The sequence below is a fragment of the Biomphalaria glabrata genome, chromosome 15, assembly GCF_947242115.1.
Source record: "Biomphalaria glabrata chromosome 15, xgBioGlab47.1, whole genome shotgun sequence".
NCBI lineage: Eukaryota > Metazoa > Mollusca > Gastropoda > Planorbidae > Biomphalaria > Biomphalaria glabrata.
Genome location: NC_074725.1, coordinates 25,079,490 through 25,151,578, shown reverse-complemented (window position 1 = coordinate 25,151,578; position 72,089 = coordinate 25,079,490). Strand labels below are relative to the sequence as shown.

The following is a 72,089-nucleotide window of genomic DNA, read 5'->3' as shown; positions in this document are numbered from 1 at the left end:
GTGCCAGTGCTTTGAGCGTGGATGCATCCATGTGGTCTTGAAACTGCTTTTTTGTTGAAAAAATGTTTTGGTTATCGCAAGCTTTGCTTCAGAGCAGAGTTCCAACAGGAGCCTGCCGTTATCGTTGCAGTTGCCAATGCCATGTCTACCTAGAACACCTGGCCAAGCGCTGTAGTCGTTCCCCACTCGAGCGTTGAAGTTGCCCATGATAATAAGTTTGTCAGTAGTGTTCACCTTGCACAGGACTCTCCTCAGATCATCGTAGAATCTTTCCTTGGTTTCCGGCTCTGCCTGCAGCGTAAGCACTGATAATAGTGACGTATCTCGAGCCACCTAACGGTAGTCTGAGCGACATCAGTCGGTCTGAGTGACCAACAGAGATATCTAATAGTTTCTTGGCAAGAGATTGCTTTACCACAAAGGCCACCCCCGATTGCATGTGCTCCTCAGGGCCTTTTCCGGACCAGTATAGGGTGTAGCCTGCCCCTCTTTCAGTCAGCAGCCCCTGGCTTGCCAGGCTTGCCAGGCGTATCCCACTGAGGGCAGCTATGTCTACATCTAGCCGAGCCAGCTCTAATGCCACCAGTGCAGAATTCCGTTGAGGGCATTCATTTTTGTTGCTGTCCTGCAGTGTGCGGATATTCCAGCAGGCGACTTTGAGAGGTATCCTTTTATCGCCTCGTTTGGGACTAGTCATTTGTGGGCTAATTACTGCATTGCCTCCAGCCTGCGCAGAGTATTTTGAAAGTAGCCGTAGGTGTTATTTCGGAGTTTCCGTCTCCTAGACTGGCTGCCGACCAAAGCTATAGAGCCCAGTCTGCCCAATGGCCGACTTGTTTCTACAACAAATATACTATATAGATCTAACTAAATCTAGATCTAGTCCTAAAAATGGTGAATGCTAATAATAGATAAAGGTCTAGCCTGAGCTAGAATCAACAACTAGGCTTTTTTTTAAAAGTATTTTATCAGACTTAGACATTACTAGATATAGTCTTCAGATCTAGATACAATCTACATTGTTTAAATAATCATCATCATCAGAGAGAAGGAAAACGCAATAGCTTCCGGAGGCCATTTATATATATATATATATATATATATATATATATATATTGTTACGAATCTCTCTATCCAGGCTCTCTGCAAACTGCACCATACACCACCAACTTAAAGAACTTGACAACTCAGGGCTCCAAAGTAACGTAACACTTTAATGGTTGAATAAATAACAGCCAATACTGTACAATTGGCAGCACGTAACACAAGACTGTACAAATATCTCTTCGATAACACCGTATCAACTCTTGCACTGGCCTCTCCGTCTCGTTCCGGGCTTGCACTGGGTTCAAAAGTTCAGGACTGACTTCACACACTAGGCTCGTTGTGTCGGACTCGATCAGAGACCAAGATCAAGACGTCAGTCGTCTCAACTGTACTTGACAGTACTCCGCACTGAACCGTCGTAATGCTCCGTACAGAACCACACTGCTGAACTGTGCTGTAGTCGACCGGACTGTAGTGAACCGGGCTCTGAACCGTCTTGACTGCGTCACCTCCGCTCTTATATAGGGTCCCTACTGGCCTTCTCGAACCGGAGAGAACGCCGCTCGACGTTTCTAGGTGGTCAGATGACTACAACTCTCGTGACGCTCCTGAGCTCTGTTCACGACGGCGATCCTTCCCGAACTGTCCTGTTGACACTCGACTCGGCTGACCGTCGTAGCTCGTCACGGTTGACCGCTCGTCTAGCGCTGGCCTGGGGCGATTTGCGTCGGCTGACTACACACACACCACTACCCCTATCTGTGCCACCACCAGGTTTATAACAATATATATATATGTGTGTATGTGTATAGAATTAATCTTCATTACATTGTGACCCTTTATTCTTCATAGAATAGGTTCTTCATGGAGTTAGTGGAAACATTGTAGACACCCCGCCCTTGCTAGCAAGGGAGTCTGGGGGAGCGATGAGAGCTCTTCTAGCGAGGTTTGGGGCGGAGATAGTTTTTGATTAACTTGAGCTTTGAGAATGATATTTCACATGATGGAAGTGGCCTGAGTTAGCAGTATTCGAATGGATGTTGCAAGGTTTGAGCACACATCATTACCATATGAAGCCAGCTTCTTCAATATGTCAATTGGTGATTATGGCACTGGTCTGTTGATGAAAAGCGCTCGTGTATCAATGACATCATTGAACAAGCGATTTGACTGTATTTCATCAAACAGAAAAAGGCAGTTTTTCATCATCCATAGACTCCAACAGGTGTCTTGGTTCAGAAGAAACCTAAAGGTGTCCACATGGTTTTCCAGCCTTTGGAATCTGTCCTTCTTCTCCATATGAAGTCTGTTCAGCACTTCTGTCGCAACATGTTTGAATTGCAGTTCTATTAACAGTACTACATAAGAACTCAACTCCCCATCATGTCTTTTCTTTCTTCTGGTTGTTTTGATTACAGGAAATCCATAGCATTCACTATTTTCTCTTGCTTTTTCGATGGACTGAGTGATCATTTTCATCAGTTTCTCATCATTTTGCAGAAAGCATGAAAGGGTTTTAATTTCTTCAGCAGCTTCCCGTATGTGCAGTCCAGTCTTTCATAGTTTTTTCTGAACTATATTGATTTGGAGCAGGAGATTTGACCAGAATTCTAGATAATCAAAAAATGCTAAATTTTCCACTGCACGAAGAAAATTCTGTGCATTGCTTCTAGTGTCCATTCTTTCAGTTGTTGATTCAGAAGTTTTTCCAACAGCTTGATGATTTTTTCGAGATGCAAGGAAACTGACGACGTAGCTTCTTCTCTTGCCGACCACCTTGTATTACTCTCCTTTTTTAAACTCCCGGCTCCAGCTTCTTTCAGTTTGGCCCATCTCAGGGGTGAATTGGAAAAAAAAGTTGAACAATTCATGTGCAGTTCCAATAAAAAGGTGCAATTGCTGGATCTATCTCAGCAGAATGAAGAGCTGCCAGGCTTGGAGAGTGATTATCAAAGCTCAGAAATATTACCTTTGGATTTAAGTGTAAGAGACAGACCGCTACTCATTGTGGCTGCGTTATCATAGGTTTGACCTCATCACAGATCAAAGTCCAGTCCAATGTCTTTAAGAGTTTTCAGAACAAAATCTCATAATGTTGTCCATCAGGTTTCAAAATTTCAAAGTAACCAATGGATGACTCTTTAATTTCGAAATTATCAACGAACTATTAGGAATACCTGTTCTTGATGAGAAACATCTGCGGTGGAATCAAGCATCAGAGAAAAGTAACAAACTTGCTTGACTTTCCCAACAATTGATTCCCTAACTTTATTGCCCATCAAGTTAATGAACTCATTTTGAATTTCTGGTGACAAGTAATGTGTCTTCCCATATTCGATTATATGTAAGTGGTGTTTCGTAACTTCATCAAATTCTGCAAGAAATTTCAAAGATGTTAGGAGGTTCCCAGGATTGGGTGAATTCATTTTTAGTTGTGACCACGTAAGCTTGAGTTTGTATTTGCTAAGTACTTAATAGCTGCTGCTACACGCTTCATAATATCTCTTCAATACTGCTAATTTGTTAAAATTTTCGCATGAAACATATGTGACAGTTCATCTGGTTCTGCCTTAAGCTTTTCTTCCTCTAACTTCCACTTCAAAAAAACGTATCAGTGGTGGACTCCTTCTTCATGTTCTTTCAGTCTCTCATGTTTCCTCCACTTGGTGAAACCAACTCCTGGTTTGCTCAATGCACTAGATGTCTTTTCTGATTTCTCAGAAAACAGTACGAATGCAAAACAAAATAGACATCCGAAGTGTGGAGAGAAGAGGGGCCAAGATCGTTTGCAAATTTCTCCTGTTGGAAGCTTTCTAGTGAACCATGATGTCAAACTTCGTGATTTATTTTGGGTCAACTTTACTGGAAACAAATACCGTTCATCTTTGTTTTGGAAAAATAAGCTACCCTACAGAAATTTGCTCGCAGTTCCTCAGATACAATTCCAGGTTGGATATATCCGAAGTCTTTGTACTTAATTACAGCTTCTTCCACTTCCGGAGAAAGTGATTTTGGAAGACCATCACTTGACTCATCGTTTGTATCACTTTCTTTAGATGTGATAAAAGGGTATTCCCCTGGAGTTTCTTCAGCACTACTTCTCTCATCAAGAGACATTTTCACTTCTTCGACTGCTGTATCTTTGTATTAATCATCTGAATAGTGTTACTATTCTTCGAAACGTTCATGGTCTCCTTTGTTTTTAGTGCTCTTATAAGGTTTCTTCTTAAATAATAAGGATAATGAAATAAACTACACTAAACTACTACTTCCTGAGAGTAACAAAGCACTAGTCAGCGCTATGGAAGTTACTCCTTGAAATTGAGTGTAACCCCGCACGGAAAGAGTTTTTACTCTGTGTGTAATACAACAGGGTCACTAACTTATAGACAACGTCAAAAAGCAAGATTACATGACCGTGACGTAATATTTAATGTATTTAAAAACAAATTTCGGACACTCATTTGGGGGGCTCCCTTCAAGTGGGGGCCCAGAGGGATCTTCAAATTCTCCCCATCCTCCCCCACCCTAGCTACGCCACTGACTCAAAACCATCAGGAGGGGTTTTAAACTTTAAACTTTAAAGAAAAGTCCTCTGGAGGAGGGGGGGTTAAACTCAAAACCCCCCTTGGCTTGGCTACGCTCATAGAATTTTGAGTGTGTAATTATTTTTTTTTTAATATTGAAGAGATATTTTTTTAGCATCAAACCCCACTGAAGTGGGGTTTAAACTCAAAACCCCTCTTGACTACGCTCGTAGATTTTTGAGTGTGTAATTTGGTTTTTTTTTTTATTTTGAAGAGGTATTTTTAGCTTCAAACCTCGTTATAGGGGGTTTAAACTCAAAAGCCCCTATAGCTACGATCATAGCATTTTGAATGTGTAATTAGATTTTTTACATTGAAGAGGTATGTATTTTTTAGCTTCAAACCCAGCTGAAGGGGAGGTTAAATTCAAAACCCCTTTGGTTTTTTTTTTCTATTGAAGAGTTGATTTTTACTTTTGCTATATGTAAATAAAGTATCTCTTTTTAGCGCCCCCCTTAAGGGGAAAAAGCCGCTATTAGGTTTGTGCAAAATGTTCGTCTGTCACACTCAGATCTCGCAAACTAGAAGAGATGAAAAATATTATTTTACCATTAAATGCGGCTTGAAAAGTACAGCTCATTATTCATCAATGGAGTTCGGGGCTATTTTTGATTTTCTAAAAGCAAACCATTTAATTTATAAAATTAATTATGCAAGCGATTTTTTCATAAAAATACACCAATTCTAAAACCATTACGTAAATGTAAGGGAGGCAATGTTGCAATATGCCAACAAAGACGGACAATCTCTGTGTATTTTCAGTATCACTACGTAAAATATATTTATAAAATGTACAGGAAATGTTTATAACAAATAAAAATAATAGTTAGAGGTGTTTTTTTATGGTCAACTAGCTGCTACAATTAAAAGAAAACATTTCTGTTTGTTTATAAAGGCTAATAATGCACTTTGTATGTAAATATCACGCACATTTTTTTTAAATGGACTTTTTATGCAGCGACTTTCGTGCAGTAGCGTAACGTCGCAACACGACGCGGTGCTAAACCCAATCCTTAAACTTTGAAAACAAAATTTTTTATTTACTTTTTCTTTAATGCCCCCATCCGAATAAAAGAAGCTTATTTTTGTGCGTTTTGTCTGTTGGTCGGTCTATCCGTCACGATTAGATTAACAAATAACACTTAAGGCTATTGTAAATCTGATTTAACCTTTAATTTTTCATTCAGAAATATTGCAATAGTTTTAAGTATCTATGCGCTTGCATGTGCTGCCCTCCCCACTCTAGCCCTCTGAGTGCTGGGGGGGGCGGTCCTATATTTGTGGAGAATCATAGTTTGTGAACAAAATTAGTTTAATATCTATATAATATAAACTACGTATTGATATGTGACCCATTGTATATTATGTCGTATCACACTCTAATCTCAAATTGTATCATTAGTAAATTTAAATGAAAAAGGGTTGTGCCAGGTGGGAGGGGTGATACATGCAATCGCATTTCCCCCATCGGACAAACCAATACTTTTTCTTTTGTATTATAGTTAAGAAATTACAAAATTTAAAAAATCTGTCACTACTATAATTTATATATACTATAAATTAAATTCTTATATCGAGTCGCCCCACCCCTATTCTTTAATGCCAAATGCAATCTTTAGCAGAAATTATTAAAGGAGCGAGGATTAATCATTTTCACTCTACCGCCCCTTCCCTTTCCAGACAAAGTTTATGTAATTTCCCACGAATTTATCATAATTATTTTAAGAAAGACTTTGCATTGGAAAAGTTAGAATTCAAACAAAATTTTTCAGTATAAGAGTCATGATTGAGATGAGTTCTAAACCCAGATATTCTTTTCTTAGTCGCCTTTTCCCAACCTTTACTCAATCTGATATTTTTCTAGTTAAATATATTTGGGACTATAACTCACAATTTATACTTTATTTTTCTTGAATACTATTTATCGAATAATTTTTTTTTCGGCGGCGATCCTCAAAGCAAAAATCTAAGTATGTGGGGTATCCTATCTTTTCAAGGAACAAATCGGTTTTATTTGCAATGTATTATGGGCTTATAAATTCATATTAGAATATTTTTAAAGTGCAACATTATTCGAAAGGTCGTTTTTTAATAGTATGAATAATGAGCTTTAGCTCAGGAGAATGCGTTTCTGCAGTAAAGAATGCAAGAAAACGCGTTTGGCGTCGGGGCTTCGCCCCGAACTCCATTGATGAATAATGAGCTGTACTTGTAAGGAGAATGCGTTTCTGCAGTGAAGAATGTAAGAAAACGCTTTTGGCGTCGTGGCTTCGCCCCGAACTCCATTGATGAATAATGAGCTGTAGATGTCAGAAGAATACGTTTCTTCAGTGAAAAAAACCCACACCCCACAAGAGAACCTTATGGCGCTGCCCCAGTTGTTTTGTTTTTCGACGAAGGTTGAGAAATGCTATATATATATATATATATATATATGTGTGTGTGTGTGTGTGTGCTGTACGCACGTTTATGCATAGGGTTAGGGTTTACTGGGCGTTAGGGTTAGGGTTTGGAAAAAAATCGCCCCCACCCACTCCAAAGTTCTGGATCCGCTAGTGCCTAGTGATCTATATGGCAGATGATGTAAAGTTCATCTGTTTCTGTGGCCCACGGTTAACGAGGCTGTCATGTGGCCAGCACAACGAACAACCGCCTTTACTTTTCCCCAACTAACGTCAGGTACCTATTAGAGCTGGGTGGACTCAGAGGCGTCCAAGGATCCCGAAATTAAAAATCCCAGTCTTCACCAGGATTCTAACCCCGGACCCCCAGTTTAGAAGCCAAGCGCTTTACCGCTAAGCAATCGCACCTCTCAGGAACTAGCCTAAGCGCCTGAGAAGAAGCCGTCAAAATGGTTTTGGTTTAATTTTCAAAAATTATAGAAACTCTAGATCTAGAGATATTGACTAGTACAAATGAAAAATCTACTAGATCTGAAGCAGGCGGTTTGTTAGTTACTATGTAGACTACATTTATTTTCTAAGTGTTTTGGTCGCTGTATTAACTAAAATAATGGACGCGTAAGTCTACCTTTAAAAACATGTATTTATTGACAATTCGTGACTGCGTACTTGAACGACAACCATTAAAAACATTCTTAACTAATAGTCGGGACGACTTCGCAGAAACCAGTGTTACCTTTGACGAAAGCATAAGCACAGATTCGGAGACCTCAAAGGCGTATTGGCCACAAGAAAAAGGTGAAGATTCTGTAGTAACACACAAGGAAAAACTACGGATGTAAATTTATTCTTCCTTGGACAAGATAATTCAAAAAATCACCTGATATGAGCAATATCATCATGTGGTAGTTAAGCATGAATTTTTGTTGCCATCCCAACTAATGATTCCTAAAATAAAATTAATTGCGACTCACTAATTTTGGGAATTGTAAAAAAAAAAATAGATTTCGATAAAATTATTGATAGTTTTGCGAGCGAGAAAACCGTAAGATTTATTTGTAGTATCCTTTTTTGTTAAATTGTTTCTTTTAGCGGCCCCCGAAAGGGGAAAAGACGTCCGTCCCGTTTAGATCTCGTAAACTAGAAAAGATATTGAAAATCCGACATCACAATATTTTAGACCATTCAAAGTTTTGATGCAACGGCTACTTTTTTTTCTGAAAGCGAAAAATCTAATTTTTTAAATCAGTAATGCAAGCAGTTTTTTAAAGAGAAAAAGCTAATTAGTATGCATTATAAGTTAAACCTAATTTAAAACGAATAGTAATCTTGTAAACTTCATTTTCCTAATAATTTTTAATTGCGGAAATTGTATAATTTTTTTATTGAATATTCGAATAAGAGATTGAGCCTTTTCAAAACAATTAGATCAATTTTAAGACATCAGTTAGGCCAGGGGAGGCGCGGTGGCTGAGCGGTAAAGCGCTTGGCGCGGCTTCCGAACCGGGGGTCGCGGGTTCAAATCCTGGTGAAGACTGGGATTTTCAACTTTGGAATCTTTAGGCGCCTCTGAGTCCACTCAGCTCTAATGGGTACCTGACATTAGTTGGGGGAAAAGTAAAGGCGATTGGTCGTTGTGCTGGCTACATGACACCCTCGTTAACCGTAGGCCACAAAAACAGATGAACTATAGACCACAAGGTCTGAAAGGGGAACTAGTTAGGCCAGGTTCACATCTAACTTTACATTCACTTTCACCTATCCTTTGATCTGCTGTACCGTTGGGGCACTACACAAGATCTGTTAACCTTCTTTCTCAATTCTTATCTCTCATTTGTCTTTGATATCATTTCATTCGGATGTTCTTTCTGAAAATATTGAAGCCTGCCTGGGGGGCCGATTTTGAGTTTGTGTTTCCACACAAACTGTCTTTTGTAACCTTGTTTTTTTTTTTTTTTTTTGGCGAAGTAGCAATACTTTAACAATAAATATACACATTAGTTCGGAGGAAAAAACTACTTTTCTCTGTTTTATTTTTTTATTTTTTTTTTGTGAGGGGGGGGGGAGGCATCATCACGAACTGTCGCACTGGGCATCATATACCCTAGCTACGCCGCTGCCTCGTAATGTGACTCGCATTTTAAAAAGACATAATAGCTAGATTTAGATCAAATCTAGATTTTTTACACTAGATCTAGATTTTTTTTACACTAGAGCTAGATTTTTTACACTAGATCTAAATTTTTATTTTTTTTTTACACTAGAGCTAGATTTTTAAAACTGGATTTAAATTTAAGTTCTAATTAAAATCATTGGAATCCTTATCTAGAATTTCTTGGTCTAGTTTAGAATGTTTGTTGTTTTACATGTTTCGGATGTTCCTTCACAGTTGTAGTCCAAACTTCCCGCAGGACGACGGGGGATGGGTGCGGGCAGGGTTTGAACCTGAGATCATCCATGAATCCAAACGACATTCCAGCGCGCAAACCGCACTACCAGACAGCCATGATTTAGACTAGATCAAGATCTATAGTTTTAATTTCTAGACTTAAAGTGTAGAGTTTTATTTCTAAAGTCTAGATTGTCAATATGTCAATATTGCAATGTTATCAAATACTAAAACTAATCTACTATTTTAAAATTTAATATTGCAATTATAGCTAGTCTAATTATCAATTGATTATCTAGTGGTTTTTTTATACAAATCTTATCTAAATTGCATCTACATTATACCAAATATATATTTTAGATCTAGATCTAGTAGATATAGATATTGAGAGTGCTAAATTAGAAGTTTAATTTATGTAGATCTACATCCTCATTCTAGTTCCATTTAAATGAAAATGCTCAATACCAAAAGATTATCTAAAATCGCTCTTCTGACATATTGTACATATCCGGTAGTTGTCATTCCGTAATGTGTAGGTATGTTATCAATAATAGGCTATTAGTTTGTAACCAGTTTGTCATTAGATTAAGAGCAATGCCTTAATTGTCGTGCGGTTAGCGCGCAGGACTGATTATCTACTATCTCGGTTTCATTCCCTGCTCGATGCCATCCTCCGTCGACCAGCGAATATGCGGATCCGCCTCTGAATTTGTGTGGCAACACAAACTCTCTTTGTAATCTTGTTGTATTTATTTTCAATTAAATTTCGTTCTTGCTTTCTTTTAGCTAGTTTTGTTAGTTTAGTTTAGTTGTGCTTAGGCGACTCTAGCCCCTTGGTCACAGACTGAGGTGCACAAATACGATCCACCCAGTAGCGTTACCGTCTGGCTACTGTGTAAACTTATGGTTAGCACGAGGCCTAGACCTGACCTAGATGATAGATCCCCCCCCCAATTTTTAACAAAAATATTCTAATATGAATTTAGAGGCCCTTACTATATTGCAAATACAACTGATTGGTTTCTTGAAAAGATAAGATACCCCAAATATTTACGTTAAAGGATTGAGAATCGCCGCCGAAAACAAATTATTCGAAAAATAATATATTCTTTTTAGTAAAGCTCATTTGTAAGTGATACATTTTTTTCAATAGGCCTGTTTGTAACTTTGTTTTGTTACAGAACTATAATTCAAAGCTCCGATGGGCGGAGGGCGATTGCATGTATCGCCCCTCCCTCCTTGTAAAACCCTTTTTCGTTTAAATTTACTAATGATAAAATTTGAGATTAGAGCGTGGTGCGACATAATATACAAATGTGTTCACATATCAATACGTAGTAGGTATGTAGGTATTCAACTAATTTTTTTCACAAACTATGATTTCTCAGAGGGCTAGAGTAGGGAGGGCAGTTGTAGCAATTGCATCGCCCCCACACGTGACCTCCGTGACCTATGTCGAAGGTGCCGCCCCACCCCACCGAATCAGTCGACATAATATAAAAATGAGATAGTAATTCAACTAATTTTGTTTACAAACTATGATTTCTCTATAAAAGTAGGACCGCCCCCCCCCCCCACTCAAAGGGTTTAGGTGGAAAGGGCAGTAGATGTATTCGCCCCTCCCCACCCTACCCAATCGGCTAACAGGGGAACGACATGATATAAAGATCAGTTAAAATATCAATGACAAGTTTTAATAATAATAATAATAATCTTTATTATCCGTAAGGAAATTTGTCTTACAATTTGTGCATTACACCAAACAAAAAACATTATAACTATAAGAAACCAAAATGTACATTCACACCAGACTCACTCATAATTTACATGTGACAAAGTTTATACCAGATTGTTCTTATTTAATGATTTGATTGCCAGGGGAACAAAAGAGTGTTTGTGTTTGTCTTTGCTATCGGTGTCTTGTATCTCTTTTGTGATGGTAAAATCACAAAATCCTGACACAAAGGGTGATTCTTTATTTCGAGGATCTTGTTAGCTTTTTTATAGATGTTTGTCTCAAACAACTGCCCAAATGGGGTTTGTTTTTTGCCAATGATTCTGCCAGCAGCATTTAGGATTCTATGAAGTTTATTTTTATTTTTAATGCTCAGATTGCCATACCAGGCAGTGATATTGAAACTTAAAATATTGCAGATGATATTGCAGATGTGAGCGTGATAAAACATAGCCAAGGCCTTTTCGCTAATATTAAACGAGAACAGTTTTCTTAGTAATCGTAATGTTTGCTGCCCTTTTTTGCTGATATAATCAGTATTTGCAGTAAAATTTAGTTTATTGTCTAGGATAGTACCAAGGTATTTAAAGGTAATGACATAGATATTTAATTGAATCTATTAACAAGCTGTGATTTCTAGAAATAAATTGGACCGCCACCCTCACTAGTGCCAAACAACTTACCAGGAAAAGAAATTACTGCCTTTAGTCTTTGGTATACATACACCTTACTTTAAATGTTATATATTAGATAATAATAATAAAGCCGCTACCATTAATTTAAGAAAAACTGAGTTGGAAAGACAACGAAAATATGAGAACCTAGGCTTGGAGATTAAACGTATATGGAAGTTATCTAAAATAACAATATACCCTATTGTTATATCAACCGAGGGGCTAATAATAACTGATCTCACACCTACCTTCAAGGCCCTTAACATTCCTACATTCCTAGGAAGATTCTCGTTGTCTGTCAGAAGGTGGTACTGCTGCAGACCTGCCACAACATCTGAAATTCTTCAGTGGAAACTGATGAGGGACTACGATGAACTTTGTTTCTCTTAACGAAACTCGACCCTGGCAGCGCCTGACAATTAATACTCATTCGTTTCTAACACAATAATAATATTTATTATTCATAAGGAAATTGTCTTACTATTTGGTGTATTACACCAAACAAAAAATTATAAATATAATAGGTCTATATTTGTATCCCTCCAAAGTTGTTAGCACATTGTCTAGCCATTTGTTTTGCCTCTTTATTAGCAGTTTTGAAGGCTTGCAAAGATTTTGGACTAGGCTTTGTTATGTGAGCGAGGTGTGCAGATCGCTTTTTCTCGATGCAAGGTCCCATCTGTGCTATATTCGCCTCAAACCAGTCTACATTTTTGTGCTTTTGAGGCCCAAAGGCGGTAATTGATGAACTGTAGATTACATCTCTTCATTTCTCCCATTTGAGATGTCTTCTTCGTCACTTATCGAGGGGATTGAACTGTTCAAGAGTTCGCCAAAGAGTGCAGACTTCTCTGGGTCACCTACATGGTTGACGTTAATTCGCCTAGTTCCAGGTTGACTGAAAGTATACGCCTTCTTGAGAACTAGTTTGATCTTGCTTAGCACTAGTGAATGGTCTGAGTAGCAGTCCGCACTATGGTACGAGCGGGTGTGGATGACGCTTTTCAGATCCATTCTTCAAGTGATGCAGAGGTCAAGCTGATGCCACCTTTTTGAGCGTGGGTGCTGCCAAGAGACTTTGTGGCGTTCCTTGCCTGAGAAGTATGTATTTGTTACACACAGTTCATGAGAGCAACAGAACTCGAGTAGCATTTGGTCATTGTCGTTTATTTTGCCAACCCCATGAGGTCCCGAGCATTTTGGCCACGCATCATTTTTATCACCAACACGGGCATTAAAGTCTCCGATTATATAGAGGTGCTAGGACTTTGTGATATTTTAAATTACGTCCTCCAGTGCTTGAAAGAATCTCTTTTTCCTCTTCCGGTGCAGCAAAGATTGGTGAGTAAGCACAGATTATATTAGCTTTGCCTTGCGATGATGCAAATTTCATATGTGCTATTCTTTCGTTGCCTATGGGAAACATCACAATGCAGGGGACGAGACTGTTTCTTACTGCGAAGCCGATGCCTGCATCAAAATTCAAGAAAGTCTCTGCTTAGGAAATAGTAAAGCTCTGTTTGCTGGCATTAAAGCGGCCCTGGGTCCAACAGTGTCTAAGCCTGCCCTCCCCCCCCCTTCTATCAAAATCTGGAGAAAAAATTACAGATCAAATAAAGCAGCTAGAACGATGGACAGAACACTACCTCGATGTCTATGCCACACAGAATACAGTAGACGCTGTAGCCCAGGCTTCTCTACCAGATCTTCCAGTATTGAAATGCCGAGATGACCTTCCGAGCCTTGGTGATCTAAAAAAAAAAGCAATTAACTGCATGAAAAATAGAAAATCTCCAGGGAGTGATGGCATCCCAGCGGAAGTAGTTAAGGTCAACGAATCACTCCTGCTCCCTGAACTCTATTATCTCCTCTGCCGCTGCTGGGAATCAGGTCATGTCCCACGGGACATGCGTGACGCAAATATAGTCACAATATATAAGAACAAAGGGGATCGGAGTGACTGCAACAATTATAGGGGTATCTCTCTCCTCAGCATAGTTGGCAAAATCTTTGCTAGAGTGGCACTATCCAGGCTGCAAGTGATAGCTTCTAGAGTCTATCCAGAGTCTCAGTGCGGATTCAGGAGTGGTAGATCCACCATAGACATGATATCCTCTCTACGACTACTGCAGGAGAAATTCAGAGAGAGAGACATACCCCTTTACGTCGTTTTTGTTGATCTGACTAAAGCCTTTGACATGGTCAGCAGAAGTGATCTTTTCAAACTCCTAAGGAAAATAGGTTGCCCTCTCAAACTACTGAAGTTCATTGAGTGCTTTCATTGGGGAAACGAAATGTACTGTCAAATTCAGTGGAGCCCAATCAGCACCTTTTGAGGTTAGCAGTGGTGTCAAGCAGGGATGTGTGCTCACACCTACTCTGTTTGGCATATTCTTCACCTGTCTACTGCATTATGCATACAACGACATCAACGAAGGTGTGTTTCTCCATGCAAGATCCTCTGGAAAACTATTTAATGTATCAAGGCTGCGGCCAAAACCAAGGTCAGGAAGATACTTATCAGGGAACTCCTGTATGCTGATGATGCAGCTATTGTGGCTGATTCTGATATCCTGCTTCAGTCCCTGGTTGACAAACTATCTGCTGCTTGCCAGAAGTTCGTCTTAAATATTAGTCAAAGCAAGACTAAGATACTAGTTCAGAACACAAATAGCCTACTGCACCTCAAGTAAACATTAATGGCAAACCACTAGAAATTGTTGATCACTTTTGCTATCTTGGCTCCATCATATCCAACAATGCTCTACTGGATAAAGACATCAACAATAGGATAGTCAAAGCAATGGGCACCATGTCACTTTTGCAGAAAAGAGTGTGGGACAACATATTGCTGACTAACAATACTAAAGCCTTAGTCTACCGGACCTGTGTGATGAGCACTTTGCTTTACGGAAGTGAAGCATGGTCAACCTACTCATGGCAGGAAGAAAAGCTGAATGTCTTCCACCTCCGATGCCTAAGGCGGATCTTTAAAATAAGGTGGCAAGATAAGATAACCAAATGAGGAAGTGCTACGAAGAGCAGGGTGCCAGCACATCCGCTGTTATCAGCAGCAGACGCCTTGGCTGGCTTGGCCACGTTCGTAGAATGCCAGTAGGTCGACTTCCACAAGACATTCTGTATGGCGATCTAATAGAAGGCAGGTCGCCCACTTTTACGGTATACAGATGTATGCAAACGCGACATGAAGCTCTTCAAAATCGACACTAGCAGCTGGGAAAAAGTAGCGAGGGATAGATCAACATGGAGAGAGAGCATAATGCCATAAAGGAAGGGTCTGGGATTGCAGATGCCATACAAAACAGAAGCAGAAAGAAGGGTGAAAATGCAACGGCGCCTGGTGATTACATATGCCCAACCTGCGACCGCAGCTGTGTATCAAGGATTGGCCTCTTTAGTCACACAATTTAAGAAGTTGCATAGGGAAAATATCGTCTCTCGAGACGTAAAATGCCACAGAAGATATTTGTATACTTTAAAAATTATAAAAATCAAATTAGAGCTTTCGCTTTATGGCCGACGTTTTGAACGAGCTAGTATTTTTTTTGTTTTCCCAAAAATGTACATCAACAATAACATTTATAGGAAAATACTTAGAGCCGTTTTTTTATATGTCCACCCAGGTTCCTCCGTGATGTTCTGACCTGAATAGAAGTAGGCCTAGTGTACAAATAAATTACTACCAAAGATATAAAGACATATGCTAGGACAAATGTGTACAAATGCTCTTTCTTCGCTAGTCACGCCTATTGCTATTCGAGTATGGAATGGGCTGCCTTGGTCAGCCAGGAAAATCAATGACATTAATTAACATGCATGACTAAGATATAGCCTAGGACCCAAAACCACGCGTACCGTAGCACGTAATCGTCTTTTTTTTAAAGTAACGTTTGTATTTTATAAGATAAGATGAGTTTGAGACTTATCTCAAAGGAAAAACTATATGTGTACAATGTATAGTTACATAAGTTAGAATAGACAAACAGGCATCATACAATCATACTCCATTGTCAATGTGGTTGCGACAAATAGATTGAGAACCGCTAATCTAGACCTATATAAAGAAAATTTATTTCGAAAGTACAACCCGGAAATAATCAACTGACCAATAACAATAAACCACGAGTAGAAGGCAACGAAATGTTTATTTCTAGAGTTGTGAACCTGCCTAGATTTAGATCTAGACAAGATCTAAACTAGACTCTAGCTAGTAACTTAAGTAACTAGTAAGATCTCGAGCTACACTAGACTATTGTAGATTCTAGATGTGGACTAGATCTATAGTCTATTACTTTGAATCAACAAATCTAATCTAGATAGTAAAGATAGATCAGATGATAATCATAATACTAATACAATACTAGAGATTTAACTAGAACTAGATCTATACTATTACTAACTATTAGTATAATTAGATCTAGTCATCTAGTAATAGTTTGACTATGATAAAATTTATGATCTATCTTAATCTAATCTAATGTTACATGTAGATCAATCATAATCATAGTAGATGTAGATCTAGTTAGAAAAATACTAAAAATAGCTTCATATTCATAGTTCATAACTAACTTCATTATTATTTATGTTCATAGAATCATACTTTTTAACTTTTTTTTATATAGAAAAAAAAAATAGATCTAGACTCTAGTCTAGCTAGATATAGAGACATAGAAATTTTTAACTATAATTATAATAGAATAAAATCATGTCTTTCATGTTACAAGTAACAATGTAATGTAAAATTGTAATACATAGATCTAGAATATTTTCAATATATCTAGTGAATAGTGATAGTTATACTCATACAATGATTTTGAATGATACATGACATGACATACTCACATATGATATATATCACATACAGGGCCGCCGCTACCTAGTGTGCAATGTGTGCATTGCACGCAGGCGGACGACTTTAGGGGGCGGCCAAATCACGAAGCAGGACATTTTGGCGACGCCGTTTTGGCCCCGCCGTTTTGGCGCGAAGGTCGTTTTGGCGCCAGCCGTTTTGGCGACGGGACGTTTTGGCGCGAAATACATTATGTACGTTTATTGTATTATTTCTTTTAAAAGAATTATTCATATCTATGTTTTGCATGAGTGTTTGTGTTAAGACATATTTTTCACATACTAAATGTAAAGACATATTTTTCACATACTAAATGTAAATGTGTGTTTGGATTTTCACATCATTTTCTTTAATAGACATTTTGGCTTGTGTATGTGTGTTTATTAAGACGCACACTTTTATTTTCAAAAAGTTTTTTAAGATATTACTTTAAAATTAAAAACAAAATGAAACGATGATGGACTAAAAATTGATGCAATTATTTGTTTACATTAACATTGGTTTGTTTAATGACTGTATGGTATCTCCAGCTATAAATACCAAACTTTTGCTAATAATAAGTAGAAATATAATACATGTACCATGTTTCTTAAAATACTTAAAGTTAAGTATACATAGAAACCATGGTTATTTGTCTAAGTCGCTGGAATTCAAGGGTTCATTAAAAAAAAAGCTACGTGCTTATTAAATTATCGTCAAATGATATCTCGCGCCAAAACGTCCCGTCGCCAAAACGGCTCGCGCCAAAACGGCGGCTCCAAAGCGTCACGTACCAGCCAAATCATTATTCCAAGGTTACCTTTTTAAAAAAAATGTTATTAAATAGAAAAAAAATAACTTAAATATTTTAAATTCTAATTATTCCATTATTGTTAGAAAATATAAACAATATTCGTACATGAGAAGTTATTTTGGAAACTAGAACAAATAAAATAGAGCAGCGTGCAAGGGACTCCCATGAGTTTTTCCATAAGCGTGTACTCATTTCTAGCCTTGAATTTTTGCGGGTTGTTTGTCATATTTGTTTTAAGTCGAATAGCCCGCTCTGTAAGTAGATTTTAGTAGATCTATTACCGGTTATTAGTTCCACTAGTTCCTCTCATATGGAGGGAGGAGGGCACAACGTCCTGACAAAAAGAGGTGTTATGGAGTGTGTGGTGAGAAGAGGTTTAAGCGATTGATTCGTGGTTATGCAGTGACGATGATGAAATTAACGTACCTAGAGCAAATGTAAGACGACATAAAAAAGTAAAGACTTTTTTTTTATTGTGAGCTATTTTTATTTAAATATCAGTTTCTTTCATTATTTTATATCTATATTTCAAGTTAAATCTGTGAATAATTAAAGTTATATTAAGTCTTTGTTCACAAAGAAGTTTATTCAAGTTATTTAAAGTTTATTTATTAAAAAATATAAAACGCCTTCATAGGTTCAGTTGTACTAGTTATTTGGAACTACAAACCAACAACAGGGGGGGGGAGGGCGGCAAAAGAATGTTTACACCTCTTGCCGACTTGAGCGAAACCTGCCATATCTTCAATTCTACCTCCAGCCTCCAGTAATACCTTAAAAAGCGCTTAAAAATTATGTAGACAGTACAATTTCTGAAAAAAATAACGTCTTAGTGAAGTTTCATGACGTAACTTTGGATTCTTTACAAAGTGTTAAATTAATATAAATGAAAAATCAAACCTAAAAATTGTGACTATATTTTCTATTCTATTTTATTACATTCGTAAAAAAAAACAACTCACGGACCTCACTGTGGAAGCCTACATCGCTCCTCTGGGCTCCAGCTTCTAAACGGGGCTTGAATGAAAATGTAGTCATCTATAGGGAGTCGCCACCCAAAAATGTTAGAAATACTGCCTTACTATGTTTTATTTCAAGTCATTGTTTAAGTGACTTGTACTTTGGATTATTTCCTTTGTATTAAACTCGTGAAAAATATAAATTACAATCGTGATAATTATTATGAAAGTGTACGGAACGTTGAAGAAGTTCTACTGTCAATGGCTTTTGTATTTCGAGCTTTTGTTTCGGATTGTAGTTTCGCTTACAATAGCAAACAAGTTAACATATCCACGTCCAGACCATGTATCACTGTTAGACAGTCAAAGTTATCAAGAAATTGTGATCATGATCATTTAAATTGTTCATTGTAATATTCCCACCACAGCTCATCAATGGACCTGATTCACCAATCGTAAACAAACAACATTTAGCCACGTGGTTCTCTATCTCTTCTATACAAATTATGTAATACACACAGGCTGTCACGTGACAGTTTTTTCATTGTTTTACCAATATTATCACGTGGCTAAATGTTGTTTGTTTACGATTAGTGAATGAGGCCCATTATAATCGTCGCAAATACAGGAGCATAAGCGAGTAATTAGAACAAGATCAATTTTTAATGTTTTTCACAAAGAACCAAGATGTCTTATTTCTGAATACACGTAAATCTGAAATTGTTGCATGATTCCTAGTTGTACTTCAGGGCTACAACAACTTGGCGAATATGAACAGGAAAATGGAATGGTCTACAAAAGATGGATTGATTGGGCAATTTTGGAATAGTGTCCAGCTCAGACTTAATGGATTTTTTTCTTCTAGAATTTCGCATGCAGGCGGCCACAACCCTCGCGGCGGCCCTGATCACATAGTCACTCATACTACTCATAGTGATAGTCTTAGTATATGATTTATGATACTATATCTAGAGTCTATAGTCTATATCATACAATCATATACAATGATACAATACTACTCAGACTAGATCTAGAATTCTAGATCTAGTATTAAAATAATTATTATGTAGTCCTGTCTTAGTCATACTGAGTCATCTAATAGACAACATAGAATGATACTATAGACTATACTATACTATAGATTTGATAGAACGTAGACTTAGAAGAAGACATAAATGAGTTAATTATTTAATGTCATAATATTAATATGATAATTAATAAATGTAATAGACTTAAATTTTATATTATATATATATATATATATATATATATATATATATATATATATATATATATAATATTAATATATATTGATTCTTGACACAATACTAATACTAGATATATATATAGATCTAGATCTATTATATTGTAGTGACTATAGACTATTGATACATACTGTCTACAATCATTACACCAACTAACACAGTACTGACTGTAGTCATATCTCTATCATTAGTTGATTAGTCGCCTAGTAGAGGCTAACTAGATCAATAAATATTATAAGTCTAATTAGATTTAATAAGTGTTAGATGTATAAGTATAATATTTAACTAAGCTGGAATCTAGAAATATATATCTAATCTTGACTTGGTCTAAATCTTACTAGTCATAGGGACAATAGTGTGGTTAGATTTAGTTCTGAGTACTCTGACTAGATCTAAATATCTAGTGACCATATAGATCTATAATTTATACCTTTATTTTTCTAAGCAAAAGTTTAGCATTAGAAACTGTGTTGTTACTATCACACATTGGTGAATTTCTAACAATGAAATGCAAATGGCATTCAATGGAAGACTGGTCGCGAATAGTGCGATCGTTTACAATTCTTCTACTTACCTGTGATATATACAATTTTAATTGTAAGTAAATCTATTAATTTATTAACTAGACATCTTTGGCTATAGATTATATATGCATATACCATACTATGTAGAGTCTAGAGAGTCTAGTTATCTAGGCTCAAATGCCATAATTGCAGATTTATATATATATACAGAAACAGGCATAATACAAGAGGGGCAGATTAACATGATAATATTAAGACGAATACACCAAATATATATATAATATGTACACATACACATTTGCATGTGTTTTTACCTGGGGTTATGGTTTAAATAAATGTTATGGTTTAAATAAATGAAGCCCCTATGCCCCACTCAGCAGCCATGTCTTAAGTCATGTCTATTGCTCCTAGTATTTAATAACTTATTTAGAATCACCTGCCAAGACTGTAGTCCCTCATTCAGATTCCACATCCCACCCTGATGATCTCCATTTGCATCCACATTACAAAACCTGCTAAAAATATTTGATTGTTTTTAGTGTCTACTTATATGATGGCATATCTCTTCAAAAGTTTCCATTGCTATTACTATCCCTATCATGTCCGAAACTTATCGCTTTTAGCATCTCCTAACATATCCTGACCAAAACCCTTTTTTTTTAATGCAAAAATTGCAACATTTTGATCTTCATTTTCAGCATAGCATAGAAATTTGTAAAATTGTTTGCCTGGTTGTAGTTCTTCATTTTCTTTATTAACATTTTTACTTTAACTCAGTATTTCTACATTTATCTCTGAGACAAAAGCGACAGTAAGAAATACAATTTAATTGACTTTCTTTTTTTTTTCACCATTCATCTGTATTATTTACAAATATATCAGCTTGTTAGTTTTGACCTTTGTATTGATTGCTCTCTGGCTGTTGAGGGTGAGAAACAAGGGTAAAATACACATCAAAATAATATAATACCTCAGACTGGCTGTGATTCGCAAGGTGTGCTTATATTTGAGATTAAATATTATATGCTGCAAACTTGGCTTTATGTTAATTTGTTTAGATTAAAGAAGAAGTATGTTATAACTGTTATAACTTTTTCCTCTTAGTCATTACACTGAGTAAAGAATATAAGTATATAAGTGTTGAGAACATTTAAATGGTTAGTTTGATTTAACCGAATTTAAATTTGATTTAACAGAATAAAAAAAAAAAAATTATATTTTGAATGTTAATAGTTCTTATCAGAATAAGCATGTGATCAAATTAACCAGTGTTCCAATATAGAGGATTTCCTTCACCTTCACCTATCCCTTAGTCTGTTGGAGCATTGGGGCACCACAAAAGATTTCTCGACCATTCTTTTCCATTTCTCTTTTTCTTTACATAGAACCTTTTTGAATGGCAGGTCCTTCCATTCTTTTATGTTGTCTTCCCATTTCTTTTTTTCCTGCTACTGTTCCCTGAAGGAAGGTCGTGGTGATATAATCACATTTGAGTATTTAAGTTTCCCATCTTTTTTAACACTATCTTTGTGTGTTTATTGTGCTTTAATATCAATGATTTACTCTTACCCAGTGGTAGAAGGAGTGAATCCAGAAGTAGAAAAACATTTAGAAATGGGTAAAAAACTTTTGGCTGCAGGTCAGTTGGCTGATGCTCTTTCACATTATCATGCAGCTGTTGGTAAGTGTTTTTTTTTTATTGTTGTTGTTTTTGTATTACATGTTCTAGTTAAGGTCAATGCATAATTTGATTTCTAAATTAAATTATATAGTAACTTTTTTATTTTCTTCATTTTTGGTATTCATTGATCTGTTTGTGTATCACAGATGGAGACCCTGATAACTATCTTACTTATTTCAAAAGAGCTACAGTTTTCTTAGCCTTAGGAAAATCAAGATCAGCTTTGCCAGATTTAAATAAAGTTGTTGAGTTGAAACCAGATTTTACTGCAGTATGTAAAGCTTTACTCTTTATATTCTTTTTCTGTGTGCTAGAGAATGATCAAAAGACTTTTTAAATAGTATTTTTCAGCCCTTTATTCACATTCATTTGAAACAATTAGATCATTTTAACTCACAATATTTTTTATTTTTTTTGTGTGATTAGCAACAGTCATGTAAAATCTAATGGTACTGTTACATATCAGTTTAAATAAACTTAAGCTAGGGTAATAAACTTGGTATATTTTTATCCCAGTATGGAAAACCTCACGTGCAGGCTTATAGAAAAACCCATGACATCATCAGACACGCATTAGGTAGCGCCTCCTAGGGAATGATTGGTTTGGTTAAAGCAAGCATTTGGGAGGAGTTAAGAAAAATGATTTAAGAAAAGCGGGATTGAGAGAAATAAGTTTTGGAGATGTAACTTGAAGTGACAAGTCTTATAGTTCATTAGTTGTGAAATTAGATCCAGTAGTAATTTGAATCTATTAGTTATTGAGCTTTGAAAGAAGATAGGTATTTGAATTGAAAGGAACTTCATTATTTGAATCTCTTAAGACATATTTAGATCTAGAGATATATCTACAGAATCGCCGGCATGTCACAGGAACATCTTGTAACATCTAACATCTCCACAAGAAGTACCATGACAGTTACATAAATATTGATGATAGGCAGAATATAAGATATTTTTTTGTTCATTATTCTTGGCGTGGTTGTGTAGTATGCCCATTATGATGGTCCAGAGTTGAAACTCTTCCTTTTGCCTCCTGCAGGCTAGGATAAATAATTTTCTAATTTGAACGAATGTTTCAAACTCAAATCCAATTGAGTCAAAATTATTCCTCATTGTGACAGGTTAGGGAAAGTGACGTGTGTTTGGCGCGTTTAATGTCTAGGGGATGATTATTTTTAAGGCTATCACACACCAACCCGTCAGCATATAAATCGGGAGCAGACATGCAACGAGACAAGCAATGAAAGATAGATACAAAGTTAAAAATGAAGAATATTTATTTACATAAATATTTACATAGAAGATTAAAAAGGAGGAGGGTTTGCATCTATCTCTAAGCAATATTATGTTTAATCATCACTCTTGCACTTAATATGAGAGTATGTCACTTTGTCTTCTGAACTTAGCTGGTTGTCCTGTTTGGGTCGCAGCTGGCTGTGATCCTGGCTTGAGGTTTTGCAGCTGGAGGTGGCGCTCTAGCTGGTAGAGGAACGCCGATGATTCAGTTCTTGTGGAGTCTCAATCCAAAGTTCTGATATCTGTAGTGGGCACTGTAGTGCGGGTATCCGGCTTCCGTGGGCACAAGGTTGCTGGGGGCAGAGCGGATCTGCCGTGGGCAGCGTAGTGAACAGGATAAGTCCAGTGAGTTACAGAGGGTTTGGCGTAGCTATGACGTCTCGCACAGAATCTGGGTCTATAGGGACGTCGTACCTAATAAGTTGACAGGTGGGCTGTCGAATAGGCAGGCAAGTAGAGCCGATAGCGCCAAGTAGTAGATCGCAGTGCTGAATAGCACTAAGTACGAAGGCAATAGTTGACTAGGCAGACAATGTCGAATAAATAGGCAGGTGAGTGATCCGATAATAGGCAGATAATGCCAAATAAATAGGCAGGTGAGTGATCCGATAAATAGCAAATAGGCAGACACCTGAGGCAGGCTGCGGATAAATAAAGACAAGTTAAGACATGTCTCTCATGCATCTTATTGATGCCCTCGACTGAGGTGCATTCGTCAGATTGGAAAATTGCTTTTGAGCACAATGGGGAGAGAATGACAAATGGGATTTTGAAAATAGATGGCTGATAGTAGCGATATACAAATGTACGTAAAAAGGGAAATAATAATCTCAAATAAAGAACACAAGTTGGAAGAAAAGGGGGGGGGAAATGGGCGGTGGTCAGCAACCATGACGGTTTGTTTACATACGACCGACGGCCGAGAACAATGGAGCGTTCAAGGGGCGCAACTCTCGTTAGAGTAAAATGAGTAAAAGGGAAATAATTCATATATCTTCTGTAAGCGCAGTATTAGTGCGCCAGTAAAATTATTAAGGCGGTCAGCCGAGACAAAGGAAATAAAATAAGATGTACAAATACATACATGGTTACATCAACGATCAATTGAGCAACGTAGCATTAATAGATTAATGCAATACATAAATATATATACATATGCCATGGTTATGTTTTCTACTTACGACAGTGAGAAATACACAATGCACTAATTAAATATAAATGAAATAATAAAATACACATGATAATCTTCAGTGAGAAATATGCACAAAGTAACTAAGATGGAACTTGTGATTAAGTTCGGCTTACCACCTGGTATTCCTCTAGGAGTGAGAATAAATGATATAGTCCAGACTTGATTGCTCAGATAGAATGAGAAATGAAAGAGTGTCTATTCCGCCTTATTCTACCTTATATAGGCCGGGAGATATGGGCGGAAACAGGAAATGTCCTAGGCTAAGAATTATCTTACACGTGGGTGAATCCGACAAGAGTCGCACCTTGGAGTGTCACGAGGCATGTTGACCTGAGTAATCTCCTAGATCAAAGAGAGACGTGGAGGAGGGGGAGGGGGAGATTGGTTTGCATTCCACCCAAGGTGGTGTCAACTGCGATTGTCAGACATCCGGCCGGTAAGACCAAAGAGATTGTGTGTTTATCTTTCCCCGATCAAGGGCAGATAAGTGAAAAGCTGCCAAGGTGGTGAACCAAGTCTAGTCTGGAGAGGAAAAGGTGGGGCGGGTGAAGAAATTGGAGATAGGACGGGGAAATGACTAAAATAAAATAAGTAAATAATGATAATAATAATTAATGCTGTGATAAAATTGAGTGACTCTGACAGCAAGCTTTTGACTTGTCACACTCATCTTAATGAAACATTACAAGAAAACATAATTCCTCTAGGTATTTAATGAATATTGTAACACCAAAAAAAATACTACTACCATTGTGACAAGTGGAGTGCATGTGTGTTGGCTGTCTTTAGTGTAGGGTTTTATTTGAGGAGACTGCACAAGGATTTATACTGTTGTTTTATACTGTTGTAACTCTATTGGCAGAGCGATAGAGTTAATTTTGTTTGTAACACAAGCTATTTCATTTTCTGCATGGCAGTCATATATGTCAATGGACAGTACTACAGTACACACAAATATGACCCATTAAAGGTCGACAGTGTGTAAGGCAGTTCAGTACATACAGCAAGAAGACAGGGACTGTTGTCAGTTCTTGAGTTAAATGTGTTGGGCAGTGTTTACAGAAGGCCTGACTAGGAGATAGAATCATAACAATACATATAGGCACAGATCCAGCTATGGGCAAACAACAAAGAGATGAATATAAATTTACAAAAAATGGGTATTTATTTACAAAAGGAAGGGAATATGAAGTATACAAGTAAAAGTATATGATGGGTGAATGTATAATGAGTTTGGGTTTAAATCATCATTAGATGTTTAGGCAAGTGTACAAGTGTCATTAGGCACGGAGCTTTTGAGCCAGGTGGAGCTATGTGTAGACTGGTGTGGCAGGTTGCTGCGGCTTTCTGCTGGTGGGCTTGTGAAGTGGGTCTAGGCTGAGGAGGCAGAGATAAACTGTGACTACAGCTTGAAAAGTCATTGACAGGTCTTGACAGAGGTTACTAAGTTGATGACAATTTCTCACTTTCTGTTACTTGCTGGGTGAAGATCTCTTAGCAGAAAGGCAGATCACCTAAAGAATATACAGGAACCAATCTGAGAGAAAGGAAAATAGTCTAGAAAGAGACAGGAGAACTTAGCTTCAGCGCTTAGAAGGGAAATGACTTAAATTGATGCACATTAACAAAAGTCAACAAGAAAATGGCGGATAATTGGTGGGGCAGTAAGTAATGTGTTGCCATCAAGAGAAAAAGCCTCATTTGATCTGAGATAAACACAGATCAGGGATAGACATTGCATCCACCTGTGAATGGAGAGACCAGGGAACTCAAGAAACTCGATTGCTGGTGTCTCCTCAAGAAGAGGTTCATAGAGAAAAGAGAAATAACACTGGGGCTTGATCACAGCAATAAAATTTGCATTATGACAATGGACAGAGTGAGTCATGGCCAGGGAAACTTTGCTGCAGGTGGTTTCTGAAGAGGGTCCATTGAACTGACCCGTTATTCCTAAGAGAAAAGGGGGGGGGGCAGAGAGGAAAGTGTTACCTATCGTGATCCAGTGAATGGAAGGAGGGGCATGTCTTGGTTAGGTGTTCAGTTGAAAATGACCAGGGGGTGGTGAGTTGTCTAAATCGAGTTTGACAGATGTCGGAAAGGGAAGGGTAAAATTTATAGGATTAAAGTGGTTGTGGGGAAGGGATCGGAGAAGGGGTGATGGTGGCATTTTAGAGTTTCCTTCCCTAAGTTTTTTATATTTAATAAAATAATTAAATCCTGAGACCTAAGTGATACTTTAAGTGAGCTTAAGACCTGTCATTACAATATTTTCTTGGAAGCCAGCAGCAATGTTTAAGCATATATTTTTTTCTCATATGAAACTGACTACCCTTCTATAGACATTTGTTTTATATCTCACATTGATTTATAATGTTTTCCTTCAGGCAAGGATGCAGCGTGGCAATGTTCTGATGAAACAAGGAAAATTGAATGAAGCTTTATTGGACTTTAATGAAGTTGTGAGTAGAATTTTTTTCATGCACTTAAGTCCAAAAGGACAATATTTTTAAACTCTTAGGATACTACAAAAGGTATTTAATATTATAGAGTTTTTTTAATTCAGAAATTTAAGGAAGACTTTTCATCCTAAAATTATTTCTCTGACATAGATCTAGAGATCTAATAATAATAATAAACTGTATCTGTGAGTAAATTTGTTTTACAATTTTTCATTATAAAAAATAATACATAATTAGAGCAAACACTTTATATGATAGCACACAAAATATACGTTCATACTTCAGTTTCCTTTAAATGTTGTTTGTGAAATTTACAACAGTAAGTTACATTTTGTTCTGTGATAAGTGTAATTTATGAGTGACACTAGTCTTCTAATAGGACTGTTTATAAAATGTGGTTGTGTATTTTATTTTCACCCACTTTTTAATTAAGGATGCTGTTAATTTAAATGTTATCAAGCTCTGATAGCTTAATGATCCACTGGGCCACTGATATAAAAAGTTTAAAATTAAACTCTAGTAAAGTTCTTTATTTGAAATATAGTCTCTAACTTTCTTAAGGAACTTAATTTTCTTATTAAAACTAATCAATGTGTACTCTTATATCATTCAGTCATTTGCATTTTCTTTTACTTTGAATTGTAAATCATAAAAAGTAGTAGTAAAGTTCCCTTTTCAGACCATATAGAGGATTATGGGAAATCTCATCAGTCAATGGCAAACAGTTAAAGAGGATGTGTAACAAGTATTGTGTGTATTAGAGAATGATGGCTTTTGTGATGTCTAGGGTCATAATTTTATAGGACTTACACAAAAATTACTAACAAGCACAGAATTATATAATAGACAAGCAACAAAGAATGTGTTTTTACAATTTAAAACTAAAGAAAATTTATTTGCAAATTAAATTGAAAAGGTGGAAGATGGAGTAGATTTACAATGAGAGATATAATACTATCAAAATACAATGTATAGTTTGGCTTTAGTCATCACTAGATGAATTGAGCATATGATAAGGTGTCATTTAGACCTGGTACTTAACTTTGGTCCTAAAGCCAATTAGTGCTGGTTAGAGACTGGGATGGCTGGCTGCTGCAGCTGACTGCGTCATTGGGCTGGTGGGGTAAATCCAGGCCAATGGCAGTTAAGGTGGGATGGGACGGAAAGTGACTGTGACCAAGTTGCAGCTAATAGTGCTTTGCCAGTGGGTAGGTTTTCAACAAATGTAGATAACCTGTGAGGGATAAAGGCTGTGACTAAAGCAAAAAGAGCATGCTAGCCTTAATGACACTTTGCAGGTGTAGATGCCCTTCTGGGAAGGACATCTTCAGAATAAATCTGATTAAACCTGTTTTTAACATTGAGTATGAAATAATGACAATAGCTGGTTTCATAATGTTTGAGATTCAAATGTGGCTAAGGTACCATAATAACTCCAAATAAAGAAGATTGTTAAGTCCTTTGCAAGCCATCATAGGGTATATAATTGCTACCATACGGGAAAAAAAAGAGGGTGGGGGGAGAACAAGTTGTATTCACCTGTCACAAAATAGCAGGGCTGGACTTAACCATTGTGACCAAGAAGTCATGGAAAGATCAATCTTTTATTTTTTTCTACCCACATATTTTTATCGATGAAAATGGGGGGGGGGGGGGGGTAGAAAACAAGTAATCTACTTTGTATTCACTCGGCACTAAATAGCAGGGCCGGACTCAACTGTTGTGGGGCCCTATTAGAAAATAAATTCATCTATTAGATGCATTTTATTCATTCTTTACTACGTACAGAACTACTTTACGAGCCTTGCTTGTAGCGAAGTCATACAGTATATCATAAAAGTTTTATTTCCTATGTACATAGATCACGCTCAATAGCAAGAATTACCAAATGTTTCAATCTATGTATGAGAATTGTTGACCTCAAGTAGATCTTCAATAGTTTGAGGCGCGAGAAGCTTCTTTCACCAGATTACACAATTAGGGGTAATGCATAATGCCGTTTTTTGTTTTTTTTAATCGCTCTAAGGATTGGAGTTTTCCATATTGAATGACACGCCAAAATGACCATTTTTCAGGAGATTTGTATGTTTTCAAAAGATTTTAATAATTTCCGGAGATTTCCAGGACTTTTTCTTCTATTTTGCAATTTCAGAAGATTTCCAGGAGCTCCTGGTAAATCAGGCGGCCGCGAGAAATCTGTTATAAGTTATAAAATGGTTTAATTTAATCATTTGCACCTAGAATTAGCGCAGGTCCTATCAAAGTGTTGGGCCCACAGCGGTCGCATGGGTTGCAGTGGCCTATGGCCGGCCCTGCAAAATAGCAGCTTATCTTATGCCATGGGTTGACTATCTATATATATAATTCTCTTCATGGCTCAAGAGTTTGGACACCAGGTAATGGAAAGATCACTCTTTTATTTTTGCAAGTCGGACAGACTAGAGTTACCCTACGTAACTTAAGAGGCGAAAAAAAGAAGGGGGTGGGGGAGAACAAGTAGTATTCACCCGTCACTAAATAGCAGGGCCGGACTTAACCATTGTGACCAAGAAGCCATGGAAAGAGAACAAGTAATCTACTCTGTATTCACCCATCACTAAATAGCAAGGGACTCAACTGTTGTGATGCTGTATGCGAAATGGATTTGGCGGGGCCAAGTTTGTGTAAGGATACGAATAATAAGTGAAAATTAAGAATAAATTCGTCAAGAGTTTGGACACCACGTATAGGAAAGATCACTCTTTTATTTCTGTAAGTTGGACGGACTATAGTTACTCCACGAAAAAGGGGGGGGGGAGAACAGGTAGTATTTACCCGTCACAAAATAGCAGGGCCAACTTAACCGTTGTGACCAAGAAGTCATGGAAAGATCACTTTTATTATTTCTACCCCACATAGTTTCGTCTTGAATGCATAATGCCGTTTTTACTAAACGCGCGTAGGATTGGCGTTTTCCATATTTAATGACACCCCAAAGTGACAATTTTTGTCTATTTATATCATGAGATTTGTATGAGTTATCAAAATTTTTAAAATAATTTCCGGAGATTTCCTGGACTTTTTTGTATATTTTGCAATTTCAGGAGATTTCCAGGAGCTCCTGGTAAATCAGGAGGTTGCGGGAATCTATATATATAATTCTCTTCATGGCTCAAAAGTTTGTACATCACATAATGGAAAGATCACTCTTTTATTTCTGCAAGTCGGAGGGACTAGAGTTTCCCCACGTAGTTTTAGAGGCGAAAAAAAAAAGAGGGGGGGGGAGAACAAGTAGTATTCACCCTTCGCTAAATAGCAGGGTTAATAAGTGAAAATTAAGAGTTTGTATTAGAAAATATATTCGTCTTTACATTTTATTCATTCTTAACTATGCACAGAATTACTACGCGAGCCTTGCGTGTAGTGAAGTCATTCAGTATATCATAAGAATTCTGTTTCCTTCATAGATCAAGTTCTATAGCAAAAATAGCGGAGTATGCTACACCGCCGGTCAACTAGTGAAAAATATTTCACTAAAATAACATTGTATGGATGGCATGTCCCATTGTAGTATTATGTAGATCTAGACATGTTAATAACCAACTGATATATACTCCATGTGAAGGAAATAAATATTTACTGGAATAATATAAGTTACACTGAACTAGGCATGGGGGAAATATAGTTCACCATGTTGCAGAAATCCCAAGCATGAAATGTATTTATAAAAGTTTAAGCTTTCATAAAGATAAAGGATGCAGTATTGAATAAATAGTCAAGGTATAAATAGAACTATGTAAACTATAAACATGGTAAATTAAATATTAGAATAATTTCTTGTCTAGGAACAAAAGAAACGTTTTCAAAGTCTAGTTACATCAAAATAAAATGTAGAATGCCAAAATATTTTAGTGAGTGCAAGAAATAAAAATCAATTCCAAGAATGTGAAAAAATATTGTGAATGTAAATAAAACAAAAGAATAAATTCAATGGTCCAAACTATACCAAACAAATTAGTCCAGGCTTGTGAATAAATATTTTAACACATATTGGTTAGCTGATTTTTAAAAAGCATGCTTATAAAAATCAAGCCTTTCCTTGGGGGTTCCAGGTTAGGGCCTGCCTTGTTATGTTGGATACAGGCTTGCGATATGCGTGACCGTAGGTAGTGGGCAATAGATATTGGGCAGCGGACAGCTGGAGCCTAGACTGGGCAGTTTATGCTGGGCAGTAGGCGCTGAACACTGGGCAAGTATCTGGGCTCTGGACCATAGGCAATTGGTAGTGGGCACTGGGCTTTAGGGCCGTTTGTAGTGGGCACTACTGAGATTCCTTCTCGCTGACAGAAGGGGGGGGGGAGTTCAGGTGTTGTAGGCTCAGGTTTGGTGACGCTACTGATCCAGTCGAAGCTGACGATCTAACAGGTGTAGACAGTGCAGATCTAGTGGTGAAAAGATTGCAAGTCTAGTGTGTGTGATATTGCACACCAATAACAACCAGGCTGAAAAGAAAGAAGCACTTAGAAACTTCCTCATGGCAATAGGTAGGAACTAACTCTCTTATGCCATGCAATCAATCAGATTGTGCATGTGAGGCATAGAGCTCATTCCGTTCAATGAATACATTTAACAAAAGTAAAACAGGGGAAAAAACTACATTAAGCAATACGTGAGGCTATAAGTAAAATATGCCATGATGTTATGATCATACAAGTAAACAACAGGTTTAAACTTCGAACTTCAATATTATATAAAACAAAACAAAAATAAGGGAGATAACCCAAGCAAAATGTTTAAAAGTGAACAAGAAAATATGGTAATAAACCAACATAAAAGAAGAGAGTTGCATACATCTCTAGTGGGCAACGTTATATAAATCATTTATAATTAAATGGGTAAATATGTAGATATAAAGGGGAAGGGAATGATATGCTCATAGATTAAATCTTATTCACAACATAGCGGGATTGAATAGAAGTAAAATTATAAAGACTGTAAATGCCATAGACAGATGTGGTATATCACATGCCGTCACTAAAATAAGCTGACATGTTATACAGCAAAACATATTCATGGATCTAGTAAGAGAGTATACGATTCAGAATCTTGTAAAAGATCCGATCGCTCCAGTAGATCTAGATTAGATCATCTCAACGCTAGGTTGAGGAAAATAATAAAATAATTAAAATAGGCAAGAACATCGATAATAAACAATGTTGAAGATAAGATAAAAGGTTACATATATACAAAGTATTAATGAATGCACAAAATAATACACATATAAAGACTTGTACAAACAAGAGCAACCTACCACAGTGGTTTAAATTATAGGCGGCTTTATGAGAGAAACTAAGTTCCAGCCTTGCCTATTAAATATAGAAATCTGTCTGGTGGGTGTGAGCGTGGGTTAGAGCTCACGTCCACTCTTATATAGATTGGGACTAGAACTCATTAGATAGAGATAGAGGGGGTACAACAGGATCGTAGGGAATATAGTTCCGTTATGACACTGGCCAGAAGTGCCGGGCCAATGGATTTGGGGTATTTTGAATTTAAAATAACATTCGTGCTTGATCCAATGGGATTAAAGTTACTAAATTTCTAAATTACCCGCCGTCACAAACCGCTGTGAGCCCACACCTGTTTGTGTGTGTGTGTAGCAGAACGACCGCAGTCCACTACGGCCTGGCAGAGGAATGTTGACCTACTGACCCTTAACCCGCCACCATTGTATTAGTCATTGTGGAAAGTTTTTATCTATTCCATTATCATGCGACCAGATGACTCAGCCCATACCAAGGGCGGGGTGACCTGGGGAATTTTTCGGACTGACCTCCCGCCTCCTCCTGTTTTCACTTCTTCTTCTTCTAGCCAGCTTTATTGCTGCTGAGCTGTGAGCTCTTTTGCAGACTGTTTTCACCATACTACTCTATATTAATAAAGTGAGACACTACATGTTGTAACTATTATTCTGGTGTTGAGTTTATTATGTCAATTGGATACAACTTTTCTCTCGAACGTTTAAGCACAAATTAAACTTTTATATGCAAGCGTTTACGTATCGTCACAGATACTGCCGAGATAGGTGAAGCTTTCCACCTCTTCCAGTGTCTCACCGTGGACTTTAATGGGTGTATTGTTGGATGCCTTTATCGTGAACACCTTGCTCTTCCCTCTGTTTATGGTAAGATCCATTCTAGCTGAATAGTCCGCAACAGCGCTAGTCAGCAGAAAATGGCTGAGAAGAGGGAGAGAGGTAGGTTAGGAGGTTGACATTTAGACAACAAGGTGTCTTTTGATCAACAAAAACACTGACCAGATTAAGACAATCTCCGGTCGTCGTCGCCTTTGTATCTATCTGAGCGGGTGTTCAGAGATAGAGGGGGTACAACAGGATCGTTGGGAATATAGTTCCGTTATGACACTGGACAGTGTGAACCAGGTCTCACAGCAGGTGGTCCAGAAAGGTCTTTGAAGTGGTTAGTAGCACTCTGTGGAACTGGAGGTACTTTCTGACCATCATGAAGGGAGGGGATAGGTCTCATCCATTGTGTGTCTACTTTAGACCAGTGAAGGGGGGGGAGGAGATGTGCCTTGGCTGGAGTAAAATTTTGATGTAAAAAGGGAAAATGTATGCGTTGGGGGTGGAGGTGGTAGTAATGCGTCTTTATGGACTAAAGTGGATGAATAAAATAATTTATAGTGTTAAGAGAATGGATAAATGCTAAGACATGAGGGATATCTTTAAGTGAGCTTAAGACTTTCTGTCACTAACCTCCCCACAAAAAATATTGTTCCAGTAGATATCACTCAAGTTCTGTCAACTGTTGGTCAAAACATTTATATTTTAAATCCAGGAAATGAGGGTTTGTTGTGTTTCAGAGGAGTGTCCATCCTACTTCCTTTTTCAATACTTTCATATTTTGTACACAAATCTCCAATGCTCTTTGAACAACTTGGTTTTTGGAGGCTATTTATTCTACCACAAAATTCCATAAAAACAGATGGAAGTCACTATACAATAGAACTAAAAACCAGAATTATCTTGTTTATATAAGCAAGAAGTTTAAATAATCCTTTAAAAATGTTAGGGTAAAACGAGGGGCTGATGTAGCAGCTGACCATCACCTGGTGGTAGCTAAGCTCAAAGTGAAATGAAATACAATTTTTACCTATGAAAGAACACCACAGTAAGAAAGGAATTTAAGGATTTGAGGTACTGTACTTAAGGAAGTACCTAAGGAAATTATTAAAAAGAAAGACAATGTTCAGAATAGATTGGAGAAAGTCAAGGAGACACTTAAAACATTTTTTGGGATATCATAGGAAGAGTAAGATATATATATATATATATATATATATATATATATATATATATATATATATAGACTGGATCTCAGCCGTGACTATCGAGAGGATTATAGTTAATAAAGGAAAGAAATCCATTATCAACAAAGCCAAAACCAGAGTGGCCAAAGCAAAGCCCAAGAAGGATATGCAGAGAACCTCAGCGCAGTCTAGTTCAGTATAAAGAAAATTAGGATGACATGGAGGAACTTGCATTGTGCTTACTGTGGTGACTTGAAATAAATCCACCAAACATCTATCTGAAAAGTTCAAGAAGCTAGTAAGACATGTAAAAGACAAGCAGGTCAACATAAAAAATAATTTTAAGAAGTAGATGGGTAAAATATTTCCAGAAATTCTTGGATAGACTGGCATAGCCAAATCCTCTTGAAATAGTGATTTCCCAATTACCATTTCTCTTCTTCCTTGTCATAGTATGGATATGGAAAACATATATAAATCTACTTTATAATATTCTAATAATATGCCTTTAGAGACTTGTTGCTGAACATTAATTAGGCCTATATGTGGGAATACCTGAAGACGTATAAAGATGAAGATTTTATAGTTCTCTAGCCAAATTTAAATTAATTACTTTTTATAACAGTCAAACTAGAGTTTTCCCAGTGTGACCAACAAGCTAGTAATCATTTTCCCAACGATATACATCAACTATCAAATGTCTAGAAAAATCCCTAGTACAGTTTTCAAGATCCGTGTTCAGGTTCCACCCTTTACCCAAAAGTTTCCATAAAGGTACAAGTTGAATTTGTGTATATATATATATATATATATATATATATATATATATATATATATATATATATATGTATTGGGTCTCCTTCAGTCAACTATGGGCAGTAGCTATAGTCATAAAAATGTTGCCCTCATAGCTATATCCCCTCTCCATGCCGCTGGTGTATCCAGGGAAATGGCAAGTACCGATACAGTTTGGAGTTAGATGCATTGCAGGTTCTGCCAGGATGTAGCACTGTGTGCTGCAAACTTCCTAAGTGTTGATGTCTCTTGATTTTTCCTCAGGTTTGATGCCCGAAGCCTTTCCCATGATTGGGTATAGCTGCAATGCAGCAGAGGTTTGAATTCAGAGTTTTACTTCTTCTAGGCGACATGGCTCTAGCTCCTTCTGTCGAAGCTTACTGGTTTAGGCACCAGCTACTCCCCTTCACCCCTTCTTGTGTTAGTGAGAACAGTTCAATATGAGCCACATGTGAAGGCCACATGTGGTTGTCAGAGGCTATTGGATACGCATGCCATTAGGAATCATTTTATAGGTAGTGGAGTGCTTATATCCATTACCACTTCTGGCAATTACTTTTAAAAAAAAAGACTATAGCATTTTTATTTTTGCTCTAAATAACTAATGAATGTAAGATATTAAAAATTTTTGTAGCCTAAATAGCTAGTAATTTTTTTCCCAACAGTCAAATTTCTAGGAAAATCATTAGAACCATTTTCGAGATCCGTGTCCACCCACCTAGAAGGTATTAGTTTCCTTGAAGGTACGAGTTGAATAGAGATATTGTAAAAACATAAAATTGAACTCCACTTTTACAGAACCCATTACTTTGGATGGTTATCCCTTAGAGAAAGTCAAGTCCTTCACTAACCTGAGTAGCATCATAGATGAAACAGGTGGAACAGATGAGGATGACAAAGTAAGAGTCGCCTTCATACAGCTCAAGAAAATCTGGACCTCGAGAAATTTCCATTGCAATTCTAATGTTAAAGCCATTTTTCTTTATGGAGCTGAGACATGGAGGACGAGGACAACTAATACTAGGATGAGAGAAGTGTAAACTTTTTATGAACAACTAGCCTTCTTAGAATCAGCAACAGGGACCTCTGTAGAAGAAGACATCAAAATAAGATGGTAGGGCTGGACCGGAAGCACCCTCGCTAATTGCCAACTAGCATCACAAGGCAAGAGAAAGAGTGGGTGTCCAAGAAACCCCTAATGATGGGGACTATTGGTAGACACCTTAATAATTGGTTACATCTGAAAACTGAAAGGATGGCCTAGGACAGGGGACTATGGTGATTTACCTATTGTTGGCAGCCCTTACTCCTTAAGGTGTGACAGGTTATAAGTAAGTCTGCAATTTAAAATGACCTTTGTTTCCTTTTATTCACAAGGTTCAAAGGGAGCCTAACAATCAAGATGCCATTGAGAAAGCAGGAATGATTGGGCCACTACAGAATGATATAGAAATGGCTAAAGGCTTTTTTGAACACAATGCATATGAAGATGTGATTCGATTATTAGAGCGTCCTGTTGAGGTAAAAGTACTATTTGGTTCAATAGTATTTCATTTGTTAATGTTATGGACACTTTTTTTTTTAAGCTTTTTATTTTTATTTTGTACTAGCTTTGCCCTTGGGACACAGACTTGCGTGAAATGAGAGCAGATGCCTTCATTGCACAAGGAGAGTACTTCAAAGCTATTAGTGACATTCGTCCCACTGCTAAATTAACACCTGATAATACCAGGGCATTTTTTAAGATGAGTTTATTGCATTACAAGATGGGAGAGGAAGTAGATAGCTTGACGTAAGTTCAAAATGATACTTGTGCTTAATTTGTTATTTAGTAACTCATTTAGGGTTCCATTCCATTGATTTCTTTTAAGAAACTGAACATACGTCTTAAGAGACAATCCTTTCCCTTTGCAACTTCTTGTGTGATTAAAGAGGCCAATCCTCGATACACAGTTGCGGTTGCAGGTTGAGCATATGTAATCACCAGGCGCCGTTGCATTTTCACCCTTCTTTCTGCTTCTGTTGTGTATGGCATCTGCAATCCGAGACCCTTCCTTTATGCTCTCTCTCCATGTGGATCTTTCTAGTGCCACTTTTCCCACTTTTTTAATTCTGAGGAAGTTTCTGCTGAACAGGAGGAGATAAAGACAGTTCCAGTTGGACAGCAAACGTGGATAAAACTGAAATTGTGCAAGTGGGATAAAAGGCAAAGGGTGTCCCTGTCAAACTTGGCGAGCCAGAGCTTAAAGAGTTTGACAAGTTCACATACCTAAGCAGCTTTATAGCAAACATGGGGATGCCTTCCATAAATAGCGTGCCGAATAGGAAATCAGGAAGCATTTTCCAATTAATGAGGTTGTGAACGAACGTCGCATAAGGTTTGCAGGACATGTCCTGCTACAGAATGAATTACGTATACCAAGAGTTGCAATGGTGTGGAGGTCAATACGAGGAAATCACAAACAGGAACGTCCTCATATAACTTGGCACAACACTTTCATGGAGGACCTCAGAGCAGTGAACACCTGGTGGGAGGAGGCTTCTGACATTGCCAGTGACAGATCTTTATGGAGACAGCTTGCTGGCCAATTTGTTGAATGGTGCGAGAAGATCTAAATCTAAGTAAGTCCCCCATCTAAATGTACAAAAGATTGTTTCTAGTAAAACAAATGTAAATGCATTGGCTGAAAGCATTTAATCAAAACTGAAAGCCAAAGCTAAGTCTAGAAAGAAGAAAGCTGATATTTCAACTCCTACAACTTTAACCAAGCTAAGAAACAAATAATATTTTCTATAATTGTATCTATTTTTGTTTCATTGTGGATGCAATTAAGGTATATGTCTTTATTTTGTGGAATTAATCATTTCATGTAATTCCTAACATTCAATTCTCTATGTAATTCTCTAACTTTATAGGTCAGAAATATTCTTCAGCTTCTTTTTTATTTTTTTTTGGGGGGGGGGGGGGGGAGGGGGGTGTAAAGTGCTGTACACTTCAGGTTCAAAAACACTGGTATAGAAATTTTTGTTAAGTCTGTTCCCATCTCTGCTATTTCATATATTTGCAATCAAACAAATAAATATTAGAATATGAGACAGTCTATTTTCTTATGGTAGCACTCATCTTTCTCAGTTTTCTTTAATCCAGTCAAATCCGTGAATGCCTTAAGCTAGATCCAGACCACAAAGAATGCCATGATCATTACAAAAAGGTCAAGAAGCTAGTTAAACAGTTAGAAGAGGCCCAAGAGTTAAAGAATAACCAGAAGTATGAGGAGTGCATTAACAAAGCAAAAAATATTCTTAAGACAGAAGCGGATGTGGTTCCTTTCATTCTGCGAGCCAAATCCTATTTGTGTCATTGTAATTCACAAGTAAGTACAGTTAATTTTAAAATCAATTATTGATGTAAATAAATGTTACAAAGCCTGTACTTTATCAATTAATTATATGAATTTTTAAATAATAATTTTTTTCAAATTAATCAAATGATACCCAGAAGCCAGTTTCTGAATTAGATCTAAGTTGGGTTGTTGTTGTTTTTTGACAGACCTTGAGTTTAAAACAAAAAAGGCAGAAAAAACAGTCAGTGAAAGGGATATTCTTTAATTCAAAATAGCTTACAAAAAGTTTCAAGATAATATTGTTTCAAGATGTGGGTGTGAAATAAAGAAAATAACTCACTGATTCTCTGATTGCAGAAGCACAATCCAATTATAATCAGTCAATACTCCCTATAAAAAGAAATACTTCAAAGGAAATTAACACATACGGATTCACTAACACATAAAGAAATTAATATTCATAACTTAAGTTCCTTAACACATCAACATGCACAATAGGTCATTTTACGCCCTCCCACATAAACAAATACCACCCTACTTCACACATGGAAAAAATTGTTAGGCCGGGGAACAGGTTTACAGCAATATTGTTTGTTTTTATTAATTTAAGCTTAGAAAACCAAAAGATATTTTTTTAGTGTTTTGTTTTTATGTAGAGTGTGTGCTTTTTATGTTATATTATTCTATTTATAAACCCTGGTATATGATTTTTTTAGTTTGCGTAAGTAGCCTAAAAAATTTTTATACCCAGAGTGTGGCAACCCCGAATATGATTTCACTGTCATGCTCTTCATGCTAAAAATCTGAAGACGTGCATTGCTTCCTAAACAACATAACCAGAAGGGTGGCACTACAAGATTTTCTAATAACACAATGTTAACTTGTTTTTAATGCTTTACTGCATTTCTATGTATTAAAATATTTGTCACCAGACTGGAGATGTCAATGAAACATTAAAATCTTGTAGAGAAGTTCTCCAGCTTGACCCTGAGAATGTAGATGCTATGGTGGATAAAGCAGAAGCACATATTGCCAATGAAGATTATGAAGCAGGTTTGTCTTGACTTTTTAGTTTAATTATTTACAATTTATTGATTTATTTAAAAAAAAAAAGATTTATTTTTCAGGAATATCATAATGTGCTACTTATCTGCACCCACCAAATTGTGATCAAAATTCAAGATCGAAAATCACTAGAATTCATTGATAGGATCATAGTCTTTAGTTTATTTAGTTTTATATGTAATATTAGGGTTTAATATGAAATATTAGGTTTTAATATGTAATATTAGGGTTTTATACGTAATATTAGGGTTTCCTCTTTTAATGTGGATCCTTATATTTATTACTAAATGTATATACATATTTTTCCCCTCCTGAAATTCAATACAAATCTCTTAAAATATCAGTCTTAGAATGGAGGTAGGAAATGAATATGGAAAAACACTAGTGCTTCTTTTAGTACCATGAATAGAAAGATCTAACAAATTCAAATTAAATTTACAATAGAACTCATTGCTTTCCAATTATGTAACATATATACAACTCCCACAGGATTTGTATGTTGTTGGAAAGTCTGGGATTTTATAAATCTCTATTTTACACATCATATACAAAATCATGGATGTATTATTTTATAAAGCTTTACATATTTTTAAAATAATAATCCACAAAACGCTAAAAAAAAAAAAGGTATTTACAGTAAATCACATTATAGTAGAGTCACTATTGCGGAGCAGGCATGTTTGCTCGTCAAAATTAGTTAAAATCTACTTTATTTTGACATTTTCTGCTCCATTATTTTTCACGTACCAGGAGAACCGCATAGACCAGGGCTCAAGGCTTTTTAAAAATGATAATGACCCATCACCTGCATGATACACCTATTTTTCGGTTTATAAATGGATGTTGAAAAACTTCATTACATAGCTATCTACCAGGAATTCAATTTTTTAAAAATTTGGAGGTTTTCACCCAATTTTTACCTTTTTAAAGATAGTCACAATAGTGGAACACTATAGATGTTATTTATTTGACCTGCACATTAAGCTTATTATTTACATAGTGATTTAGATTATCGGAATTTAAATATGAGTTTGTATTAGTATACATAAATTTAAAAACATTTAGAGAATAATATTACAAATAATATATAATTTATGATTACCAGACGTCCAGCAAAAAGAGGACAAATCATATTATCAAATAATATCATATATATAATATTAATATAACAAAAAAGAATTAAAGAAGTGGAAAATAAAACCTTGTAAGGAAAATCAGGGTAGTGTGATGTCAATTAAATTAAATAGGTAAAGAATCAAAATGTGACAATGTGTTGTCTTAAGCTTTAATAAAGTTAAATTAATGTAAAGGATAAGAAGTTCAAGTATTATATAACACTAATAAATATATGCTTTATATAGGCTTTGTTCCAACATTTTTACCCTGTTCCGCAATTGTGACTTCTTAAAAAATCCTGTCCCGTGATTGTGACTGACCATATCTCAGTCGATTTGAATGTAAAATTTAAATATCTGTTGAAAAACTAAACAATGCGTCTATTTGTATCGGAAAATGGATGGGCAATGCCTAGATACTTTTAGTTTTTTCCATTACGAAGCAAAAAATTGAAAACTAAAAGTAGCTGCAAACTGTTCAGCAAAAGTGACTCTGCTCTATATCTGACACCCCTTTTGATGACTGCTCATATTAATTATCCCCACATCTTTATTTCTATTTTTGTTTTGTTAAACTACTTGGTTTTCTTGGTTTTGTGCTTGCTTCATTTCTTTAAATTTCAGACACACTAGGATTTGCTTTTATCTAGTAGGTTTGGCTTGAGATCAAAGTCGCTTTTATCTTATCTTATTAATTACAAATGTTATTTAAAAAAAAAGGGATAAGGTTCCAGGTTAGTCTCCTATATTTCACTTCCCTTTAGTTGTCAAAAGAAATGTATTTGATGTTATGCTATTTATTGAGCTGCTTCTTCTTCCTCTAGCCAGCTTTTTGCTGCTGAGCTGTAAGCTCTTTTGCAGACTGTGCCAAGGAACAAATAGTGTGCTGTTTTCTTCAGTTGTTCAGAACTGTCATACAGAGTGTCAGTTATGTTAGATTGTATGGTAGTAGAGTCTGCTTTAGGTGGATTAAGATGGGACATTCAAAGTGGTTATGGTTTATTGTTTCATAAGGGTGGGATAGTGTGGCTACAAAGGGGTAGATGTGTGGGATTTATTTTGTTAAGGTGGTAATTTAAAGATGTGTGTCCTGTTCTTAGTTGGAAGATTGTAGATTGCCCAGTGTGTTTGGCTTGGTCATTTCAATGTACATAGATCTACCTGTGATTCCTGATGCCCATTGGTTGAGCCACTTCTCTTTGTGATTGTTGACCAAGATTGACCTTAAGGTGAGGTAGTTAACAGGTCTGTCTGGTTGTTCCATAGATGACATTTTATCAGCCTTTTCATTTTCCATAATCCTATGTGTCCAGGGATCCACTGTAATGTGATTGTGATATTTAATTTTGACATCATATGATGAGATTATTGTGATTAGTGTTATTAGCTATCTTGGGCAGGATAAAGGTAAAGGCTTGCAGACTGGATTGGGAGTCTGTAAAGACAACAATATCTGATGGTGACGGTATTGCATCATAGAATTTGTTTTCGACTGTCTGAAATGCTATTTTGATTGCCTCAATTTTGACCGGGAAGTTTGAGCAGTAATCATTATAGGGTGCACTTATTTCAAAGTGTTATTTTTGGGGAAGACCAGGAAGGCACCTAGACAGCATTAGTAGTGGTTTGAAGGCTGATCCATCTGTGTATATAATATTTTATGGATAGCTGTTTTTGGATAGCTTTCAATTGTTTCTTGTGTGCCTACTTTGAGCTCCAGTGGATTTGATTCCTTTGTTAGGGTATTATTAATAAATGTGTTCCAATAATTGGTTGTTTGTAGTTCAGTCCTGGAGCTATGTTTGAAAATCTTGTAATTTCTTTTCTCTTTTGCTTGTGAGTCTTGGGCACTTACTGCAGAGCTAGCAATGGAATTGAGATGCGACAGAAGGATTCTATGTAATACATTTACAGACAGAGAAAGCGATGGGAAGACAACATTGAACCCTGCCATTGAAAGCGGTTCTATCCAAGGCAAAAGGCAGAGAGGAATGGAGAAAGACGGTTGACAATCTTGTGTGGAGTCCCAAGGGTCCAACAGACTAAGAAATAGGTGAAGGTGAAAGTGACTTGATGTTAAGGAACATTTTGCACACTGCCTTATCTAGAAATTTGTCTAGACTAGGGGCTGGCAACCTTTTTGTATTGAGAGCCGCATTGAAAAAATTTTGGGCATTTATATATTTATGTGTGTTTGTATGTATGTGTGTTTGTGTTTAAACTATTTATTTTTATTTTTTTCACATTCCCTATTTCTGAAACCAATTTTACGATTTAAAAAACTAGCTTACTAGTTGTTGATTGGGGCAGGGTAAAATTTTTTACATTAGTTATTAAAGGCAAATTAATAGCTCTTAAAGGAGGAATTTTCTTTTTAAAATAGGTATTTTTTCTATATTTTACTTGTTTTCTCAAACCTTTGTCAATTTATTTAAGAGTTCCATGTCTTAGCACTCACTATGTTTAGGTTGGCAAAAGTCATTGACCATTTTAGCTACTTTGCCTCTGCCAAATACTATAACAAAGGCCTCTTAGGTTCTGAGTTATGTGCTGTCAATTAACACTCAAAATTATATTTTTGTATAAAGTAATTTGGCAGTTAATTACTTCAATTTTTGTTGAAAATGTTTTTTTATTTTTTTTTCTAACAGTCTGTCTTTTTAATTAGTATATCTGCGCACAAACCAACTACTTTCTGTGTCAGTCCATGTTTTTCTAAACCATTGACAATAAATTACTAAATGTTTCAGCAGTTTCTTCTGGAAGTGATTCTATTTCCAATACCTTAACTCTCACACCCACAAAAGAATTGTATCATCAGAGGAAACAATGCAATGTTTTTCGAAACATCCGTGAGCACTGATACAAACTGGCTATACTAGCCTGCTTTATTAGTTTATTCATTATAAAAGATCCCAAGACATTTTGTAATAATTGTTTAACATCTGGTTTTTGCACTTGCAAATTTCGGGTCATATATTTTTTTGAAGTCATTTCTAAGTGCAGTCTGTTTATCAAACACTTTGATTTTGAAAACATATATGATAGGCAAAAGTGCTATCTGCGCCAAAACGCAGTAACATTGTAGTTATTAATCAAAAGACCATTCTTTTGAAAAAAATAGTTTGACTTTTTATGAAGCTGGGATATAGGCCTTCATGCACTGACATTTTATGAAAAGCGTGACAGATGGTCCAAAGTAGGATTGTCCCACCTAAGTTCTGACATCTGGCCATCTAAGTTAGAGGCTTCTGTATTTATTGTGACATAGACCAAACAAGTCCATGTATTCCTTTAAATATTATCAGTCATTGTTTTTCCTATAATGTCTTGATTTATTTATTTATCATAATTAATTATTAATTCATGTTTTGTTTTTTTAAATTATTTATGCAGCTATCAGAGAACTACAAGGAGCACAAGAAGTTGATCAAAACAATAGGAGAGTTCAAGAGGCCTTAAATAAAGCTCAGAAACTACAAAAACAATCTAAAAAGAGAGACTACTACAAAATTTTAAAAGTCAAAAGGTAGTTTTTCAAAATTAGTATAAAATAATTATTTTTAGTGGCAGCTAGAAATGGCTTTAAAGTGTTAAAGATCAGATTGAGTAAAACTTAATTTGTGAAATACCACCTACCGATTGATTCATCTATCAAGAGATCTCTGGAACTACTCAATGGATTTGCATGAAATATTGTACACTGGTTCCTTTTGCCTCTAAGATGCTTGCTATGAGTCACTTTTGATAAATTTATAGTTTGAGTGAAAAAAATTATAAGCTTTCCATTTAACCTTTGTGTTTAATTTTCATTATTTCCCCAAAATGGCCACAGTGTATATGTAAAGCTTATATACAAAAGTTCAGTAGCACAAAAATAGACTTCCTTTTTTTTTTTTTTTAAAGCATATTTTCTTTTTTTTTCTCCTTAAATAGCAAATAAGGTTTTATGTTTTCAGCTACTATGAATATGTGAACTATGAAAATAAAATGAAAGCAATAATTCTTTGGTGCATACCTCACCATTGTGGACACTTAATTTAAAAGTATGCTTGTGTTTTGGGGTGGATATTTTATTTAATATTAAACTATTTGGGGGGGGACCCTGCAGTGTAATTGTTTGGTGTGTGTGGTGGGTCTTATAATTTTTATAATGTAGTACCAGGAGGATGAACCTCGCTCTGTTGAATTATTTTTTAAGGAAAGATATTTACCCGAACTCATTTTAGAAACATATTTGTAATGGGGTTCTCTGGAAGAATATTCTGCCATTTTTCACTATCTGGCCATATCCCGCTCCAGCCAAGTATCACTGCAGGATAATTGAATGGACAGAAAAAGTACACCTTGTACCTATTTAATATGTATAAAAAGGACCTTGTTCCATTAATGTCTGTTTTATATTATATTATATTATATTATATATTAACAATTAACGTTTATATTTGAAACATAATAATGTGCTTAAAAATAGGGCCTATATAAAATATGCGCCAAACATCTTTTATTACAAAGACCAGGCGTGTTAATATTAATAGAAATGAAACTTATAAATGCACTTTGCATATAGTGCAGCAATGGCTGGCTCATTTTTTCACTTTTTCTTTAGTTAACATGTTAAGATGTTATATTCCTTGACCATCACACTCACCAGACGTCTGTCTAGCTGTGAGTATATCTGCAGAGGTAGAGATGAATAACTCCACACCCTTTTATTTGTTTATTTCATCACACTGAGTTTGTTGATAGGTGACCACTAGTCAAATATGATGGACATAGGCTTAATGTCAGCATATTGACATTCTCTAGAGGTCACGACTTACAAGGGAAATGAGACTGTTTACTTGGTAGTAAATCATAATTGGGGGGCTGGGCTTCAACCCACACCTCTACACGGGTGACCAGGCAATGAGTTTGCTTATTTTAAGAACAATCTCAATTACGAAGCTAGACTACAAGCCACATCTCTACACTAGTGCTGAGTTTGCTTACTTGGAAATAAATCTCAGTTACAAAGCTGGACTAAAGAATACACAACTTCAGGAGTGACCTTTTTCTACACAGAACACTTATCCTGAGATGTCATAGCCCAGTAAACCAGTAACTGATTATGTTGTAGAGAAAATTACAAGGCTCAGATTTGTGTATACTAGTGTTTAAGACACTGACCAGGGCTATCTTTAAACGGGAGAGCTAAACACCCCCTACTCCTTATTTTATTTGTTTAGTCCTTGACACTGAATTTATTGATAGGCATGGACCACAATAAAATAAAACAAAGAAGTGTGTGTGTATATTTGCCTTATATCAAAACCCTTAGAAAGAAACTTAGCTTCATTTTTTTAATTATATTGACTCACTATAATAGAAAACCTTACAGTAAAATTGAACATAATATAAAAGACATTGATCCAAATCACTGCATTTATATCTAGCAACTCAAAAAAAAAATGCTGGAGTGTTAAGAAACACTTGACCTCTGTAACTCGTGTAGAATAGATCTACATGCTTACCCAATTGAATGAAAGCTTGCGAGGCTCCTCTTCTAATTTTTTTTTTACAATTACTATTACTATTAATTAGACCATTATATCAACATTTATTACACAACATGCATAGAAAGCAACTCAAATGCAATAGGCAAGTGTGTTAATTGAAGTTACAGCTATTGTATGATAAACGAAATATGTTAACCCTCTTAAGTCCTACATCTTTAAAAGCCTGTGGTAAGAGCCATGACTGATAGTGATATGTTAAATGTTATTAGCGGGGCCCCTGTTAGGTGCAGGGCCCAATTAGGAGCAATCGGTAGACCGGCTGAAGGTCAGCCATGCTCTTATAACTGTAGATCTAAACATAAGATCTCAATAATAGGCCTACAGACTACAATTTAATCTATGCTTCGGCACCATCTAAGGTTTAAGATATAAATATGTTAATGCTGTTAATTTAATGTTGTTCCCCACTAATGAATTAATCTAAGCCACTGAATATTGACCTATAACGCTTCAAATTTCAACTGTTAACTAAAAGCCACTAAATGTAGTAAGCCTTTAATGCAAGCGCCAGAAGCTGTCTGTGACCTTTAAATTACAAGCCTGATGACCAGTTGATGGTCTGAAATACAAAAATAATTCATCAATCAGTAGTCTGAAACAATGTGATAAATAAAAGGAAAAAATGTAATAGGAATATAGTAATGTTATTTAGCAGATTTGCAAAATGTTCAGCAACAAAAGCTATTTACAAGACATGCTGCATTATTTCCTAAGAGACTTAAAAACATTGCAATAGTATACTAAAGAAGCTTTTCCATGCCAGCCACCTTTCAACTCACTAATAAATATTGCCTTTTGTCATATGTTTGTCCCCCATTTGGGATACATGCCATGCCCAGTGTAACTATGGGACTATAAGAAGTCCTTCTATGCTGTCCATACATTGCTGTTTGTAGTGCAGTCTTGCCACCGTATGTTCATGATGGAGTGCAAACATTTTTGGTGAAAGCATTCAAGAAGTCTTAGTTGCTTCTGTATAGTGGAACCATGTTTCAGATCCACTGTTTGTTAGACACTTATTTTTGTAAGCAGTTGGAGCATTTTATTCCACCAAACTCTCTCTTGGAGAGTCCAAAAGCACTACTAACCAGACGGTTATCAACCTCCCTTAAAAGCGATGCGTCATTTAATACTATGCTTCCAAGATATGTGAAGTGGACTATGACATTATTGAGTTTCCATTCACTGTGATCTTTGGGGCTGAGTATATTTTATTGGGTGACTTCTGGAACATGACTTCTGTTTTTCCAAGGGTTATAGTAAAACCAAAAGAGGCAGGAGCGTATGACAATTTGTTGACTGATAGCTAGAGATATGTTCAATGTGAGCAAGTAAGGCGTAGAGAAGCTTTGTTATGACCATTTCCTTTATAAGTCGCAATAAATTTATACAAGGATCAAACTTAATTGAAACCTTTATCGACTGCATTGGGATGTTAGTACAAAAAGATGAAGGGGTTCGAGTCACCAGTTAGAACATTATAAAACAAACATGAAAATATTCATAGCTTATGTATTAGCATATAGGTTTTTACTTTGGTCCGTGAACTGAAAAAGCCAGCAGACCATAGCTTTTGAGGGAGAAACGTGGCACTACTAAAAGTGTTGAGTCCATTGAGCGCAGGCCTCTCTGGGGGACATATGGAGTAATAAGTTCGCTAAGGTACAAGGGCATCTCGTAGTTATATATACACTGACGACAAAGTGTGGCGACCTTGTAATCGATTCTCGCTTTCACGGGAAGCCAATGGAGCGTGCGCAAGAGCGTAGTAGCAGAGCTCGTCTAGTTTTTTTTTAAGGACTATTCGAGTGGCGTTCTTCTGTATTCATTGCAGCTTGGCTATTTTGTCATCAGGTATACTTGCTAAGACGGTGTTGCAGTAGTCAAGGTATGAAAGCCACAGCTAGCATTTTTGTTGACTCCGTTGTTAAACATGGTCGGATCTGGCCTAATCTGCGCAGCTGCAGATAAAGACCTTTGCAGAGCTGACTTATGTGTGGGTTGATAGATAGTGTTGAGTCGAAGAAAACTCCAAGATTCCGCACTACATGGACATAAGGAACATGGCAGTTCGTGATAAAGAGAGAATCTGTGCTTTCAACTTTTGAGACGTTGTTCCTAGTGCCAATCTTAATTATTTCTGTCTTATCTTCGTTCATCTTGAGTTTATTTTCAACCATCCAATCGCTCACGCTTGCAACGGTACCACTGATTTTCTCTGCCAGATGCAACACCTCTGAGGGTACTGATGAATCGTATAACTGTGAGTCATCGGCAAAGAAATGGTATAAGAAGCTGGTTACAGACAAACGAGAATGGCGCACTTAAAAATATTTATACCTAGTTAATACAGATACATAGACAACATAGAGCCTATTGATTATTTCTATATTGTATTGAGAAGCCCAAGAAAAGGAAAGAGAAGGAGAGAGACAGGGTTTGAGAAGCTGATTGGGGGGAAGGGGGGAGGCATGTTACATGTTACCATGCAGGGTTGTTCCAATTCAGTTCCATGTTGGCAAGCATTACAAGGTGCGCAGGGTGTAAAATATTGGGTCCAAAGAGGGACATGGGGAGTGAAGGAGAAAAAGTGAAAAGTTAGAGAGGGTGGGCTGTTCCAATTCAATGTAATATAGTAGAATTCACTGGCTAAAAGTATCTTAGAGGGTTGCGTTAACATGCAGGCAGTTTTAGTGGAAATGAAAAAAAAAAAACTAAATGGAGGGAAGGTTCTGGCCAAATTAACAATATATAGCACGGAAACAAATCAATCGAAGTAGCTAGTGTGTAAATACTAGTATTTATTTATTAATCATATTTTAACATCTTGTGATTTTCTGAAATATTTTAAATTAAAAAAATGCTTCTTGATGTGTACAATAGCAGTCCATTTGCAGATTGTGTTGATAATCTACAGAATTTAAAAAAATAATGTCATTTGTTGCAGTAATTAGACATACATTTCTTTAAAATTTTAGAAATGCTAGTAAAAAAGAAATATTGAAAGCCTATAGAAAGTTGGCAGTACAGTGGCATCCAGACAAACATGAAGGCGAGGAAAAAGAAAGAGCCCAGAAAGTATTCATAGATCTAGCAGCTGCAAAGGAAGTTTTAACAGACCCTGGTAAGCCATTACATATTTTTTTAGTTTGCTTTATCAATTGTGTTGTTTTTTTCTGGGGGTTTTTTTTTAGATCAAATATTTATGGTTATTGTATTAGATGTCAGGTTAGGGTTACAAAGTTATTATTTATTAGATAGATAATATTTCTTTCAAAAAAAAATATTTCTAATTAAATATTGCAACATCGCATAAAATCTGTTTGATGATAATAATACATATTAACTTTACAGCTAAAACTCTCAACTTTAACTTGGCAAATAAGAAAAGTATCCATTTTATACCTTGGAATCTATTGGTAAAGCTTATCTGTTTCTATAGGCAACAGTTAATGAGGGTGTTATGTGGCCAGCACAATGACTAACTGCCTTTACTTCCCTAATGTAAGTCAGGTACCCATATGAGATGGTTGGGCTTGGGGGAATCTTAAGAAGCATGAATCAAATGCCAGTCTTCTTAGGGATCTGAAGCCAAACCCTTCACCACTTGACCATGTCCCTAGGAAGATAAGAACAATTTACATTTAATCATTTATCTATTAGTAAATAAGTAAAGATCTTTCAAGACCTACATAATGGAGCTGGGAATGTACATTTCTTTTATAGCTGTTAAAGGGAAACTCCGATGGTTTTTCAAATTTGAGTTATTGACTTATTTAAATTCTGCGTAAAAAGTTGTAATGGTAAACATTTTACCATTTTTTATTTAAATACTTAGAAACATTTATATTTAATAAATTAGACAGTACCTTCTTGACATCTCCTAAAAAACGGGGTTCTTTGATATTTTGTTTTTAGGTTAGGCATACGTCACTTCCATCAACAATACTGAAAGGGAAACTAGATTTAACCAATCGTATCGCTTCTTTCTTACAGTAGCTGTCAGGCTCTTAGGCTTAGTGACAGCCTAGTCCAGAGCTATGGTACAGTTATATATATAGAGAGAGAGACCAAAAAGCATTAGGATAACCAACTTGAGAAAAAAAAGTAACATTTTCATCTAAGCCTCTCCCTGTCCTAAGAAGTAAATAGATCGTATGTCTGACTGATTCTAACAAACTGGTCAGTGTAACGTGTAGTCGATTGTCACAGCTTTCCTATTATATAACTCTATCTATTTATAATTATAACTCTATAGAATCTACCTTAGGTCTCGAGACGTCTAGGTGTCCCTGGTTCAGTTGTAGTTAACGAAATAAAACAATTAAACCACTAGATCAAACACATAAACTTTAATCAGCTTTACTGCATCTCACACACGCTGGTCTTTCTGTCTAACAAGCAACACACTTCCGGTCATTGTAAAAATAGATTATACATACATACACACCTTCATCCGTGACATCGGTCATGACAAGACAATCAAGCGATAGTGTTTGTTGTGTATTGAGTGGTCAGGCGAGAAAATACATACTGCCGTGGTTAGTCAATCATGTAAATCTACTTTCAACACGCATTTTTTTCTTTGCTTACAAGATCTAAATCTTTTACTTTCAAATTACCTCTGATATTTAGGTTCTAGTAAAGACTATTTTCTATTTACAGAAAAAAGACAAAGATTTGATAATGGGGAAGATCCACTAGACCCAGAAGAGCAGCATCAGCATGGAGGACACCCTTTTTTCCACCAAGGCTTTAACCCATTTGGTCAAGGGGGCTTCACATTTAAGTTTAACTTCAATTAACAATAGTTTATTTCTAGGTTCTAATATTGAATTACAATGATAACTCAGCAGGTGCAGCTTCATCCACTCAGCGTTATTTATGCTTTATCATTTTCATTTTTTCCTCTTTTTTTTTCCTTTCTAATTTGGTGACGTTATCAATTTTATGAAAGTATTAATTTCTAGAAGATTTTTTTTTTTTTTTTTACAAACAATTGATTAGTTGATACATGTTAGATTTGTAATTTTTACTGAATTTTGACGTTAAAAAATGTTAAACGAATTTGCTTGGGGAAAAAAAAGGGGGGGGGGCGGAGAGCTATATACATTCTAAACCAAACAAGCATTAGCTTTTTCTCTGCTTTTCCAGCTTTCTTTAAATTTTATTTCAAGCATAAACTAAGTTGACATTTTTGAAAAAATTGTGGTTTTGAAATGTGTGCCATATTAAGTTTTGGGTCTGGAGCTGCTACTAGTGCTTTTATTTGAGTTCTCTAAAGCTTTTGAAAAAATTCACCACTATTGTTTACTAAAAAAAATAAATTTAAGTTTTTAGCATTACTGATCTGTTGTACCAACTAATTCAGGATTTTCTGATAGAGAACAAAGTGATAAGCATTTAGATCTAGACTTTGAAGACAATGCGCACAATTTTCTTAAACATTAATTTACTAAACTCTTGAATCTATGCCTTACATTTGGAATTTCCAGAATGTGATAGTCCTTTCAAAACCAATATAGGATCTAGACCTAGATTTACTCTCTAGCCAAGTTTACATTTATTTATTTCTACTTTGAAAAAACTAGTTTTCCCCATGTGGCCAATGAGCTAGTAATTCTTTTATCAGCAATAAACATCAACTGTTAAATTTCTAGGAAAATTGTTAGAGACCATTTTTTAGATCAGCATCCAGCCAGGAAGGAGTGACTTGTATAGAGATATTGTAATAAAAACAAAATAAAATACTCAGAAACAAAGATAACAGCACATTTTTTATTCTATATGCTAGGACAAATTCATACAAGTGCACCTTCTTCCTTGGTGCCATTAGAGCATGGAACTGGTTGTCTGAGCTTTAACATGCACAACTAAATCATAGATATGTGATGATGAGGATGCCTCATATTTCATTTAATAGACTGTCCCAAATGTTTCCTCTTTTTTTTTAAAGTTGTTGAACTAAATCCAATAATCTTCATGCATAATTTTGGCTCTAAATGTCTCTTACACCATAGTGCATCTTTTCTAAGAATGATTTGTTCTGAATGACTTCAAAAGAAAAAAATATTTCTGCTTACTGCATAAGACTAAGACATTTTAAACATGAGAGTTTTAATGAATCTATAGTTGTAAATGAACATTTGCACACCATCTTATTGTAGGCTCTGCAATTAAAGTTTTTAAAAAATTACCAACACAATTTGGCAAACTAAACAGACCTCAAAAATTGTACTAAATGTAAATGTATGTAAGTTGTCCTTATTTAATAGAACAAAATAGTACAATGTTTGTATTTGGTTAGATTTTGGAAGAGCTATTACAATGTTGTTTTTTTAAATATATTTACAAAGTCCCTGTGCTGTTGACAAACATTTAAATTGAATTAGTCCCCTAAACAGAATTTATTTTGACCTTGTAAATTGATCATTTTATTTAAATTGGCATACTGATTTGATGTCTTATAAGAAATGTTAAATGTCGGAGTGTAACAGTTGGAAAAGTTGCACTTTTTTTTTTTTAAAACCAATACAGTACCAACAGTTTTACATAGAAGCTACAAACAACTCTATGGTTTTTCTAGACTGGAAGGACACTTAGGAAAATTTCTATTAAAATTACCAAGTACAATAACATTTAGAAGTAATTGAATTTAAAATCAAATTTTCAGAATTGTAGTTTATTATTTGCTCATTTTCATCATCACAAAAATAATTTCCAATATTCTGGCATGCTTTTCTAACAAATCATTAACTAAGCCAGACTTGGTCACCTGGTATTTAGTTATTGTCAACTTGGGTCATTCTAGAATCAATTGTCTAAAAAGTTAATTGTCACTTTCAGGTAAGATTCATCCTAACACAGTGGCTACTCCTGCTTTGGTTAATATGAGCCCTGATAATAGGTACTTACAGAGGTCAAACACCTTGTATATATTAATTTAGTTGTGACAATGAGACTACATAATACTTGTAAACCTAATTATCAGAATAATGCTTTAGCTTTTAACAGACATGAGGGGAACCGGAGCAACTAATTAGTAAAGTTCCCTTTTCAGACCTTGTGGTCTATAGAGCAGATGGTGTAAAGGTCATCTCTTTCTGTGGCCTATGGTTAATGAGGGTGTCATGTGGCCAGTGCAACGACCAACCAAACAACTGTAGAGTGCTTTTTAATTTGATAGCTGGATTAGCAAGTAGAATTAAGAGAGCTAATAAAAATACTTTTTAATTTTTAAAAAGCTTATATCAGCTTGCTTTTGTCTGTCTGGCCTAAAGTTGAAATTTGATACAATTATTTCTTTTACCTGACAAGAGAAGAATCAATTTAAAAAATTAACCAATGGCTTAATTAACTATTGGTAATTAATTATTAAGTTTGATATCTCAAACAAGGGAAAGAATTTGCACTTGACTGAAGTGGTGGTATAAGCTGAATGAGTCCCCTTTATAAGATTGTCATCTGAGGCTTAGTGAACACAGGCATGAAATAGAAACAAAAGACAACTATACAATCTTCCATGTTCATAGACTTCTTTTAAATATGAAATTCCACCCACTTAAAACTAGATAACAATTTTATTATTTAGAATTCTAATATTTATTATTTGTAGTTTAAACCCAACCGAAACTTAAAAAAAAACAACCTATCATTAAAGTAACTAATTGTTATTCAGCTTGAGTATTGTTTTGTTTATTGTGAGCTTATTTGGGTTCTTCAGTAAACTTTACATCCTTTGGTTAATAATAAAGGAATCATTCAACAATTTTTGTTCACATGAACAATCTATTTAATGATATATTGCAATGTTACTATTTGTAGACTCCATTATGCTGATCTAGTAAAATGACTTAGTGATGTATCACTGAAAGTAGATGTTTTTGAATTTTGTTACTCAATGAAAAGGCTGCATATCTACTGATTAGTGAACTTAGTCAGATCAAAGATAATAACATGCTCTGTATTTGGTTGTTGTTGGGTTTTTGTTTTTTTTTACTAATGCAATGAGTCTTTAGATTATTTAATATACAAATGACTTTTGTTTTATTGAGTGTTCTGGTTAAGTGATTGTTTGTTTTCTTAATGCAAATGATGTAACCAAAAACACAATGCCTTCCTCTTTGTAAACATAAGAGGATATTTTGAAACTGATTGCTTATGAAGTAGTTATTATCTTTTGTCCTATAGGAAATGAGGTATTACAATTTTTATTACTACCCAGTACTTTATTTAATTTTTCAAGTTGTAGGCCTAAAATAAATATTTTTAGACATTCTACTATTAATACTGGCATTATTATTTGTTATTCAATAGTAAGTGTGTACAACTGACAAGAATGTTTTGAATGCTGATGTTTTCTATTTATAAATAGTGTATAATAAAGACTGTATAATTATGCAATAAACATGTTTCCAATGAATCAGTTATGATTGTCTTTTTTGCGACAATTAAAAATGTATTGATAGTCACACCTAAGCTACAGTGGGTAAACAAATCATTCTTGGACATAGATCTATATCAACAACAACAAAATGTCCTTTTTCTTTGTGCTTGAAAAATCCTAGTAAATTTTAATTTAGATTTATCAAATTGCTGATGAAATTCTTTTTCAAGTGTTTTCGAATCTACTAGATCTATATATTTTAGATCTATATATTTACCACATACCACTGACTCATCAATCACGAAATCAAAAAGGCCGCAGTCTACAAATCAAGCATTTAAAAAAAATCAAGTAATATTCTTTTTCCCTAAGTGTACTTATTTTTAATATGCCTTACTGCAGGTAAGTCAAACATAGTATTCGAGGGCCGCATGTGACCACTTTGCATGTGGCCCGCTTGGCCACCTCAAGAATTATCAAAATAATGTTAAATTATTAAGCACCACTACTTTTCAGGTAAAATATTTACTGCAAAAAAAATAAAAAATCGTCACGATCAACTTCGTTGAACTTATGAACTATTCTTAAGCCAATAAATTCTGGAAAATTTCGTTCATTTATTAACTTCGAATTATCTTTTAAGTTATCTTTTAAATTTTGTGTTGATTTGTTAACTTTTTAATTATTATTAATTGTTAATAATCACATTATAAATAAGTCAATATGTTAAGAGTAAGACTTACATTTGACAGAAATCATTTAGTGAAGGTGATTTTATTACGGAGTGTGTGTGTGTCGTTAAAGCTGCCGAAGTAATTTGTCCACAAAAGGTGAAAGCATTCAAAGCAATAACATTAACTAGGAACATACTGGCAGATAGAATAAATGACATGTCAGTCAGTTTGCCTAAACAATTACAGAACAAAATAGTTGAATTCTTTTCATTGGCTCTCGATGAGTCAACTGATGTAACGGGTGTAGCACAGTTGGCAATTTTCATAAGGGCCTGTGACAGAAATTTTGAGCTCTGTTCTATGCATAACACCACAACAAGCGAGGATGTTTTTGAGAAATTACAGGAGGTGATAGGCTATTACAGTAAAATTTACCTGTGGTAAAGCTAGCTAGTTTAGCAACGGATGGCGCACCAAACATGATTGGGGTTAGAAATGGTGTTCGTGCAAAGCTGCTTGCAAAAATAAGAGAGACAGATGACAATTTTAAATTTGCTCATTTTCATTGCATCATTCACACGGAAGCATTATGTGCAAAGCAATTACAGTTCCAACATGTGTTAAGACCAGTTTCAGTCGCTATCAATTTTATTGGTGCCAGTGGTTTAAATCATCGCCAATTTTCAATGTTTCGGGATGATATTGATTGTGTTGCATACTACACAGAAGTCCGCTGACTCTATTGTCATAAAGTATTGAAGAGACGTTTTGCACTGCGTGAGGAAATTGTATTGTTTCTGAACATGAAAGGTGAACCTGTTGAACATTTCCAAACTGACGAATGGGTTCAGAATTTGGTATTGGCAGTTGATCTCACTGGTCACCTGCAAGACTTGAATTTGAAACTTCAAGATAAAGACAAAATTGTCACAACTGCGTATGATCATGTGAAGTGCTTTCAAGCAAAGTTACGACTGTGGATAAATCAAATATTAAGAGAAAACCTTGTGCACTTCTCAACATGGGATAAAAAATTAAATACGTCTGCAGCATTTGGTAAAAATGTCCTACACATGGAATCGTTATTGGATGCTTTCAATTAGCGTTTTCGTAACTTTGTTTCATACAAGCAAGAAGTTTCGTTGTTTGTATCTCCATTGGCTCATGAAAATGCTAATGATAGAATAGAAGTCAGATTCTTAGTTGAAAGCGAAGTATATAGAAGTGGCTGTGCCAAAAGTATAAAGTTATTTATCTGAACGGTACGTTGAATTTCGGAAACTTGCACACAGAATTCTTGCTATGTTTGCTATTTTCTTTGTGAGCAGTTCTTTTCCAAAATGAAAACTACAAAAACACTTCACTGTGCGAGATTATCTGATTAAAATTTGTCATGTGAGGAAAGTGTCAGTGGCAAACAAACTTCAATCTGACATTAACAAACTTGTATCTCAGAAAAGATGTCAAGCATCACGACAACAAAAATATTGCGTAATCATAGCAATTTCTAATTAACAAAATAATAATAACAACCAAGGGACAGGTATACCATTAATTATTATATTTTTATTTTATTGTATTGTTTCTAATTTACATAAAACAAGTAGGCTATGTTTTCAAACCGACTTTTGGCTGCGGCCCTTCAGGTCATGGAAAGTTTTTTGCGGCCCATATACCTTAATGAGTTTCACATGCCTGCCTTACTGTCATTTCCACTTCTATTTAGATGAGGTCTAAATATTTTTTTTTTAAATCCAAATAGCAGTAAAAAGATAGTCTTTTTCACTTTGTAACATTGTCAGAAACCACAGCAACATCTAATTCTAATTGTGTATAGTACAAGCAAATTTGACTGCTATATCACAAAAGAGATACAAGACACCGATAGCAAAGACAAACAGACACAAACACTCTTTTGTTCCCCTGGCAATCAAATCATTAAATAAGAACAATCTGGTATAAACTTTGTCACATGTAAATTATGAGTGAGTCTGGTGTGAATGTACACTTTGGTTTCTTATAGTTATAATGTTTTTTGTTTGGTGTAATGCACAAATTGTAAGACAAATTTCCTTACGGATAATAAAGATTATTATTATTATTATTATTATTATTATATATTTGGTAAAGAAGTAACAGTTAATAATGATCACAAACCTCTGGAGCAAATCTTCAAGAAACTTCTATTGTCAGCACCAATGAGAATACAGAAGATGTCAATAAGACTACAGTGGTATGATCTGAAAGTCTGTTACAGAAAAGGCAAGGAAATGTTTATCTCCGATACACTTTCTCGTGCACATCTACCAAATACTGATACACAGACATGTGAATGTACAGATGATTCAGTGCATATGATCTCTGTAAGCGATTTGAAATACAGTGAAATTAAAGACAGTACAAACAAAGAACTTTCAATGCTTCGGGAAGTAATTATGACTGGTTGGCCAGACACAAGAAGCGAGACTCCAACAGAAGTCAGGCCATATTGGGATTCAAGAGACCAGTTATCAACTTCGGATGGTATTATATATAAAGGTATGAGAATAGTCATGCCACCAAGTTTACGTAAATACATGCTAAATCTGATTCACAATTCTCACTTAGGAATAGTCAAGTGTAAGCAGCGAGCCAGAGAAGTCATGCATTGGCCAGGCATGAATGCAGACATTGAAGTCACAGTTAGAGATTGTAGCAGGTGTGCTGAATATCAGAATCAAAATGTGTCAGAACCGCTAATACCTACCAAGACACCAGACCTTCCATACAGCATGGTTGGGTGTTATCTGTTAAACTTTGAGGGTAAAAAGTATGTGCTTGTAGTTGACTACTTCTCAAAGTTTATTGATGTTAAAGAACTGTCACAGGAAACTACATCAGATATCATAGAAGTAATGAAGAGTATATTCTCATGCCATGGAATACCTAGAAGGTTAATGTCAGATAGCGGACCACAGTTCGCTTCAAGGGAATTCCTGAACTTCTGTAAATCATACGGAAATGTCGAGTCCTCACTGAAAGAGCTGTTCAAACAGTGAAGAAACTGTGGAAGAAGACAAATTTCGGTCGCTATTAGACTATAGAACTACTCCACTGACTAATATTAATTTGTCGCCAGCACAATTACTCATGGGACGCCGACCCAGAAATTTGTTACTTTCGAGCGAGGAAATACTCACACCTAAGACACCAGATCTCAAGATGCTGAAGAAACACTTTGACTCCGAGAAACAGTCTCAGAAACATTATTATGACAAGAGGAAAGGAGTTAAGAGTCATAATCCACTACAAGACGGAACGGCAGTCAGAATGCAACTTAATTCTAAGTGGAAACCAGGAACAGTAGTAAGCCTAGATCATATAATGTCAAAAATGGAAATCAGGTCTACAGAAGAAACAGGAAACACATCAGAAAGTCGTCTGAGAAAGCAAATAGATTTGACAATAATTATGACTTTCCAGATAACATCTCAGAACAGCCAGAACCACTAGGTCTAGAGAGTCCAAGATTACAAACTACGCTAGATGTAGAGCCGCCACTACACACTGCTTCTTCTAACAAATCTAGACCACATGAACCTTACGTTACACGCTCTGGCAGAATAGTTAACAAACCCAAGAGACTTTATTTGTGATGAACTGATTTGACTTTTTAGTTGACTAGTTTGTTAGTTATTCCATGGTTATTCTGATAGATAGATTTTCTGAATTAAAGAAGAGAGATGTAACATATTGGTATTATATGTACATTTGCACACTAGCGCGTCAGTGCAACACCGCTTGCGTTTATGTAATAAATGAAGTTCCTAATATGTCTTCCCCATAGACATAAATAAATATAGACTGGAAGTAGGAAGTTATTTTTATTTGGGGGAAGTCAAATATGTTTTATGTACTATATCTATGTCAAAAAAAAAATGCCGGCAATTGAGCTATAAATTCTAGGACTAACATTTCAGCCAATATATAATTATGATCTTTAATTTTGAAAAGTACAAAACTGCCATATTCCCAATATTTTGCCTTTGTTTCATAATCATAGACATAGGCAAATATATGTAGGTTTGTGATGTGGATCTATGTTTGTTGACATGGCTTCTTTATTAATGTATGGCGGTCGTCTTATCGATTCAAATTGTTAGAATTAGTTTTTAGTCAAAAAAGTCAAAGAAAATGAGCAGAACGTGCTCTTATGTTCGTAGTACGATAGGCCAATGATAAATTCTAAAGGTTGAAAAAAAATTAAATATTATACACAGTAACTTTCAGTTTCATTCAGTAAGTGAGAATAATTCAGTATCACTGTGACTGTCACTGTCACTAATTTAATATTGATAGATCTAAATCTAATAAATATGACTAATATTTGTAATAACTAGGTCTAATACTTTTCATACTTTTTACTACTAACTATTAAACTAGTCAGTCTAACATCTATGCATGCAGGCTATAGACTAGATCTAGTATAATAATAATAATAATAATCTTTATTATCCGTAAGGAAATTTGTCTTACAATTTGTGCATTACACCAAACAAAAAACATTATAACTATAAGAAACCAAAGTGTACATTCACACCAGACTCACTCATAATTTACATGTGACAAAGTTTATACCAGATTGTTCTTATTCAATGATTTGATTGCCAGGGGAACAAAAGAGTGTTTGTGTCTGTTTGTCTTTGCTATCGGTGTCTTGTATCTCTTTTGTGATGGTAAAATCACAAAATCCTGACACAAAGGGTGATTCTTTATTTCGAGGATCTTGTTAGCTTTTTTATAGATGTTTGTCTCAAACAACTGCCCAAATGGGGTTTGTTTTTTGCCAATGATTTTGCCAGCAGCATTTAGGATTATAGATCTAGTGACAATCTAGTCCTAGACTATTTATATACTAACTATAGACTATAATAGACAAGACTATACAGATTACAATTATAGTATAGTATAGTAGTATAGTACTAGTAGTAGGTAGTATTTTTTTACTATAGTATTTATATAGACTAGATCTAAATCTAGTATTTAAAACTATTTATAATTATTTTAATTATGTAAATTTAATAGTAAAAAAAAAACATGGGATATAAAAAATCTAGAATTCTAGGGGTATATAGGTTATGACTGAAAAAAAACAACAACTATAAATACTTTTAATTTTACACTGCTCATAACTGCTGTATAACTCATACAAACTTATTCTTTTCCCAAATGTTTCCCATAATAATTTTTACTTTATCGTCTAGTCTATATATATATATATATATATCTATATTATAAAGTAGAATGTGAGGGGTATGTATGTATGGATGTATGTTACTTATAGACATCAAAACCGCTTGACCAATCTTGATAAAACTAGGCAGGAATGTTCCTTGGGTACCAACTTAGACCGTAGTGTAAGTATTGTAGCCCTAAAACAAACTTAAGACCCTCAAAAAAGAATAAAGTTGTCCGACTCTATTACAGCTATAGTATTTTATGGATCTAGGCCATGTCTACAATGTTGACATGAGAAAAGATAGAAAGGATTTAGACCTAGATCTAATTTTAAGAAATACACTTTGCGCAGATAGTTTTTTACTTTGACACATGAAAATACAAAAGAAGGTCCATTGATTTCATTATATAATAAAATTAACCTTCAATTTTGTGTTTCAAAAGCATTTTTTACATAAATTAGTTCCTGATATCTATGACTACAGATTTCCTGACGAACATTCTTTCATTAGACAATACCGTAATGAATCGCGTACTAAAAATTAATTCGTTTAATTGTTTACTTTATAATCCCATCCCTAGATCAAAAACTCTAATTCAACTCTAAGATGATAAAACTTCTCTTCGCACAGATAGTTTTATACTTTAACACATAAACATATTAATTAAAGTCCATTCATTTCATATTTTGATCAATTAAACATTCAAATTTGGTTTTCTAAAGCTACATTCGTTTACGAAAGCTGCGAAGCCGAGTTGAGATAGGCCTAGATCTATATTCATTCATGAATCGTGTACTAATAATTATTTCGTTTAATTGTTCACTTTATAATCCCATTCATTTAACGAAGCTATCGCTCTTTTCGTTTTTAATAGATAATAATGTATTGACTGCGGGTAAACCCATTTTCGCAAAACTAATTTTATTTTCGTAGCGAAAGAGAAATAACGTGAAAGGATCATTAGCTACGTTTAACATACATCTAAATCAAATCCACTAGATTATCCAAAAGCATTTTTTACATAAATTAGTTCCTGATATCTGTGACTACAGATTTCCTGGCGAACATTATTTCATTAGACATTACCAAATGGTTACACATTAACACATCTCTCTACCGAGTCTATTCCTAGGCCTAGGTCTAAAACTCTTATTGAACTCTAAGATGATAAAACTTCTTTTCGCAAAGATAGTTTTATGCTTTAACACATAAACATACTAATCATTGTCCATTCATTTCATATTTTAATCAAATTAACATTCAAATTTGTTTTTCTAAAGCATTTTTAATACATTTGTTCGCTGTTCGCTAAAGCTGCGTAGCCGTGTTGAGATAGGCCTATATTCATTCATGCAAAAAAGTTCACGCATGCGTAGCACAGAATGAACTCTATAAAAGCCAATGTTTAACTCTAGATTAGTCTAGATCTAGATCTATGTCTACCTCAAGATCTACTTTATACACATGAACATACAAAATTAAGTGTATTCATCTCAAATTTTAATCAAATATATGTAGGCCTACAAGCAAATGCTCACCCGCACCTGCAAATAAAATGAAAAGAAAACCCTCAACATTAATGCGTTTAGCAAGCTGGAACATACGGACAATGTGTCCTGGCTTCAATACTGACCCTGAACTCGTCACCGACATGCGACAAACAGCTATCATCGACAGAGAACTCAGCAGACTAAACATTGATGTGGCCTGCCTGCAAGAAACCAGACTGGCAGAAAGGAAGGGTCACAGATTGCAGATGTCATACACAACAGAAGCAGAAAGAAGGGTGAAAATGCAATGGCGCCTGGTGATTTTATATGCCCAACCTGTGATCGCAGCTGTGTATCAAGGATTGGCCTCTTTAGTCACACAAGAAGTTGCAAAGGGAAAAGATCGTCTCGCGAGACGTAAAATGCCATAGACAAGCAAATGTTTTAATTAGAAAAAATGGATTTAAGCCTATTAGCTATTTTGATTTGATAGCTTCATTCACACTATTTTTACATTGACACATTCGCTTTACTTATTACATTATTATTTCGTTTAATTGTTTACAAAACACTCTCAGTGACTATATCGAAAGTAATGCGCAAATAAAGACCCGCGGGTCGCGGGTAACATATGTCTAGTATATATATATATATATATATATATATATATATATATATATATATATATATATATATATATATATATATATGTCTATGGTCCTCCCTCTTAAACACTAGTTTGTTATTTGTGTAATACAAATATTCTACAAATAGCATTGAAAAGATAAATCTTTTAGATCTATTCATTCTATTGTTATTTCGCTACTTTTAAATGGGGTCAAATAAACGACTACAATTAATAAAACCGAATTGATATTGCTTTTTATTTAGAAAAAATACCACGATAAATGAAGAAATTGGAACTGCAGTAGCCTATATAAGAATGACCAACTTTTTGTTGTTCGCGGGAGGGGGGGGAGCGGATAAGTAAAAGTGCTACTAAAACTAATGGGCCCAAACTCTGAGAAAGTATATGTCTCGGGGGACGCATTATGAACCGGGTCTTTTAAAATCAAGTCAAGAGTTTAGGGGGGGGGGGGACTTTCAAATTTCAATGGAAAAGTTACACTAATTCACGGGCTAAAAAAGTAGGTTAGGTTAATCGTTAAAATGAATTCAGTTTATTAGAATTGGAAAAAAAAATAAAAGGAGTGTTACGGACATTATTAACAATAAAAAGCCTGGGAACAAATCAACGGACGTAGCCGGGGCATACTGCTAGTAATATATATGTAGCCTACTGGTCGACCCACGGCTTAGCATACGCCGTTATTTTGCAGGGCCGGCCTTATGCCAATGCGACCAAAGTGGGACCCGCACTTTCACAGGACCCGCGCTAGTTCTAGGTGTATAAATTATTAAATTAAACCATTTTATAACTTATAACAGATTTCCCGCCGCCTCGTAATTTACCAGGAGCTCCTGGAAATCTCCTGAAATTGCAAAATATACGAAAAAGTCCTGGCAATCTCCGGAAATTATTAAAATCTTTTGAATACATACAAATCTCCTGAAATATATATACGAAAATTGCCATTTTGGGGTGTCATTCAATATAGAAAACGTCAATTCTACGCGCGATTTAAAAAAAACGGCATTATGCAATACCCGTGATCTATGTAGGAAACAGAATTTGTATGATATACTGTAGGACTTGGCTACACACAAGGCTCGTAAAAGTAATTCTGTACGTAGTAAAGAATCAATAAAATGCAAAGACGAATTTATTTTCTAATACAAACTCTTAATTTTCACTTATTATCCGTATCTCTACCGAAACGTGGCCCCGCGAAATCCGTTTCGCATAGGGCCCCACAATGGTTAAGTCCGGCCCTGCTATTTAGTGACGACGGGTGAATACAAAGTACTTGTTCTCCACCCCACCCCCTTTTTTCCCTTTTTTTTTTGCTGCTAAAGTAACGTGGGGTAACTCTAGTCCGACTTGCAGAAATAAAAGAGTGATCTTTTCTTTACTTCTTGGTGTCAGGAATGGTTGAGCCATGAAGAGAATCATATGTATAGATAATCGACCCACGGCGTAGCATACTCCGCTATTTTGCAGGGTCGGCCTAAAGGCACCGCAATCTATGAGACTGCAGTGGGCCCCGCACTGTCATAGGCCCCACCTTAATCCTAGGTGTAAATTATTAAATTAAACCATTTATAACTTATAACAGATTTTCCGCGGCCTCCCGATTTACCAGGGGCTCATGGAAATCTCCTGAAATTACAAAATCTACGAAAAAGTCCTGGAAATCTCCGCAAATTATTAAAATCTTTTGAAAACTCATTCAAATCTCCTGAAATATATAGACAAAATTTGTCATTTTGGGGTGTCATTCAATATGGGAAACACCAATCCTACGAGAGATAAATAAAAACGACATTATGCAATACCCGTAATTGTGTAATCTGGCAAATTATGTTTCTCGCTCCTCAAACTATTGAAGAATTACTTGAGGTCAACAATTCTTGTAGATAAATTGAAACATTTGGTAGTTCTTGCTATTGAGGGTGATCTATGTAGAAAATAAAAGTTTTATGATATACTGTATGACTTCGCTACACGCAAGGCTCGTAAAGTAGTTCTGTGCGTAGTAAACGTAAATATAGAGTTGAAGCTAGGTGCTGAAACAAATGATACATACATATGTTAAACATAAATAAATAACAGCACCAGGGACCAAGTTTTTTTTAAAGAGAGAAAGTAGTGAATTAAAATGCTACGAAAATAAGGGCATATGCCGACCGAGCCTCGAACCTGTGACTCTGGATTCGACACAACCGCCTAGCGATAACGCACCAAGCGAAACTAACCTCTAGACCATCGGAATGTCAAAACAACATTCTTCTGATCCAGAGTCATTTCGCCCATATGCAAATTACCACCCCAGTGGTCAAAGGTCACAAGCCCTACCTAGCCCCTCCCCCACCCTCGCAGCATCCGTTCACTAACAACTTCGATAGAGCCGACACATCCGTATCCCTACCCAAGTTTGGCCCTTCGAAATCCGTTCTCCGCCCCCCTCCCCTCTTTTTTAGCCTCTAAAACTACCTAGGGTAGAAATTTAAAAAAAAGAGTTATCTTTCCATGACTTCTTGGTTACAACGGTTAAGTCCGGCCCTGCTATTTTGTGATGGGTGAATACTACTTGTTCTTTCCCTCCACCCTCTTTTATTTTTCGTAGGGTAACTCTATTTCGACTTTGCAAGAGTGATCTTTCCTTTACTTCTTAAGTGTCCAAACTCTTTAGCCATGAAGAGAATTTATATATTTATACATACATGTACCAAGAGCACAGATTGAATAGTTTCCACTTGCGCTGCCTGAGACGCATAATGGGCATCTCTTGGAGGGACCATGTCTCCAATCAGGAAGTTTTAAGATTGGCCAATATGAACAGCATGTATGCTCTCCTGACACAAAGAAGATTACGCTGGCTCGGACATGTCACCCGCATGCCAGATGGCAGAATCCCGAAAGATATCTTATATGCTGAGCTTGTGGACGGAGTCAGACCCAAGGGCCGCCCAAGACTAACACATAGAGATGTCTGCAAGCGAGACATGAGAGCCTCAGGCATCAGCGAAAGTATGTGGGAAAACATAGCCAAAGACCGGAGTGCATGGAGACAGACTGTGCGTGCTGGGACAACCCTTGCTGAGAACAAAAGAATTGAAGCGGCTTTAATCAAGAGGGATAAAAAGAAAGCTGCCCTGTCTGCTAGCCCTAAATCAGAGGCATACACATGTACGAATTGTGGCAAAGTCTGCCGTTCTAGAATTGGCTTGATTAGCCACACCAGATTCTGCCCCGTCTCAAGATTAAGCCAAAACCAGTGACTCATTTGGGCGCATCCATTGCCTTTCGAGACAAAAGGAGCCATATATATATATATATATATATATATATATATATTGTTATAACTCTGCCATGCGCACCGCAATCCAGGCTAGTGCAGAAAGAAGGTTCGGACTATTAGTGACAAGACTAAATCGGATGTTGACATTGGAGAGAGAACGATTTCCGCCCAAGTGAGAGCTGATGTAAAGATGCTGTGCTCAAGACATGTTGTTCTACATGTATTTGTGATGTCCTATAAATAAACCTCTATGTTTCGTTGAGTTGCCTCCCTTCAGTTATTACATTGGTGTCAGAAGTGGGATCATAGGCGACTCAACGATCACAATGGCATCGTTGAAACAACTAGACCAGCTTTTAGTTAAAGAGCTAAGGCAGGAACTTTGTTACAGAAGCCTGAAGCTTGGTGGTAGCAAGGAGGCGCTTACAGCTCGTCTCCGGCAAGCCCTAATTGATGAAGACGAAGATACGGAGACCTACCTATTTGAAATTGAATCAGAGATTTATGAGCTTATTGGCAAGATACATGAAGGTCTTGATACAATGTATGAACAAATTAACAGTATGGGGAACAAGGTAGATAAAATGGTGTCTCAAGCGAAAGAAGGAGTAGACTCATTGGTAAAGGAGCAGTTGCCTGTGGACTCGCTGGTAAAGAAGTTGCGTGGTCAAGACTATGGCAGCACAAACAGTGGTGACGGAGACGCTGGGGATTGGAGCGCTTTCTGTGTCAGTGTTGTGGGCAAGTCTTGTGGTTGTGACTTTTAAGGCGAGAAACGTGACAACGATTCCTGTGACGATCTCAACGGGATATACCGAATCAAACGGAAAGAGACAAATGAAGAAACTGAAGTCTGTTATGTGCCTGAAGCGTTTGTTCCTGTTGTTCCTGATACCTGTATCTCAATGAGCCGGACAGATGAAGACAACGTTGGGTCTGCGTCCAAGCCTGTTGCTGTAGACCTTAAGTACCTCTGCCTATCTGCCGGTGCTCACGAGGTAAATTCGAAGCTCGAGAATCGCATCCAGAAGTTAAGCATGAACTGTACGTGCGGCGCATCACACAGAGAATTTAGAGGCCAAGAAAACCACCAACAAAGTATGTGTACTGCCATCATCATCGACATTGGCATAGACGAATGTCAATCAACCCAGGCTAAATCTGAGCTGGCAAAAGGAAGATATCTTCAACTTGAACTTGAAGAGACCTATCTCCTGGACGTGAGACTGTTAGCTGCGGGTGACTGCTGCGCATTGAACTTCGTTTGCAACTTGGCTGCATGTGAATCTGAAACTTTCTTGAGAGGCGTCTGTCGAGAGGGTCTGATGAAGCCACGTCCGAGCCACGGCTGTGTTGAAGAAAACAGTGCTCGACACTATCTCTTTGTGTGTTGAAAGGCCACGTCATCGTCTCAAAAACAACCTGGTCAACTGGAGAAAGAGAAAGCGGCGGCCGAATAAAAGTGTGCGGATGGCTTCGTGGGGAACACGCTTCATGCCATCTGTGACTCCCAACGATCGACTTCCACCTGAACTGTCAAACCTCTACTACACTGTTTCTTTTCGGGACGAAAAGTGCTAAGAAGGGAGCGATGTTATAACCCTGTCATGCACACCGCCATCAGAGAACGATTTCCGCCCAAGTGAGAGCTGATGTAAAGATGTTGTGCTCAAGACATGTTGTTCTACATGTATTTGTGATGTCCTGTAAAAAAACAGCTATGTCTCGTTGAGTTGCCTCCCTTCAGTTATTACAGTATTTTAACCGACCTTTATGTTATGGCGTTCCCCTGATGGCCGATGGGGGGGGGGGGACGAATACCTCTACTGCCCTTCCCACCTAAGCCCTTTGAGGGGGGGGCGGTTTTACTATTATGGAGAAATCATAGTTTGTGAACAGAATTAGTTGAACTAATATATAATTTTTATATTATGCCGCTAGCTTTCTGGTATTTTGGCCGATTCGGTGGGGTAAAAGGGGGGGGGGGAAGCGATTCCATGTACTGCCCTCCCCACTCTAGCCCTCTGAGTGGGAGGGGGGCGGATCTATTTTTATGGAGAAATCATAGTTTGTGAACAAAATTAGCCGAATATCTGTATAATATAAACTACGTATTGATATGTGAATCCATTGTATATTATGTCGCACCACACTCTAATTTCAAATTTCATTATTAGTAAATATAAAATGAAAAAGGGTTGGACAAGGTGGGAGGGGCGATAGATCCAATCACCTTTCCCCCATCGGACAAACCAATACTTTTTCTTATTGTATTATAGTTAAGAAATTACAAAATAAAAAAAATCTGTCGCTAATATAATTTATAATATAATTAAATTCTTATATCGATTCGCCCCACCCCTATTCTTTAATGCCAAATGCAATCATTTGCAAAAATTATAAAAAGGAGCGAGGATTAATCATTATCACTCTACCGCCCCTCCCCTTTCCAGACAAGAGTTTATGTAACTTCACATGAATTTATCATAATTATTTTAACAATAATAATAATAATAATCTTTATTGTTCGTATGGACATTTGTCTTACAATTTGTGTATTACACCAAACAAAAAACATTATAACTATAAGAAACCAAAATGTACATTCACACCAGACTCACTCATAATTTACATGTGACAAAGTCTATATCAGATTGTTCTATTTAGTTATTTTGATTGCCATGGGAACAAAAGAGTGTTTGCGCCTGTTTGTCTTTGCTATCGGTGTCTTGTATCTCTTTTGTGCTTTGGAAAAGTTATAATTCAAACGAAGTTTTTCAGTACAAGTGTCACGATTGAGATGAGTTCTAAGCCCAGATAACCTTTTCCTAGTCGCCTTTTTCTAACCTTTACTCAATCTGATATTTTTCTAATTAAATAAATTTGGGAATATAAATCACAATTTATGTTTGAATTTTATTGAATATTATTTATCGAATATTTTTTTCGCCGGCGATCCTCAATGCCTTAATCTAAATATGTGGGGTATCTTATCTTTTCAAGGAACAAATTGGTTTTATTTGCAATGTATTAAGGGCCTATAAATTCATATTAGAATATTTTTCAACATTATTCAAAAGGTCCTTTATAATAGGATGAAAAATGAGTTTTAGGGCAGGAGAATGCGTTTCTTCTCTGAAGAATGCAAGAAAACGCTTTTGGCGTTGGGGCTTCTCCCCGAACCCCACTGGGGAAGCTTACAGCGCTCCAGACCCCCCCAATCTTGAAAGAGAAAGGCCTCAACATGATTTAGTTTTTTTTTCGCCGAAGGTTGAGTAACACTGCTTTATTTTATTCTCATATATATATATATATATATATATATGCTGAACGCATGTTTATGCATAGGGTTAGGGTTTAATGGGCGTTAGGGTTAAGGTTTGGAAAAAAATCACCCCCCCCCCACTCTAAAGTTCTGGATCCGCTATAGTGTACAGAACAAGACTGTACATTACAAATCTTAATTCTTAAGTTTCTTCATTATGTCTCGCTTTTCGAGCAACAATAATGGTAAGTTCAACTTGTTTTTTGTCTTCAACCTAAAACGATGCGAAAGCTGCAATGCAAAGAAGAATATCAAAACTTCGCGATAAGCGTTCATCGCCAGCTTGTCCATCGCGACGAAAAGCAATTCATTAGTAAAGTTATTGAGTTTCTTCAACCACAGTCAACATTTGCAGTTTTGTTTGATCGAACGAAGGCAAACACGGGCCTCACGGATAAAGTTAACATTGTGTACAGTAAATACTTCATGTGTTTAGTTTCTTTCTTTTTTTTTAATTCATGAAAAAAAAATATTGTTCATTTAATTAGGTATGAGGGCCCGAATATAACAAGAAAGTTTGAGGATACGTGGGTGGCAGCTTGCATTCCCCTGCAAAAAAAAATCCTGCGGGCGCCGATATATATATATATATATATATATATATATATATATATATATATATATATATATATATATATATATATATATATATCATGGGCGTAGCGCCAACCCCCCCTCCACGAAATGAAATCCCCCCCCCCCGAAGGGCAGGGGGATCGGAATTTAGTGCCTGATTTTTTGCTTTGATTTTGTTTATTTTAGGTGAGATTTTAATACTAAACCATCCCTTGCCCCAGCACAGCTAATGGGGTTTTGAGTTTAAAACCCCTACCAGGGGGTTTTGAGTTTAAAACCCCCTACCAGGGGGTTTGAGTTTAAAACCCCTACAAGGGGTTTTTGAGTTTAAAACCCCCTACCATGGGGTTTTGAGTTTAAAAGCCCCTACCAGGCGTTTTCGCAGTTATATCCACCTCTTCTATAAAATAAAAGCACACAAAAAAATGCAAACGACAATTTTCCAAGAGCACAGTTAAAGAATATTTTGATTTTAACCCCCCCCCTTTCAAAATTTACAATAAACCCCCTCTTCAATATAAAAAAAAAGCAAATTACACACTCCACCCCACCACCCCGAATAAAATCCTGGCTACGCCCATGATATATATATACTATACATAATTTACCCGCGGCCCGCGGGTCTTAATTTGCGTATCACTGCACAGCAAACGGAGGTCACGATCACTGTCGATAAAGTCACTGAGAGTTTTTTGGAAACAATTAAACGAAATAATAATGCTATAAGAAAGTGAATGCGTTAATTAAAAAATAGTATTAATGGAGCCATCAAAATAGCTAATCAACCTAAATCCTTTTTTTTTTTTAAATAAAAACATTTGCATGTAGGTCTACATATATTTAGATCTTGAGTCTAGATATTATTATAAAAGATGTAGATCTACTATCGTAAGTGTGAATTCAACGGCCCAAGAAGCTTATTAATTATTGTCTATTAGAATATATAATATCCCCCACATAGTCTCATGTAGCCTGTCCAATCATAATAGTGTATATGCATAGCGGTGTGAGCTAGAATCTAAACAATTTGAATGCCACAGCAGTCAAGTCAATAAATAAAAACTTTGAGCCTATTATAGTAAAAGACTATACACTTTGTTGTCACTTTGAGGCTGTGTTTCCCTAGATACTGTAGGCTGTAATATTGACCTAGATACCGCGCCTTGATGAATGACGTGTTGTGAACATGTCTAATGTATATGTGTATCTATGTTATCAGGTCTAAATGCGCATTAGTAAATCTGAAAGAAAAAAGTCAATTAAAAGTAAAGACTTAAAATTAAACCTAATAGGTAGTTGTAGGGTAAAATACTTTAAAAACACAATGGAAAGTAAATTGTATTATGTAAGTAGTATATTTGTTTAATAATATGCAAGTGAGCTTATAGCCAAACTCAATGTCTTAGACCGTGGCTTGTCAGATCATTTTCTCGTACACTTTGAAATGCGCCTATCAAAGCAAAAAAAAAAAAAAACAAAGAAAAACGTGACTTCCCGTAAACTTAAAGCCATAGACATTGCCTCCTTCAAAATGGACGTGACCTCTTTGCTGTTGCAACAGAGCAACACAGACGTTCTCAGCAATTACAGTTCTTGCTGAAAAAGTTGCTGGACAGCCATGCACCTCTTGTCACTCGTACAGTCTTAGTTAGGCCATCTGCACCCTGGATGACGGAAGACATAAAGACTACCAAACTTATTCGCCGACGTGCCAAACGTACATTTCAAAACACAGGTCTGACGATACATCGACAAATATATATCCTAGAAAAAAATAAGGTTAACCATATGATTAGAGACGCAAAAGCTAGTCATATTCGACAAAAAATCGAAACTTCTGATTCATCCAAGGAGCTATTCAGGATCACCGCTGAAATGTTAGGGGGAGCAAATAACGAACATTTGCCGTCATCTATCCCAGTATTTGAACTCCATGATTCCTTCAATAGATTCTTCATTGGGAAGATTAATAATAATAATAATAATAATAATAATAATCTTTATTATCCGTAAGGAAATTTGTCTTACAATTTGTGCATTACACCAAACAAAAAACATTATAACTATAAGAAACCAAAGTGTACATTCACAGCAGACTCACTCATAATTTACATGTGACAAAGTTTATACCAGATTGTTCTTATTTAATGATTTGATTGCCAGCGGAACAAAAGAGTGTTTGTGTCTGTTTGTCTTTGCTATCGGTGTCTTGTATCTCTTTTGTGATGGTAAAATCACAAAATCCTGACACAAAGGGTGATTCTTTATTTCGAGGATCTTGTTAGCTTTTTTATAGATGTTTGTCTCAAACAACTGCCCAAATGGGGTTTGTTTTTTGCCAATGATTTTGCCAGCAGCATTTAGGATTATAGATCTAGTGACAATCTAGTCCTAGACTATTTATATACTAACTATAGACTATAATAGACAAGACTATA

General features: G+C 36.0%; 1 protein-coding gene across 6 annotated transcripts; it reads left to right on the top strand.

The window, feature by feature from the left end:
• Positions 1 to 15,924: 15,924 nt before the first annotated feature.
• Positions 15,925 to 54,480, top strand: LOC106069010 (dnaJ homolog subfamily C member 3-like). Of its 6 annotated transcripts, XR_008775121.1 has the most exons (13): positions 17,805 to 17,934; positions 20,167 to 20,318; positions 21,819 to 21,926; positions 22,073 to 22,197; positions 26,799 to 26,873; positions 36,354 to 36,497; positions 36,587 to 36,768; positions 38,125 to 38,350; positions 39,253 to 39,373; positions 43,897 to 44,029; positions 49,037 to 49,182; positions 50,724 to 51,674; positions 51,731 to 54,480. XR_008775121.1 is itself a non-coding variant. In XM_056013173.1 (12 exons), the coding sequence occupies exons 2-12, from the start codon at positions 20,225 to 20,227 to the stop codon at positions 50,861 to 50,863; spliced, it is 1,494 nt and encodes a 497-aa protein (XP_055869148.1). In that variant the 5' UTR covers positions 15,925 to 16,081; positions 20,167 to 20,224; the 3' UTR covers positions 50,864 to 54,480. The 6 variants fall into 6 exon arrangements, 5 of the variants coding, with proteins under 5 accessions (XP_055869148.1, XP_055869151.1, XP_055869149.1 ...); XM_056013173.1 differs by lacking the exon at positions 17,805 to 17,934 and adding an exon at positions 15,925 to 16,081 and having other exon boundaries at positions 50,724 to 54,480; XM_056013176.1 differs by lacking the exon at positions 17,805 to 17,934 and adding an exon at positions 15,961 to 16,074 and having other exon boundaries at positions 50,724 to 54,480.
• Positions 54,481 to 72,089: the final 17,609 nt, after the last annotated feature.

Bases quoted from the DNA above. Each gene is read 5' to 3' on its own strand.
- LOC106069010 (XM_056013171.1), top strand. From the start codon at position 17,906: ATGATGAAATTAACGTACCTAGAGCAAAT. The intron at 17,935-20,166 runs GTAAGACGACAT...TATTTTTCTAAG, and splicing joins TTAACGTACCTAGAGCAAAT to CAAAAGTTTAGCATTAGAAA. The intron at 38,351-39,252 runs GTAAGTACAGTT...ATTTGTCACCAG, and splicing joins TGTGTCATTGTAATTCACAA to ACTGGAGATGTCAATGAAAC.